At 37.9% G+C, this 71,290-nt stretch overlaps 5 protein-coding genes and 1 long non-coding RNA gene across 8 annotated transcripts; 3 read left to right on the top strand and 3 right to left on the bottom strand.

Annotated features, from left to right (window-relative positions):
• The first annotated feature begins 16,903 nt into the window (after window positions 1-16,903).
• LOC104117901 (filament-like plant protein) lies at window positions 16,904-23,854 on the top strand. Of its 3 annotated transcripts, none has more exons than XM_009629035.4 (5): window positions 16,904-17,166; window positions 17,740-17,901; window positions 21,300-21,456; window positions 21,620-22,902; window positions 22,979-23,854. In XM_009629035.4, exons 2-5 carry the CDS (start codon window positions 17,791-17,793, stop codon window positions 23,363-23,365), a joined length of 1,938 nt encoding a protein of 645 aa, XP_009627330.1. In that variant the 5' UTR covers window positions 16,904-17,166; window positions 17,740-17,790; the 3' UTR covers window positions 23,366-23,854. The 3 variants fall into 3 exon arrangements, with proteins under 3 accessions (XP_009627330.1, XP_009627329.1, XP_009627328.1); XM_009629034.4 differs by having other exon boundaries at window positions 21,264-21,456; XM_009629033.4 differs by having other exon boundaries at window positions 16,911-17,166; window positions 21,255-21,456.
• Window positions 23,855-26,648: 2,794 nt separating this feature from the next.
• Window positions 26,649-31,002, top strand: LOC104117902 (chlorophyllide a oxygenase, chloroplastic-like). Its single transcript, XM_009629036.4, has 9 exons — window positions 26,649-26,807; window positions 27,398-27,634; window positions 28,004-28,108; window positions 28,321-28,596; window positions 28,806-28,953; window positions 29,052-29,236; window positions 29,342-29,454; window positions 29,659-29,953; window positions 30,373-31,002. The coding sequence occupies exons 1-9, from the start codon at window positions 26,736-26,738 to the stop codon at window positions 30,535-30,537; spliced, it is 1,596 nt and encodes a 531-aa protein (XP_009627331.1). The 5' UTR covers window positions 26,649-26,735; the 3' UTR covers window positions 30,538-31,002.
• Window positions 31,003-31,700: 698 nt separating this feature from the next.
• On the bottom strand, window positions 31,701-36,849 carry LOC104117903 (BTB/POZ domain-containing protein At1g21780). The gene is made up of 4 exons (XM_009629037.4): window positions 36,684-36,849; window positions 36,456-36,607; window positions 32,788-32,903; window positions 31,701-32,476 (listed from the first exon to the last, which is right to left on the bottom strand). Exons 1-4 carry the CDS (start codon window positions 36,794-36,796, stop codon window positions 31,871-31,873), a joined length of 987 nt encoding a protein of 328 aa, XP_009627332.1. The 5' UTR covers window positions 36,797-36,849; the 3' UTR covers window positions 31,701-31,870.
• A 12,282-nt stretch (window positions 36,850-49,131) lies between these two features.
• On the top strand, window positions 49,132-50,154 carry LOC138909911 (uncharacterized). The gene is made up of 3 exons (XM_070201128.1): window positions 49,132-49,712; window positions 49,794-49,866; window positions 49,951-50,154. The coding sequence occupies exons 1-3, from the start codon at window positions 49,132-49,134 to the stop codon at window positions 50,152-50,154; spliced, it is 858 nt and encodes a 285-aa protein (XP_070057229.1).
• A 4,279-nt stretch (window positions 50,155-54,433) lies between these two features.
• LOC104119561 (F-box protein 7) lies at window positions 54,434-68,931 on the bottom strand. Its single transcript, XM_009631092.4, has 11 exons — window positions 68,651-68,931; window positions 61,441-61,527; window positions 61,160-61,272; window positions 60,066-60,182; window positions 59,883-59,979; window positions 58,929-59,002; window positions 56,861-56,914; window positions 56,658-56,759; window positions 56,418-56,476; window positions 55,417-55,627; window positions 54,434-54,669 (listed from the first exon to the last, which is right to left on the bottom strand). The coding sequence occupies exons 1-11, from the start codon at window positions 68,658-68,660 to the stop codon at window positions 54,610-54,612; spliced, it is 984 nt and encodes a 327-aa protein (XP_009629387.1). The 5' UTR covers window positions 68,661-68,931; the 3' UTR covers window positions 54,434-54,609.
• Window positions 62,171-68,644, bottom strand: LOC138908974 (uncharacterized). Its single transcript, XR_011415446.1, has 2 exons — window positions 62,884-68,644; window positions 62,171-62,783 (listed from the first exon to the last, which is right to left on the bottom strand). It is a non-coding gene; the product is annotated as an uncharacterized lncRNA (long non-coding RNA).
• Window positions 68,932-71,290: the final 2,359 nt, after the last annotated feature.

The following is a 71,290-nucleotide window of genomic DNA, read 5'->3' as shown; positions in this document are numbered from 1 at the left end:
GCCTGTTTTGCCAATGCTTTAGGTTTCTTCTCTGAATCAGCAATGGCAATAATCGCTTTTAGTGTGGGGTCAAATTCTTTGTCTTCACAGATCATCCTGATGACCGGCCAGTTGTTGTGGGCCGGTAGCGGGTTGTTGGTCACATTAGGGGCGTCCTCGTCACTTAACACTACCCTCTTCTGTTCTATCAGATTCTCGACTGCTCTCTTAAGGGTCCAAGAATCTTCAGTGTCATGCCCTTCCGCCCCTGAGTGATAAGCGTATCTGGTACTTGGTCTGTAGGATAGAGATTTCGGGTTCTGTTTGTTCGGAGGCACAGGCTGTAACAGGACCATTTGGACTAATTTTGGGAAGAGGCTAGAGTAAGACTTGCCAATGGGGGTGAAGTCAGTTTTCCTGGGTGGTTCATGGGGACGGGTGTTATACTGGTAATTATTTTGAGATGGACGGGGATTATACAGAGCTTGGTGAGGAGGGTTGTTTCTTGGAGGTGGAGCTCTATTTTGGTTGTAATATTGTTGTGGCATGGTGTATGGTTGGGTGTTCATTACTGGATAAGGATGATGGGCCATAGCATAGGCTGCATCCTGGTGGGGGTAATAATGTTGCGGGGTCCTGGAAGATGGACCAGAATAATCCCGGGGTCGCCGAGAATTTCACAAGCTTGAAGCCATCATGGATCCCTCTTTTTTTTTCTTCCGGTTGGTCAAACCTTCTGAGCTGCTCTGAATGGCTTGGGAAGTGTCTCTTAAAGCTGATTGACTGAAGATGCGGCCTGTTTTTAGGCCGTTCTCTACCATTTCTCCAATTTTGATGGCCTCCGCAAACGGTTTGCCCATGGCAGACATCGTGTTTTGGAAATAATCGACCTCTTGGGCCTGTAAGAAGACACTGACCATCTCGGTCTCATCCATCGGGGGTTTTACCCTGGCCGTTTGTTCACGCCATTTGATAGCGTATTCTCGGAAGCTTTCCGAGGCTTTCTTTTTTAGGTTGGTCAAAGAATTTCTGTTCGGGGCTATATCAACATTGTATTGGAATTGCCTTACAAAATCCCGGGCCAGGTCATCCCATATATGTCAATGGGAGATGTCTTGGTCCATATACCATTTAGAAGCAATTCCAGTGAGGCTCTCTCCGAAATAGGCCATTAACAGCTCCTCTTTTCCACCAGCCCCCCTCAACTGGTTACAATATCTCTTTAAGTGAGCAATCGGATCTCCATGCCCGTCATATCTTTCAAACTTTGGCATTTTAAAGCCAATGGGAAAATGGACGTGAGGGAACACGCATAGATCAGTATATGAAACTCTCTTTTGGCCACTCAGGCCCTGCATATTCTTGAGGCTTTGCTCGATGCTTTTCATTTTTCGTGCTATCACCTCTTGTTCAGGATTCCTCACGGCTTTCTCATGTTCTACAGGAGACTTAAATTATGCGTGCTGAGGATAGGAATTTGGGGTAACCCGAGCGGTGTCCAATTGGAATTGGGGAGTTTGGAAAGTAAAAGTTGATGGTTCGAAGGTTTGTCGTGGCAGTGTTGGTTTTGCGATGCTAGAGGTTGGTGGTGCTGTAAACACTGTAGATGATATTCCTGAAGATGGTGCATGGGGCCGAACCTCAAAAGGCATACCAGTGAAGTCGGTTGACATGGTGGGATACCCAAACGGGAAAAATGGGTTGGTCACTGGGATAGGGACATTGGTGGTTCCTCCCGACCTGGGGAGCAATTTAGGGAATCCAGGGATGGTACTGGGTGGTTCCCTGCCGTTGGACCAAGCGTCTCACATTTCTAGTATACGACATCGTAGCCTTCTATTTTCCTCAGCATCTGCTGACTCTGACTGCGGGATAGCCGATACCGGGCTATCCTCGGGCTCAATGATGGGTAGATGACTTTTCTGAGGTCATGGCGATACTTCCTTTAGATCTCGCGAAATAAGGGTGTGAAGCCAGATGACCACCTAAAAATAGAACCTGTTCTTTTAGAGCACACACAACAAACAGGTTAGTTCGAGACATTTAACACATATGGAATCGTATATTGTGGGATGCAATGCACCTAAACAGTTAAACATTTTCCTAAATGTTTTGCAACGGCTGTGTGTTTCATCCCAGCTTTATTGTCTCTCTCTTTTGTTTTCTTAATCAGATCATTACGTAGTTCAGGAGATAGGTATGAAGTAACAAAGCACACACATGTTTTTTTCATTTCATTAACAAAGATGTCTCTTCTTTTTTTTTTTTTTTTGGTTTTTCATTACAGGGAATTAAAGTACTGGCGACTATAAAGAAAAACAATACAAACTCAAAATAAATGACAAAACAATTTTGAACAAAACTCTAGAAAGCAATAAAGTACAGACTCGAAAACTGGAAAGTCAAAAGTACATGAGAGCCTTTACTGGTCTTCTTGGAGCCTGTGGGGCATTAGCTGGCCTTCGCACAATATCTTCTTGAAGACGGTCTAAGTCATCCATTACCTGGTGGACGAAGGTCATCATAGAAGTGAAAAACATGGACCTAGTCATGTCTTCACACTCGTGACATTTCATCACGACATAGTCAGCTATCTCCTTAATCCTGGTTCTGATAACTCCTTTCTCTTGAAGCAGACGCCCAATTTGCCATGCCCGGGCCTCCAACACTTGTGCGCTGGTATTGTTTTGGTCCTGTAGCTATTGCACGCTTTCTTCTAGTTGGCAAATTAGTGCGTAGCAGTGCTCATTTTCCGTCTTAAAATCTTTTGTTTGCTGGACCATTTCATTCCCAAGGGCAAACAACTTTTCCTTGAGAACTGTTATTTATTTGCCATATTTTTGTCTCAAATGGTGGGCCTGTTCTTCTGCTCATTTGGCCAACTTTGTTTGAGCATTTAGCAAATCTTTTTCAGCCTTTATCAAGTCAGCTGCATAGTCGTGTACCTTCATTCTTAAGTTACTGATGATTTTTTCATCTCTCTCGCTCCTTATAGGCTTTGTGGCGGCTATCCTCATGTCCCAGAGTTGGGCTCGGAGCGCCTCGTTCTCTTGGGTCAATTTTCTCTTTTCATCTTTGGTTACCTGTGCCTGTAAGTCATTGTCAAATGCGAGGTTCCTAAACTTTTCCTCTAAGGCATGGATGGTGGCTTGATATTTCTTTTCCTTTTCTCCCCAGGCCAAACGCTCTCAGATTTTGTTATCAAAAGCCTGAATATGAGGCCTTTTGGCGGGCCTTTCAGGCTCAGGCTCAGGCTCATCATTAATGCAGTTTCTTCTTTCGAACCATGTGGCATAGCCCGGATCTACTTCACCTATTGCAATATCGGGCACTAGGGTATCCTCTTTCAAGTATCGGCAACCATTCCAGAATTGTTGGATTAAAGCCTCGGGAAGTGGGGCTTTGGGATGTAGCTCAATAACTTGAACCCTCAAATCTTCATCCTCAGGCACCACTTGATATCTTCCCAATTGTCTTTGAACCCTTTGCGGTGCATATGGTTGGACATTTCTCATGCCCATCAATAGCAAATAGTTTTTTGTGGCTGTCATGTATATAACTTCCCTCACTGGGAGCCATCCTAAAGTCCACTCAATCTGATTCGCCTTTAAAGTTCTCAAGTGGGCGATCCAAGCTTCAACCCCTCTGGAGAGTTGTAATCTTTTACCCTCTCCTCATAACTCTCAATGAAGTTACTCTTGCTTGGGCCGTAGCTTATAAATTTTGGATGATGGCGAAGATGTTCAATTAGCCACATTTGTAGAAGGATATTGCAACCTTCAAAGAATGTCGCCCCAGACATACACCGTGTTAATGCCCGATAGGTATCCGACAATATAAGTGGAGCAAGTGTGTGATCTTCTTTGTCAGTTAGGACTTGTGCAATTCTCGCCATATGGATATCAATTGTCCCTTTTTCATTTAGGAAGACCATGATGCCCAGGAATGCCACTATGAAAGAAAAGCGACGATGAATTTTCCCAAGTATCTTTGCTTTGCTTGTTGTTCAACCCCTTTTCATGCGTTTCAAACCCATTTGGATGTCCATACTTGGAGTACAGGAAGTAGAAAGAGCAACATCCATCGTTTACATTGTTCTTCCTTATTTATTTACTGATGTTCAAGATATCAAAGAACCGGCGCACAGAGGGAGGCCTTGGGAATATAAGTTGTTGTTTTCTCAAGTCCCGGCCGAAACCAGTATATCCGGCTATTTCCTCCATGGTGGGAGTAAGCTCAAAGTCCGATAAGCGGAAGACATTGTGAACGGGATCCTAGAAGGGCACTAAAGCCTTGATCAGATCATTCCAGGGCTTGACTTTCATAATATCCGTGAGAGCACCCAAATGTTCTACTACCCAGTCTTGACCATCTTTACCCAAGTCATACCACCACATTTGAAGTTGCAGTGGAGCCTGCTCTACAACATTTAACGGCGGGTTCTAGACAGTGTTCATTTTGCACCTGTGAATGGTTAGGGTTAGGGTTGACTCTAGTTCGAAAGACAGACCAGCAGACTCTTTTGCAAAAACCAGTTTTCAATTTTTCAAAGGGAAATCACCTGAAGGTGGCTATTTGTGCAGCGTTGGCCAAAATGGTCATCTTTGCAATAATGGCCCCTTCCTACTTTCAAATAAAGTTTTGAGGCCGGGGTAAGGCATTTTATGGGAAAAGTGATGCCTTATTGACAGACATGTCCGTTCTTGGCGAGAATAGCCCTTCGACAATTTAAAGGTATTCTAAGGCTATTCCGGCAAAAACGGCGCAGGACTTAACCGAAACTCGGTCGGTTTTATTTTTTGATCAATGGACATACTTTATTTATTTAGTTGGAAAAATTGGGGTCGGCACCGATGAGGTTTGCCTACGTATCTCACATCCGGTGAGAATTAGACCCACGTAGTTTGGTCAGTTTTGACATAACTGGAAAAAAATGATATTGACTCATTTTGAAATATATTTTCTCTTTTATTTATTTATTTTATTTAAAAAAAAATTCAAAAGTTTTGGCAGAGTTTCGAGGCATTTTCAATATCGGGGTTTTCAAAACCGGGTGAATTTTCTATCTTACCTCACTCTTGGTTTTTTTGTTGATTTTCTTTCCTTAGCCGGTCAACAAACAAGCCAAAATAAATAAATGCGCACATAGCACATAAGATGCATCAGGATGGTCTTTTATTTCGGGTACACCTGTCCTAGATGGGCCTAACCCATGTATTGAGTCTCCTAAGTCAAATGCATGTGATGCAAACAAACGTACCAACTAGGGATCCGGCGTGGGGCTATGTTATTCTAGGCTTAAACCTGGTGGGGTGTTCTAGACATAGATTACCCAAGCTGACAGCTGGAGCCGAGGTGGAAGCGACGTACCGGGAGCACGAAAGTCTACCCGGCCTAGTGGTTGATCCATCCTCGTTCTATTTCGTACGACCTCTAACAGAAAAGTGGGCCACGCGTACGTATGCACCATATTTTTTAGAAGACTCAGAAGGGAGGCGTAAGAAGACAGTTTAATACAGTTTAACTAATATCAAAGCGGTAAATGAACGGCAATTAGCACATTAGGCCCACAAAATATAGTAATATCAATAATCAAGAAAGCCAAGTATATATCACATTAATAAGCTTGAATTCTGAACCCTGAACCAGAGATTCTGGGTTCGATCCCCAGCAGAGTCGCCAGAGCTGTCACACCTCCTTTATCCCGAAGGGGATAGGGATAAGGGAGTTTTTTCAACTCAAGTGACATTAATCGAAATGGGATTATTTATTTAATTTTAGAGTTGCCACTTGGAATAATTTATGGTGTCCCAAGTCATCGGTTTATTTTAAATCCCAAATCGAGGAAATTGACTCTATTTTTATGGTCCGCGAAATCAGAAGACCGGGTAAGGAATTATGTTAACTCGGGAGAAGGTGTTAGGTACTCCCGAATTCTGTGATTTTAGCACGGTCGCTTTAATCATACCTGGCTTTAATTAAATTATTTAATTACTTAATTTAAAACCTATGTGCATTTTATCATTTACCGCTTTTAATTATGGAGTTTATGGATTTATCTTTGAAACGGATTACGTGAGTAAATCTGCTTTATTTGGGGCGTTAAAATCATGTTATGCGTACGTGTACACAATTAATTATGCTTTATAAATTGTAATAATTTCTGGCCAAAGTTGCACGAATGCATACCTTGATTTATTTTTGGGAATAATAATTATGTCACGCGAACGTGTATATAATCACGATAATAAATTTAAAGCGTGCTTAAAGCATTTCTACGAGTATTCATTTTTAAATCGTAATCATGTCACGCGGACGTGTACATAATCACGGTAGTTCGATTAAATACGTGTCTAATAACATTTATACGAACATTTACAAGTTGATTGAGTTTTGCTAAGTTTGGATTCTTGCCTATAGCTGTCCATTAGTTATGGGATGTTATTAAGGGACAATAATTTGGAAATGGGCCTACAGGAAAACTAAAAGATTCCAGATTTGATCATTTGGAAATTATATATATATATATATAAGAGATAAGTTATGATAGTGGATCAACAAATTGTTGGAAGAAATTACGGCTGAAATTACTAAAGCCTAACGGAGCATAAGGACTTGCATAAAAATTGTATGGGCCAATTTATAGGCCCAAATGACCTCCAAAATCCAGACATGCTTGTCAATACCCTTAATGGGCTGATTTCGCAGGTTTGGCCCATTATACATTCAATTGTTTCAAGCCAAAAATATGTTCAAAATTAGATTTTCGTACCAGTTTTTCAGGCTATCACTAAAACAAGATCACCTCTTAAAGTTTTGAAACAACAATTCAAATACGAGAGCTATACAACATTGCAAGCTATAACTAAAACAAGATCAATTTTTAAAGTTTTGAAACCACAATACAAATTATGAGAGCTATAAAACATTCAATCACCACTTAATTGACATGAGTGTCATGATAAGATCCTTTTCATACTTACTGGCCAATCCAATTACAATCTTCATAGAGGTAATAGACACAACTATTTTTTAACACTTACAGAACCAAATTCATTTATACTAAAAGCATACAGAACCAGAATTAGTTATACTAAAAGCTAACTCAAAATAAAATATAACTAAATCTTCAACCTAAACCTCTTTCTGCTGACGACTTTGAATCCATTCCATGGCCTTGGAATTTACTGATCTGACCAACCAGTGGTTAGATCCCCAAACTACAATGATAAAACTCTTGGTAGCCTAAAATCAACACACAGTTATGTACAGAATATCATAATAAAACTTATGTTTGAACTGTTATCAAGTTTGCAAGATTAAAACAAAGAACCTTGATCTCATTCAAGCTTAACAAATTCAGCAGCTAATGAAAAGTGCTTGAATAACCAGAAACATTGGATTAACTCAGACGACTGCAACATTTCAGATTAATTTCACTATTTCAATCACGTTTGAACTAAACAACTCATGAAGCTAGATGTTAGGGTAGCAGCAAACCAAAACACACAAGAATCAATATGAACATAAACATATTTGGTCATTCAATGCAAATGTAATACATAAGGCTTGAAACTAATCTATTCCAGCAGAACCGAATAAGTAAAGAAAACAGAAAATAAACCTCTGAAGTTGAGAAAGGGTAGCAAGAACCAAACAGCAACAGAAAACCAGCAAGAATGAAGAACCAACAGCAAATGAAGTCAAGAAAACTCGACTTCAAATCCCAGAAAAGATAAAAGAAGCTTGCTCTTTTTATTCTTTTTTTCTCTCTAGAACTCTAATGCTGGTTACTAAAAAATAAAGATCCAAGGAGTGAAATTTTTGAAAATGGAGTCCATCCCCCTTAATGAAAGAGTATGAGTGCCCGTATATAGAATAGGAATGCAAAAGGATAGGAATGAGAGAGGTCCTAGGGGAATCTGCCAGCATTCCTTTAAAATCAGGAAATGGGCATCTTCCAAAACAGAAAAAATAGACAGCTGTCCAATTTCTGGTACCTTCCTGAAACAGAAAAATGGACAACTGTCTAATTTCTGAATATTTCACTCTTATCCTTACCCTTTTCTACACAGCTTGGGACAGTTGACCCTATTCTAGAAGTTTCCTAATATTTTCTGAAAAGTTAGGGTTCCAAAATTGACCTTTAAGGGACTTAGAATTACCTCGGAACTATATTGGTTCTGGGCCTGAGTCGTGTGACTCTTGGCCTAAAGACCTTGAGCTCTTAAGCTTTTAACAAGGCTATGGATAGACATGCCCAATTTTTGAGCTAATTTAAATGAATCACTTCAGTGAAGCCCAATTCCTAACGTTAATCAGAAAAACCAAACATACTTCTAAACTAATTACTGATTAAACCCAACTAATTTCCATTTAATTAATTTAAACAAAATGACAGAAAAATAAATAATAAAAAAAAAGTAACACTGCACAAATAAACATGAAACTAAAAATAAAATACATAATACTAAAATAAAGAGAAAAATAAAAAAAAGAAAAAAAGAGGGTATACCTAAATCGAACTGTTTTGGTAAAAGGGATCTAGTTTGTTAAAAAATCCTCTTGCCAAGACACCCATCTAGAGTTTTGAAACCCCTGATGGGAGTTCTTGGCAGGAGGAATTTTGGACAAGCTAGGTGAATATGGCGGATCTAGGGTTTAGGAGGGTTTTCAGATCTGAAATTTAAGGTTTTTGACTATTTGTTTTTTGGTGAAGAGAGGTGTGATTCTGGGGAGATTTCAAGTTTGAATGGAGAAGGAAAAGATTTCACCAGAGTTCCAGCAAAATCAGTGGTATTGGCCAGAGTCCGGTGACTTCAAGATGGGTCAAAACATAACACAGAAACGATTGCTCTTATCAAGAGAAATCGATTGACCCAAAACGAGCAGAAAACCCTCGGGCAAATCTGAAAAGAGGCAAGTTAGGTTTTCTGGAAATCTAGATCTAAGATTCACCAAATTTGGTGGGTTTTTTGGGAAATCTATTGGTAGGATAAGGTTTAAGAGGGTGTGGAGAGTATATGATGTAATTTTGGGTGGGTTTAGAGCATCGCCGCCGATGTGGGCGATTTCCGGCGACGGCCTAGGGCGATGGTTAGAGAGAGGTGAGAGATGGGGTTGTCTCTAGGGTTTGGGAGTGTTTAAGAGAGAGAGAGGTGTGAGAGAGGGGGGTGCGGCGGAAATGAGGGGGTAGGGGTCTTTAGGATACTTATATACTTAAGGGGTGAGGGAGTTCCGAGACGTTGGATCTTGTGGAGATTAACGACTGGGATTAATTGACATCTAAACGATATCGTATGGTTTAGGCGGGATTTCAGATTGGGTTGGGGTATTGGGCTTAGTAATTTGGACTGAGTATTTGGGGATTGGGCTGGTTAAGATTGGCCTAGTCCGGCCAAAGTTAATTAAAACCCATTAACTTTTAAAATCTATTTAATTTAATCAAATCCTAAATTAAGTGCTAAATTATTTTAATTTATAAAATTAAACCAACTATCTATTTGTATTATTTACATAATTAGTTAATCTTCAATTATTAAAAGGAAAAATTACTAATTTTAACACTAAAACTAAAAATGTCAAAAATAAACTATTTTTTGTGATTTTCTTCTAATAATATGATCAAATCATGTAATTAAGTGCTAAATTCAATTAAAAATTTAATAATGCTATATGATGAGGATTTAAATATTTTTGTTGTTTTCTATGAAAATAATGCTAAAAATGCATGAAAAATGCAACTAAATGCAAATAATTGCGATTAATTACCAAAATTTAAAAACAAATAAGAAAAATTCTATTTATTAATTTTTTGTGGGAATGTTTTTAATGAGGTAAAAATCACATGCTCACATGAAGAACCTGGATCTGCACAAAAAATGTGCAGAGTGTAGTATGAGTACACCACAACAGTACCCAGTAAGTGCCAAGCCTAACCTCGGTAGAGTAGTGACTAGGTCAGGTCAGGACCCTATTGGTTTAAAAGAAAAGTAAGGTAGAAGATATAATAGTATTTGAAATGACTGAGAATTTAAACAACGAGAAACTCTAGAGAAGAACAACACAGCAATTAGAGGTAACCAACAGGGGCGCTCATGGGGTGTCGCCTCGTAGTCCCAAATGTAATTGTGCAAGACAAGGGGGATCTCCTGAATAAATACCTCGTAGTCCCAAAGTAAATATGCAGTACAGGGGGGTCTCCCAAGGAACCGCCTCGTTGTCCCAAAGTAAATATGCAGTATAGGGAGGATCTCCCAAGGAACCGCCCCGTAGTCCCAAAGTAAATATGCAGTACAGGGGATCTCCCGAGGAACCGCCTGGTAGTCCCAAAGTAAATATGCAGCAGATAACTGAACCGAAGGAACAACGAATTTACAATAAGAAATCTTATAGTTAAAAGATTTAATTCATATCAAGGGAAGCAGGTAATTCAACTAAGGAATTCAACTAGGCTAATCATGATTACTACATATGCTAAGGAAACTCAGTTAAGGAATTTAAAAGAAGACAACTCAGCAAGAAACGAAATTTCCATAATTAGCCCGTGTACGAACTCGTCACCTCGCGTACACAATGCTCACATATCACAAATTATTACAACAGTAGCAAATCCTAAGGGGATTTCCCCCACAAAATGTTAGACAAGTCACTTATCGTGAATACAACTACAAGAAACTAATTTAAATAAGGAAACTATGACTGCAAAGAATCGAAAAAATTACCCCAAAAAGTCGACGCGGGCCCACGTCTCGGATCAGGTAAAAGTCACAAAATACGAACACCATTCAATATCGAGTTCACCCATACCAAAATTACCAAAATCCGACACCAAGTCGCCACTCAAATCCCCAAATCTAACTCTCCAAATCCCTAGCCTCAAACTCCCAATTTCCTCCTTAAACACACACAACCTAGGTGAAAAAATCAATGGGGAAACAAGGTTATTGATCAAAAATAAACACAAGGGACTTACCTCAAGAAATACCTTGAAAATGCTCTCAAGAATCGCCAAAACCCGAGCTCAAATGTCCAATAATGATAAAAATCCTGAGCCCTTAAATTAATAGAATCTGCCCAGGGGTTCCGCTTCTGCAGTCCACTTAACTGTACCTGCGGCACCGCTTTTGCGAAAAACTCAACTGCTTCTGTGGTTCCCATCGCTTCTGCTGGCAAGAGTTCCGCTCTTGCGGACCCGCATTTGCAGTCGCTTCTTCGCTTATGCGACACTGGCTGCCCTCCCTTCACTCCGCATCTGCGGAGCCTTGCTCGCACCTACGGGCTCGAAGATGCGGGAGCCTTCACGCACATGCAACACAGCCCCAGGACAAACCCCAAATCTACTTCTGCACCTTGCCAACCACATCTGCAGTTGTGCACCTACGGGAATAGTTCCGCAGGTGCGATTTTACTAGAAGGCAGGAAATCCCAGCTTTTTCCTTAAGTCCAAATTTGATTCATTAACCATTCGAAACTCACCCGAGGCCCCCGGGACCTCAACCAAACATACCAACAAGTCCTAAAATATCATACGGACTTAGTCGAGCCCCTAAATCACATCAAACAATGCTAAAAACACAAATTGTGCATCGATTCAACCCTAATGAACTTCAAACTTCTACATCTGACGTCGAAACCTATCAAATCAAGTCCGATTGACCTCAAATTTTTCACACAAGTCATAATTGACATTACAAACCAACTTCAACTTCCGGAATGAGAATCCGACCCTCATATCATAAAGTCCACTCCCGGTCAAACTTTCCAAAATTTATCAAATTTCCAACTTTCGCCAATTGACGCTAAAATGACCTACGGACCTCCAATTCAATATCCGAACATGCTTCTAAGACCAAAATCACCCTACGGAGCTATTGGAACCGTCGAAACTCCATTCCGGAGTCGTCTTCACACAGTTCAAACTACGGTCGATTCCTAGGACTTAAACTTCCACTTTAGGGACTATGTGTCCCATTTTACTCCGAAACCAAAAACAAATCCTCCCGGTAAGTTACATAACCACAAAATGAATTAGAGGGAGCAACAAATAGGGGTTCATTGCTAGTACTCTCAAAACGACCGGTCGGGTCATTACATCCTGCCTCGCTTCTGCGACCACTTGACAGTCCATGCCATGCCGCTTCCGCGGTCAAAAGCTCACACCTGCGGCCAAAATCTCGTAGGCGTGGACGCACCAGACTGGTGCACCAGCAATTCTTTCAAGTACAAACTTGATCCGTGCATCGTCCAAATTCCGAGGCTCCAAAACCGTCGAATCATACTTAAACTACTCGGAACGACACCAAATTTTGCGTGCAAGTCTTAAATCAGCATACAGAACTATCCCGGGCTTTAAATCCCAAATGGGCCTCGATAACACCGAAACCTACTGCAAACCAAATTTAAAGAACTTTAAAACCTTCAATGCGCCAACTTTCAACTTTATGCGTTGAAACACTCCCGGGTCATCCAAAACCCGATTCGAACATACGCCAAAGTCCATAATCATCATACGAGTCTATTGGGACTGCCAAATCTCGGTTCCAATGTTGTTTATTATAAATGTTGACCCAAGTCAAACTTAACCCTTTTAAGCCAATAATAAGGAACTAAGTGTTCCAATTTCAAGCCGAACTAACCATCCCCGCAAGTCATAAAACAGTAAAAGCACATACGGAGAGTTTTATTTAGGGGAACGGGGATCTAAAAAATAAAACGACCTAAGGGTCGTTACACTTAAAAGGAGTATAAAATAATCGAGACTATCCTACTATAAATTGGAAGCTTATTTAACACTCCTAAATCTAAATGGAAGTTGAAAGTATAGGAATTCTAGAATTTAAAGAAAAATCCAAAATAATAGGAAAATAGTTAAATAATTATTCCTAAATATTAGAAAAATAAACTAAAGTACACTTTTGTCCAATGTATAATCTATGTTTAATGGGTAAAAAAGTCGAACAACATTTCGCTAAGGGGCTTCGTGCTTTTAATATAGTGCTAGTATCTATAAACGTGCGTTGCATGTTAATAATGGCACGTGATGGTTTAAACATTTAAATCATCGAAAAGCCGAAAAATATTAATATTAGCATAATACGTGAATTCAAAATAAAAGGATATCATCAGAACTTACATAAATGATCAATTTAGACATGTTAGTTAGATAATTACGTATTATAGTTTAAAAATATTTAATATGATGGTATCTTACCGAACACTTCTTTGTAGATGATATTTTTTGTATGTTTCCTTCTAATGCTTTGGTTGCTCTGCCATAACCAGAACTCTTGTTGTCGATATTGATATTCCTCTTGAAGGTGCAACATATAGTTGTTCACGCAAGAAAATATATTACGATAAATATAGTCTAATATTTAGGATGTTTGTCCTTGTACTTTATTTGTTATAATTGAAAAACATAAACATATCGAAAATTATTTTCATACAAATTTAAAAGGATATTCTTTAGTTTCGGAAGACGAAAGTTGAATTCGGGGATAAAAATATACTTAGAAGTACATTGACCAGTATCATAATTTTTTACATGTATGACGTTATTGTCAAAACTTCTATATACTATCTATGTGTTATTACATAAGTTATTCGGCGTATCTAAATTTTTCAGCAGCATGATGGGCATAGTTTTCTTCAAAATCAATCTATATGCAATGGAAGATTAATTTTAACTTAGTCTATTATATATACGGTAACACTAACATACGTAAGAAAAAATAAACTTGACAACCATCCTGTGTGGTAGAAGACCATTTGGTATTAAAGTATTTAAGTACTCTTCTTGCTAGTAATTGCTGGTATCATCTTCTGCCGAGTCAAAAACTGAAAAATATTTTATTTTTACTATAAAATTTTGCAATCAACTTTTTATTTAGTTGATCAACATATTCATTTCTGCTAGCCAAGATAGCTTTTTAATTTTATCATGCAATTTGCACAAATTGCGTTTATCTAATAATAGAAATATTCTTTTTATTAAATACACTATTATTACCATTGTGATTGATAACTAAGTGTTCTACAACAATAACAATAACCCAGTATAATCCCACTAGTTGAGTATGGGGAGGGTAGTGTGTACGCAAACCTTACCCCTACTCTGTGGTAGAGAGATTGTTTTCGATAGACCTTCGGCTCTCTCCCTCCAAGAACTACCCACCTTGCTCTTGGGGTGACTCGAACTCACAACCTCTTGGTTGGAAGTGAAGGGTGCTCGCCACTAGAGCAACTCACTCTTGTCTGATAACTAAGTGTTCTGAAAGAACCAAATCATCTTTTATTAGATGCTCTTCTTTGTTTCAGACACGAAGCAAGAAGTCATTGAATACTGGATCTGTTTTTACTTTATATTTCTTGTCAGATGAATCTTTTTCATTTGAGGCCATACGTACAAATTTGGCAAGCTAGTTTTTACAGTCTCTGCTTTCGTTGATTTTGGAACTATTGGTAGTACTTGACAGAAATTACCTTCCAAACCATTAATTTTTTACCAAACGGTTCATTGATATTCAATATATCTCCAGAACTTTGGGCAATTTTTTCGATCATTTGACACTTAGCCATAAGCGCTTCATCCCATATTATCAATTTTGCTTTCCTCATAAATTTAGCACCATTGCTCTGCTTTGATATATTTGTGATGGTTATTTCAGTTGTTTGAAGAAGTATATCAAATCTAAAGTGAGTGGCCTCATAATAAAATCATTGTTGGTACACCATTTATTATTATTGCTAACAGTATCATGCCTCTTGATTTGACATTTGCAAATAATCCATGATATAAAAATATTATATGGATTATGCCGGAGGCATCTATAAAGGGTAATCCCGCTATGCCATAGTCGACTCTTTATAATATAGTTTTATAAGCTTGTTCTTGTTCAAGATTTAACTTTGATTGTGCTTCAACGGACACTTGTATGGTCGTTTTATTCTTATTACTATAATAACATTTTTTACTTTGTGTTCTTATTTTTTTAATCTCTAACGCTCTTTTTATGGTATAAATTTATGTACAATTGAATTGGATTTTCTTGCTAAATAATTAATGAAAGATTTAATTATTTGGTCTTAACACAAAAAATAATTTATTTTATGTTGGTTCATATTCTTAATATTAGTTCATCTCTTTAAAAAATAAATCAAAGTCCATCATCTCGATGGTGGAGTTAGGCCAGACTCCAACCTGTATATTTCAAAAACTTTGATGGTACGGAGGAGAACATACACTTTGGCCTCAATTACATATTATATATTGATAACCACCCATCTAATGTGCACTTGTATATAAGAAATTAACAAAAATCTAATGGACTCCTCTCTACCACTTGATATGTCTATATTCTGAATATATGACAATACATACATATATTAGTTCATCTCTTATTTTGAAGATTTAATCTTAATTATAATCTTATTCACCATAAATTTTATTTTCAAAGAGTAAAAAGATCGATCTGACATTTCACTTTTAGATCTTTATGTTTGCAGAATCATTATTGATATTGACTCTTACTAACTATTTTCTTTCTCTTTCTCAAACATTTAGGACTCGTTTGATATGAGGGATAAGGGGTAATTAATTTCGGGATTAAATTTGAGATGAGTTGATCTTACGTTTGGTTAGAATAAAATCGTGGTATAACTAATCTCGGGATTAATTGTCCCGAGATTGTAATATTTTTTTATCCCCATGGGAGAGTGGGATAACTAATCCCGAAATAATTAATCATGGAATAACTTGTTTCCCAACCAAACAACCCCTTATATTCTTAAATATTTTCTTAGTTGTTGTTTAATAATTGGGTATGTTTTTCAATATTACACAAAAAATTAATTAAAAAATATATTATTTGAGTAGAAAAATAGTTCAAATATAATATAAAAATATATTATGGGAATATTATTTTCTCAATTTCAACGTTTTATGCAGTTTATTTAATATTACTTTTATTTTTCTTGGTATTGGATATTATGGAGTGGTAATGTACCATAAATATGGAGGATTCTTATGAAATTGATTTTATTAAACCTTCCTACACATTTTTAATAAGAGTTTAATTGATAAAATTTTATTAATTTTAAAATTTTAAATATTAAAAAAAAGTAAAATAGAAGGTCTTGTAGTCCCCAAAAATAGATTATTTTAGTTATGTTCTTTCGACACTATGAGTTCTTCTATTTAATATTTTAGGACTATTTTGGTCTATTAATATTATATTCGTGCTTTTATAATAATGTAGGCTCTCCTTTTTCTAAATGTTTGGATAATATAATACATTCTCAAATTAAATTATTAATAGGACATTATAATACGTTTTCAAATTAAATTAGTAATAGAAATTTTTAAAAAGTATATCCTAAAAGTAATAGGATTACATGACTAAAAATATATATATCTATCACAAAAGTAATTATACTAATAGAAAACCTAACGTGTTCCTAAAAAGGTATTAGGTTCTTATTATTTTTTTTATTCCCTCCCTCCAAGAGCTCTCCTTGCTCTTGGGGTGACTCGAACTCATAACCTACTGGTTGGAAGTAGAGGGTGCTCGCCACTTGAGCAACTCACTCTTGTAAAAAAAAAATGGATATAATAGATTTTATAATATTATAGATAGATATAGATAGTAATTTAATAAAATAAGTAGTGCACTTGTCGATGGTGAATTAATGTGTGATGCGCGGGAATTGAATATTGAGCTTAAAATTTCAAACAATTAGTAAAAAAAGAAAATAGTTTTCTCCAGTGGTACCGCATCGCAAAACAAAACAAAAAGAAAACATCTAAAAACAGAAAAGCATTACTAATAAGAAAGCAGAAAAAGTGATCTGAAAAAGTCTCATTCTACAGTTTTAAAAGTCATTTCAGCATATCACATGCGCTCCTCGCTGGGTCCACCTTCGATATTTCAAAATCTCGGCTTCATTTCAAACCCAGAGAAAAAACCATTTTAAAAAAAGAAAAAATAAATGGACAAAATTTGAATGAATAGACACTTGTTGCTTCTGGGCTTTGGATAATACTAGTATACCATTTGAGTTCTTGTCTCTCAATTCTTTTTCTCTGACAGTCCACAGATCTTTGACTAGCAAAATCTGAAATCTTGAATCCCCAGAAAAAGCCAATTCTTGAAATCTGCCTCTTCAGATTTATGGGTTTACACTAATGTATGTGCATTTTCTCTTTTTCTTGTTCTTTCTCGGTTTCATTCTTAGTCATGGAGACAAATAAACTGAAATGGGCTAGCATTTGGATCTGTTTTTTTTTTTTTTTTTGCTTGATTTTTTAGTTCAGCTCATATTTCTATTCCAAAGATTTATAACTTTGGTCTGCTATTGATACTTTTCGGATAGGGTGTGGTTATGAATTTTTTGAATATTTTTGGTTTGCTTTAGATGGGTGCTTCTTGTTTTGTGATCATATGAGTAAAGGTGTCTTTTTTGGTTTCTTTTAGAAAAATTGACTTTGATTGTTATGTACCTATGGAAAAGTTTGGTTCTTTCTCCTATCTTGACTTCAAAATGCATAATTTTTTTGTTTGTTTAGATGGCTAGTTAAGTGGTGCTAAGCCAAGTCTCTGGCACATAGATATATTAGTAGTTGTATCTTTGCATTTAGGATGGACATTAATGTGAATAAGAAAAAGAGTATTTCCCTCCTCTTATCAGAGGTTATGTGGGTCATTTTTCAAATGGTGTGTGTTGATGTTATTGATTGATGGTGTCAATTATATTATGCAGGTGCAGATTGTGCTATGAGGTTTTAGGAGATTAATACTATTGGTTATTGAGATGGAAAAGAGGAAATGGTTGTGGAAGAGGAAACCTTCCGATAAGAGCCCTGGTGAAACGGAGAGTTCTGGTTCATTGTCTTCGCATTCAGAGAGATACTCTGATGAGCAGGTAAAAGGCAAAAAAAGAGAAAGACGTTCCATTGGTCTTTCATTTTATTGTGCTGATATGAAATAATCTGATATCACATGCTTGAAAACATTGTTAGCAATCTGTATTACTATAATATAATAGTACGAAACATGAAATTTATGTAATATAAAACAGAAACAAGTAAAACAAAAAATTAGACATAAACTGGAGATTGTCACAGACCAGAATCAGTAAATATATTTCGGAATAAAATCGAGCCCACTGAATGCACAGTGTGTCCTTAATGAAATTATTCCCCTCAAGTACCCGAGGTGCTGGAATATTATCCTCCCAGGATAGAACGATTTAACTCACCAGAGTGTTGGTATCAAAAATACCGGTAAAACAGCGAATCACTTGAAGGCTGTGAACCACACTGGAGTTTTAATTGTGTAGAAGGAGAAAATGCTCAGAAAATTTCCTAAGGAAAGATTCTGGGATCAAGACATATTTATAGCCATTTTCAGGCACTGTTTCTGAAAAGTTTGCAACCTTTCAGAAACAGCCATGGCTGTTGAAACAGGTAAAATAATCCGGGAAAGAAACAGACCGGGTCGCGTCGCGGGTCTTGGGTTATTCAGGGTTGAATTTTAATTAATTAATTAAAGTCGAAGCCGAGCCGAGAGAGCGACGACGACGACGACGCGAGGCTTAATTTCTTTCCAACCCATTTAACACCAAGGAAAGTGCTTTCTCAATATAAGCATATTCCCTTTTTTTTCCACCACCAGTGAGGGACACTTGCTCTTTCCAAAGCAAAAAGGAGCTCACTTTCCCTTCACTTTCTTCCTTCCATTTCCCATTCACCAAACTTCAATCCCAACAAACATATGTTGCTGTTTTTTCCCAAAACCTCGCGTTTAATCTTCACTTGCACTATCGATTTTAGATTGATAATGGTTGAGTTAAACATGCAGCTCAAACTCTGACAGTTAAGACTTGTTCGCCTGCAAGTGCTGCATTTTCTTTATACTCCAGTTTCGATATACAGTCAACCCTCTCTATAATAGCTTTGTTTGTTCCGATATTTTTTGACTTTTATAGTGAATGATTGTTATACACCTATAACAACGTTTGACATTTAAATATTTTTTGGCTGTTATAGATAAAAATTATCCAAAAATAAATTATTTTCCCTTTTTTAATGTGACATATAAAAGATAAAAAATTTATTCAAATTTAAAATCACAAAAGATATGCATATTTCACAAGTTAAATATTGAAGAAAGCTAATACATTATTAATAAATTCATAAGTAAAGGTATAAAGATCTAAACTCTAAGGCAGACATGTTAAAGCTACCTAGAAAAATAAATTCTTCCAAGATTGATGGAAGAACTTTGTAATTGTAGTTTGTTTCGTAGATTTCATTCTCTTACTAGCGACATAACGCTTGAATTGGCGAAGATTCGTATCTAAATTTTCAACAAAAAGGTATCCAATAGCTTCCCCTTGAAGACAATCTAAGAGCTTCACAGTTAAATTTTCTATCTAAATATTTTTTGGAATTTGTCCCATTGAAAAGATTTCATGTGCATATCTTCAAATCTTATATCTTATGCAAGATAGAAACTTTATTTAATGAAAAAGATTGTGTGCATATTTTTAGAATTATTATTAGTAATCTTAATGATTCTATATGACTGTTATAGAGGGGTAATTTTACAAAGAGCGTTCTGCTATAAATATAGATGTTGTTGTTATAGGTAAAATGCTGTTATAGAGAGGTAAAATATAACTTAAAAAATCGGTTCTGAGGAAAACTTGACTTTTATAGTGAATGACTGTTATATGAGGATGTTGTTATAGAGAGCTCTGATGGTATGAAATCTTTGAATATTTGTTGGAACTTTGTTGATCATTATCAGGCTTTGACTATTGGTAATCAATTGGGAATATAGTTTCATGCTTTCTGAGTATATGTGGTAGCTTTTTAGTTCTTGCAACTCCTGAAATGGCTCAGGAAAAGAGCACGAATTATAAGAGAATATGTAATTTCATGTATGTGCATTCGCTGATACCTTAGGCCTGCATCAATATTTTGGGATTCAAGATACTTATGTTGCGTTCATATGTCTACTAGCATTTGGATGTAATTTGCATGCAAAACCCGAGGTTAATGTGGTCGTGTGAAATGGTTTCTTCCTTACATTTCAAACACGAAGTTTTGGAATGATAATTTGAATGTTGAGAAAGTGTCATCAACTGTTAGCATAATATGCTTTTTAGATGGGAAGACTAGCTTTATCTTCTTACTTAGAAGTTAGAATAAGGGAAGAAAAGAAGAAAATCCATTGGATTGGATAGCAACTTCTGATAAATGAAGTGTAGAATTGCTAGCGGATTATCAGAGCTCTCCCTTTAATTATAGAAATGACTAGTTTACAATTATTGTAGACAAATAATAGCAATAGATAGCCCACCAAATTGCTGAACCACCAGACTGCCTGTATTCATCTAAAGAACTTTCCTTCATCTTAGTTTATCCAATTTCTACATTTGAACTGAGCTAGAGTTTTTCTTACTTGTCCTCCCTAACTCTTTTCTATTACCAGTGCTTGGGCTGAGATCAGCTTCCATGACTCTAACAAGAACACTATAAATTCCTCACAGAAGGGATTTATGATATCTATTAAATATAAATTGGTATCCTCTAATGTCTGTTTAATGATTCTGAGGTACTATTCTTAAGAGTTTAAGGTTTTATTAAATCAAGTCGTGCAATCGAAAATTGTAGTCAATTAATGAATCTCATGGGCCCAAAAGCAACATAAAGGAGATTGTTATGATAAGATTGAGTATGTCAGATCATGTTAATTGAGCGCTATATGCAACGAGCATCTCCTGTATTAGTGAATACAAATTGCAGAGGAACTTGAGTAGTATTTTATATGTGCAGCTAAAGATTATAGTGACTGAAAATTGACCTCTAGTTTGGTGCCTCAATATGCTTTCCCAGTATAAAGATTGGTTGCCCAGCTTAGATGGTAACAGATGCTGGAAGACCTTGGCTTAGAAAGAAAGTGCCAAAAACTTTCGTAAGTGATGCTTCTTACAGTAGTCATTGGAATATGCTTTTTGGTGAGGTTAGATGTTTCAAAATGAGTGTAAGGATGATCATAGTGCTTTGCTGGGAAAACCTTCTTTCTAGGGTCATTTGCCTCGTATCGAAAACCATTCAATAGTTTCCTTAGTGACTATAGCATGACCAACTCAATGTAATTTAGTACATTACTTAACAAAAACAATTTTTTAAAGAAAGCCTTTATCGTTTTAGCTATTCTATTATATCCTTTTTCATCAAAAATGATCACCTGTTCTATTTTCTTTAGTTGGAGCAGGATGCACTGAAAGAATTTCCTTACCATGACAAGCAGTCACCAGAGATAACCTCAAAAGCTGCAACTATTGATGATGAAGCCAAGGAAAGCTTGAGAAGTTTGACAGAGAAGTTATCAGCTGCTCTTGTCAATGTTAGTGCCAAAGAAGACTTAGTTAAGCAGCATGCTAAAGTAGCTGAAGAAGCTATTGCAGGTATCTTCTTTTCTTCCTCAGCTGCAATTGCAATATAAGAATTTGTCTCTTCGCATACACCCCTTTTGTTGTATGTGAACTACACGCAGAAACAATTATCTGGACATGTGCTTCTACCATCACCTTATGATTTTTTGGTCTCTTAATTTCCTGTATTTGGTAGGTTGGGAAAAGGCAGAAAGTGAAGTTGCAGTTGTAAAGCAACAACTAGATGCAGCTGTGCAGCAGAACTTGTCTTTGGAAGTTCGTGCCAGCCATCTTGATGGTGCACTAAAGGAATGTGTCAGGCAGTTGAGACAAGCTAGGGATGAGCAAGAGAAACGAATTCAAGAAGCTGTTGCAGAGAAAAATGAATGGGAATCTGAAAAAGCTGCACTTGAAAACCAGCTACTTAAGCTCCGGTCACAAGTAGAGACTTGCAAAGCTGAAACTCTTACTTCTACCGATTTTGATATCCTTGTCAGGCTTGATTGTCTAGAGAAGGAGAATACAGCTCTCAAAATTGAGCTTCACTCTTGTTCGGAGGAGTTGGAAATTAGGACCATCGAGAGGGATTTGAGTACTCAAGCAGCAGAATCCGCTAGCAAGCAGCAGCTAGAAAGCATAAAAAAGGTGACCAAGCTTGAAGCTGAGTGTCGAAAACTTCAGGCCATGGCTCGCAAAGCATCCCCATTTAATGATCAACGTTCCTCTGCTGTTTCATCTTACTATGTAGAGTCTGTCACTGATAGTCAGTCTGACAGCGGAGAGCGGTTAAATACAGTCGACAACGATGGCCTTAAGATGAATAAACTGGAAACAAATGAATATGAACCAAGTTGCTCTAATTCATGGGCTTCGGCGCTCATTGCTGAGCTTGATCAATTTAAGAATGAAAAGGCCACGCATAAAACTCTTGCTGCCTGTTCTATCGAAATTGATATGATGGATGACTTCTTGGAGATGGAGCGGCTTGCTGCATTATCTGAAACTGCTAATAAGACACCTTCAATTACATCTGATGCTGTTCCTCATGACTCCCCCAATGTCGAGAACCATTTGGCAGCAGAATATGATTCCATTTCACAAAGGGTGGCTGAATTAGAACAAAAGATGGAAAAGACAGAAGCAGAGAAAGCTGAACTGGAGAATGCTCTAAGCGAGTGTCAAGATGCCCTTAAGGTGTCCTCTGTGCAGCTTAAGGAAAGTCAAACCAGATTGGAAGAGCTGGAGAAGGAGCTAGATGCGGTGAATGAGTCAAAAGAGTTGCTTGAGTTTCAACTCTTTGGCATGGAGGTAGAAGCACGGACCATGTCTGCAAATATTGGTTCTTTGAAGACAGAGATTGAAAGAGAACAATCCTTGTCATCAGACATGGAAGCTAAGTGTCGTGAATTGGAAAATGAGCTCCAGAAAGTTGAGCTTGAGCAAACTTCTGGTTCAAGTGGTGAAGTGAAAATAAAACAGGTACCTATCTTGTGTTTTTTGTCATTCCAGTGTTTGTGAAGAGAGAAGATGAAAATGTGAACTTTCTCATTTGCAGGAGGATTTAGCGGTGGCTGCTGACAAGCTTGCAGAATGCCAGAAAACAATTGCATCCCTTGGAAAACAGCTACAGTCCCTAGCCACTCTGGAAGATTTCCTGATAGACACTGCAAATCTTAGTGGGGGAGAATCAGTTGTTGCTAAAGCGGGAGGAGAACTGTGGAAATTGCACGTAAATGAGACATTTACCCCAAAACGCGATTCTGATCCGTCCAAGGTCGAGGAAGAGAATGCGAGTCATGGAAATGAAGGGGAATGCTCATCAGCATCTTCATCTTCATCATCTACTCAGGCAACCACTGCCAAAAGCAAAAATGGTTTTGGGAAATTGTTCTCTCGGAGTAAGAGCGGACTCCCAACGATAAAAGTTAATGACGATAATTAACTAGAGGGAAGAAACTGGAATATAATTTTATGGAACATCAATTGGTAAAAAGTTGCATGGCTGATCAAATTCTGTTTGATGAGCATACACTGTTTGCTTCAATAGTTATGAAAAGTGTTCACAAGTTTCAAATGGCATTAGATCTTGAATTTACACTGCTTTGGCTGTTCTCCCTCTCAGCAGATTTTTGTATCCATAACTATCCCCTTGAGAAAAGAACCTTGTAGGTTTGTTTAGTTTGGCTTAAAATGGGATTGTAATGCCTAGGTACTAGTTAGTAGGTATGGAAATGGACTAGGAGTAGGAGAGGTTAATGAGGGAATAACACTACTCTTACTTTTGGATAGAGGATCAGGTGTGGAATTGTAGTCAGGAAATGAGGCATTAGCACAAACCAATAATCTCTTTCTCATCTTCAATTTTAGATATAGAAATTTTGGTATAAATTACATTACTAATATTTTATACGAGTATGACGTTTGGTTGGTATTTTGTTTTTCGTGCAAGTAATATCGGTGTAGTTTTATTCCACAATTTTGATATTACATGTGAGTTTTTATGAGGAAAAACACCTAAAAAGACCAAAATAACCTTTTTTTTTCTTTTTTTCTTTGTATTTAAAAATGATAAAATTATAAACTTTTATAGTAACTCCATATCCATATCTCTTTCTTTTTATACAAAACCAAATACCGGCCTAAAAGCATATGCACTAAATAATCAAGTGATCATTAACTCCTATATTACAATCCCGTCATAACTTTTTCCATGAATTAAAAAACCCTTGATTGCTCTTCTTACTTATACTCTTTCTTCTCTTTTTTTTTGGAGTAAATTTCACTTATTGACTAACCTTTTTGATTAGAAAATTAATACCCCATTCACCTTTTGAATGGAATAGAGATTAGAGAACCGCATTGACCATAGTCATTGACAGAATCTTCAAAAGGTCAAAAAACGATCCTTACTAATTAGTATGAACGTACCTATTTTGAAGATAGGTCTAACTATTTTGAAATGTTTCATCGCCATTATTTTGAAAATAAAAGCAACAATTTTGAATGTTAATAGGACTATAGGAGTTAGTTTGTAAGTGACATGACATTTCAAAATTTTGAAAATCAACTGAACATATTAATTTGAAAAGATTTTTTTTTATGTCATGCAAAAGATGTATGAGGTATTATTTCCTTACCTTATAATATTATGGCAGATAGATGAAATTTACTCTTCTATATAATAAAATATTATTGGGTATCTTTGGGTATTATTGAAGGTCATCTTTTGACATTTTGAAAGTACATGCAATTACCAACTCATTTATAGCCGTAGATTTAAGATCAAGGACGTGTTGTGCCTCCCTCAAAATGTGAATGAAATACTACTTTTTCAAACTCAAAAGGTTAATAAAGCCGTTGCCTTAGGCCCCAAAAATATTGAGGGCCTCAATTTTAAGTACTATGTGACACATATTTTATGTAATTATTATTAATAAAATAGTTTAAAATTTTTAATTAAATTTATACGGTTGAGTGATAAATAATAATAAATTTCTCTCTCATTTAACTAAATGATGTATTTAAATTCGTTACCAAATCTAATTTTTTCTTCTCTATGCACACTCATGTTTTTCTTATATTTGTAATGATTTCACTTTCTAATTTTAACTGAGTTTCTCTGAATTGACTATTTCTTTTCACCTTATTTTATTGATTCATCCATTAGAATGCAATCTATTTTGTTCATCTTTTTAAGAGAAATCCCCAAATGCAATGGGGCGCAATGTTCGAAAGTCGGCATATTATCGTCATGCCCCCTCTACCTTCTTCCACTTATAATTAATATCAGAGTTCCAACGAATGGTCACTCAAAGTAACCTACTCGAGTTTCGCCCTTTGTATTGTACCGCCTGGAAAGAGGTTCGCTAGCCTTTTTCTTTTCCTGCACCTAAAAGTTGCCTTAGTTCCCTTTTTTTTAAAAAAAAAAAACCTAAGTTTGAAGTCAAGGCTTCTATGCTGCTAGATCTTTCTTGACGAAGAGAATGACATACTTAGGTCTCAGGATGAGATTCTGAAAGAGTAACCGCAACATCAGAAGAAATTCTTCCTTGATTCCTTTGACCTGAGACTGCTACTTGTATTTCCTTTACTACTCTTTCTCTCTCCTCAGTTGCTTCTTGAGCCAACAAAGTTTTTGCTTGTCTTTCCTTGCTACTTTCAATCAATCAGAAAAGGAGGATTGAGCAGTGGCTTGGGAAATAAGACAACACTTGATGGGAATTGAGGAGTAGTAAGGAATGATAAAGAGTGAAATTCAGTCACCCTCTCCGCTTTCTTTTCTTGAGAAGAATGCTCTGGTCTGGCATAAATGCCACTAGGTCATCTATGATTTGCATCTGCAAGAATGAAGGACAGAAGATTGGAAAACTAAAAAGAAAGCCAGGGCGTCCGGTGGATGAAGTCTACCTTTGTAATGTCAGGCTGAAAAAGGGGGGATAGCACTAGAGAGTCGGGAACTTTCACTGCAACTGAAGAGGCTCACACCTTACATCAAACTAACCTATCAACAGAAAGAACCGAGGTTGATTTCTTTGCAATAGGGAATGCAGTTGAAATAGAGATTCGCTTGAAAAGAGAGCAGTACTACAAGAAAGCTGTAAGACAGAAATAAGTCGATTGCTGCCATTCCGGAAATCAGGGTTTAGAAGTCTTTCGTCCGGGAGATATAGCTCCTCAGCGCATACATACAGAGATCCTGTGATTTGATCTGTACTAGAGACGGGAAGAACCAGAGGAAGACTCCATAGCTGATAGAACCAAGGACAAGGTCTGGACTGACGAGAAAGTGAAAAGTGATCTGCACTATAGCTTAATTTTACAAAAAAAATTTAAGGTTCTTTAAACATATTTTGACTTAAGGCCACAAAATTCGTTGAGCCTCCCCGGCTGAATAGTTGCTTTCTTTTTTCAATTTCAACCAAATAAGGGGTCTTATTTATTGAGCCACATAAAGTAGGACTGTTCGGTAAATAGGAAAAATAAAAAAGAATCAAAGAAGAGATAAGAGGAAGATATCTCGCAGCATCCATGCTGGCAGCTGCAAGATATATAGAGAAAGATCCCTCTTTTGAAATGGCAGCACTAGTAAGAAGCATGTGGAAATGCGAAGCGCCACGTGTGAAACAGAAGGGTCCCACTTTCTTCCACGTGGCAAGCCATGGCAGGTCAGTGGAGATTGCGCAGAATGCCAACCCCTTATCAACAAACCTTAAGAAATTAGAAAATGACACCAACTTTTCTCTCTCTTCTTCTTCTACTGCTGTTGTTGTTTCTTGAACTAAAACAAAAATCTTTTAATTTCAGCTTTTGCCATGACAGCCATTACTACTGCTCTTTCTCTTCCTTTCTCTTTGTGCCGCTCTACTAAGTCTTATACTAGAAAGGTACCTTTGCTTTCTTTTTTCTTTTTATTCATCCATTTGGGTATATTTGCACAACATTGAAAAGTTTGCTTCTTTGTCTTAATTAAGCCTGTTTCTAGAGACCCTTTTAAATTATGGTGAAAAAGGAAAACAAAAATCATTTCTTGATGTTGGTTATCTATATAGAGATTTCACAACAGATAGGATCATGATCTTTATTTGGTGAAGTCTGATTGGTTGATAGCTTGAAATATGTTTAGTTCCTAAAATGGAATAATTTTGACTAGTGATCTTGTGGATGGTAAGATTTGTTACATAGGTTGCTAGCTTAGTGAATACAGCTTACTTCACTCTAGTGGCTGTGATTCTTCACTATAGTTGAAATAATTTATTTGATTTCCAGGGACTATATGCAAGAATAAGCTCTGCGTCGTGTAATCAGTACTAATTTATTTGGTAGATGATGATATGCGTTGAGCTTAAATGATGAAGTGAGGATTCATATAGCCTACTCCAACTTGTTTGGAACTGAGGTGTTGTTGTTGTGGAGAGTCATACATCACTTGCATTTTCACAATTGTTGACTGGTTTTGCATCTTGTTCATCCTCAGTATGTCAAAGGGAGCTTTGGAGTTTTTGCAGTATATGGGGAGGAGGGTGGGATGCCAGATAAGACAAGTTCCTGGTTGACACTCTTTAATGTGGAAGATCCCAGGTCTAAAGTTCCACAAATTAAAGGCAGATTCTTGGATGCAAATCAAGCTTTACAAGTTGCTAGATATGATCTACAATACTGTGATTGGCGAGCTCGGCAAGATGTACTTACAATCATGCTGCTGCATGAAAGGGTTTGTCTTTGAATTAATGTGCATTTATTTCCTATCTTTAATTGAACTTGGTAAATACAACATTCACTGTGTTTTCTAAGTTTATCTACAAATTTGTAGCGCTCCTATCTCTTGTTTTCTTTGCTTGTCAACTAGAGTGTCCTTTCCACCCCCTCCTGTTGTACCCTCTGTAGACTTGTTTCAAATTTTCCTGCTCGTCATGCAGTAGCGGAGCATAAAAAGAAAATAAGGGGATTTAACATATAGTATATATGCATAAAAATAAACTTTTGACCTAGCTAAACAGTGTGACCTTCGCATAAGGTGGCTCCACCACTGTTATCATGGTTTTCTACCATTTGTTCTGATTAGCGGAAATTATGTAAATAGGTTGTGGAAGTGTTGAACCCTCTAGCACGCGAATACAAATCTATTGGAACCATGAAAAAGGAACTTGCAGAGTTGCAAGGAGAACTTTCTCAGGCCCACAACCAGGTATAGAAAATTCTTATCCTATCAGAATGATATTTGGATACAAATTGCATTTTCTTTTTTCTAGTTCTCAACACCGGTGGATATTCAGGGCTATTTGCCTTTGATATGTCAAACTTATTGAAACAAGTCCTCTTAAATATAAATGGATAGTTATATAATCTTGCTTATTTTCGTAAGTATAAAGTTCTGTATCTGACGTATCAATACAACAGGTACATATATCTGAGGCCCGGGTTTCTGCTGCTTTGGATAAGCTAGCTTACATGGAAGAGTTGGTTAATGATAGGCTTCTGCAAGAGAGAAGCACGGCAGAATCAGATTGCCCGTCCTCCTCTGCCAGTACGTCAACAGCATTATTGGATACTGTTAAAAGCAAGCAACCCCGAAGAACCTTGAGTGTGTCAGGTCCTGTCCAAGATTACAGTTCCCGTTTGAAGAACTTTTGGTACCCTGTTGCTTTCTCCGCAGATCTTAAGGATGACACCATGGTGAGTCAATTATCTGAAATAATCTCACTCGCATAAAGAGAGGCAGCATTTGATTCAACATACAAAATCATGTAGATGCAAAATTATGATGCCAAAACCAATTAACATGCTCTTCTGTAAATTCAGATAGGGATGTGACTTTAGGGTTTTATGCTCGTGTTAATTCTTCTGGCTGTTGTATTTGATGACCATAAACTGTTATGTTTCAGTTACCGATTGATTGCTTTGAGCAACCATGGGTGATCTTTCGCGGGAATGATGGAAAACCTGGATGTGTACAGAATACATGTGCACATAGAGCCTGCCCCCTTGATCTTGGCTCAGTGAAAGAGGGACGCATTCAGTGCCCTTATCACGGTGAGAATTAAGAAGAATCTTACTTTCAGTTCAGAGTTCCTATTTGGGATATGGACACAACATTGAAATAGCTGACACTGTTCTTTTCATGAATTTAGGATGGGAATATTCGACTGATGGCAAGTGTGAGAAAATGCCATCAACACGATTACTGAATGTAAAGATCAAAGCACTGCCCTGCTTTGAGCAAGAGGGAATGATATGGATTTGGCCAGGAAATGACCCCCCTGCAGCTACCCTTCCTTCTTTACTACCGCCTTCTGGATTTCAAATCCATGCGGAGGTTTGAAATCACTGCCATTCGATTTTCAGTTGTTAATAGGAAGAATATCTTACAGCTCATTCTTGAATACTTTTGCCTTATAGCTGTTGTCGTTGAAATTGACAGATAGTCATGGAACTTCCAGTGGAACATGGGCTATTATTAGACAATCTGTTGGATCTTGCACATGCTCCTTTCACCCATACATCAACCTTTGCTAAAGGATGGAGTGTCCCAAGGTAGTAGTTATTATATTATATGTTGCTAATTACCTAGAAGTCTAGTAATACATCAATAGCCGTTAAAACAGTAGATTGTTTTTCTATTTATTTTCATATAGTTATGCAGAAGACTTGATTTTACTATCAATTTAAAAACATAAGGAGTGTTTTGCATCGTGTGGTATATGAAGGTCTCTGTGCTTATGATTTACCTTATTTCAGCTTGGTGAAGTTTTTGACTCCTGCATCTGGTCTGCAAGGATATTGGGATCCTTATCCAATAGATATGGAATTTAGACCACCTTGTATGGTTTTATCAACCATTGGAATCTCAAAGCCAGGCAAATTGGAGGGGCAGAGTACCAAGCAGTGTTCTACACACCTTCATCAACTTCATGTTTGCTTACCTGCATCACGACACAAGACACGGTTATTATATAGGATGTCACTGGATTTTGCTCCCCTGCTGAAACACATCCCTTTCATGCAATATGTTTGGAGACATTTTGCTGAACAGGTTAGATTCTGTCCTAAAAGCTTTCAGAATGCTTGTTTAACATCTTATGGAAGTCATCAGTCAGTGACTGATTGTTCTATGAAAAACTGCATTCTGTTATTCGTGGAAAAATGATAGTATGAAACAAAATCAAAGCTTGAATATCTAGGATTACCATCACACGGCTCTAGAAGCTCAAGATCTCGAGGGTTTAGACTTGCAAACTCTTTGATTCTTGGAAGTCAAATACAATTGCCTAAAATAGAACCACAAAATTGTGAACACGAACTTCCGAAATAGAATCTTGCCAGAAAAGATGTTTTCACATTCTCTTCGTAGTGAGGATAATGCTGCAAAGACTTTTCCTTTATAAAGAGAACTAAAGAGGAGCAAAATGAAAGATATGTTCTAACTTTATCTCTTTGTGGAATTTTATACAGGTTTTAAATGAAGACCTACGGCTTGTGTTGGGCCAGCAGGATCGCATGCTCAATGGCGCCAATATTTGGAACCTGCCAGTGTCTTACGATAAGCTAGGTGTGAGGTATAGAATATGGAGAGATGCTGTAGACAGTGGAGCAAAGCAGCTACCATTCAGCAAATAAATCTAGAACTATTCCACGTACAGGGTTTTTACTTTTCAAGATGATTCTTCGCTCTAGCTTAAATCGTCAGTTCATGGCGAACTTCAGTTGCTGAGGAACTCTTCCATAATTGTTCTTGTGAGGAGATACCAGAGCATCTGGTTCCGCATGGCTAAGAAGAGATGATTTCAGCCTAAAGTCCCCTTGTAGAGATATAGCTGTACACAAATTTTTGTAGGTTCGTGTACAGTTTTGAAACCTTTTTCACACCCCTCTACCAATAATTCTTATCGTGACCCTTTCTCCGGTTTAGAAATTTTCTTAGGTTCTTTACCTTGTCATAGCAAAAATTCTGATCTCCTTTCTCAATTAAGAGTTATTGTTTTTGCCAAAATGGAATCAGAGGTTTTATGACCTCTGCTAGATGTTTGAGCTAAGTTGTATCAGTATGACAGTATTGAAATATTATTCTTGTGATGTTCCAAAGAGTTGGAATTTCCCAAAACAACAAAAATATTCCCCCCTTTTGTTGTTTTTTCTGGTTCCAATCAAGAAAATGGCATGGTCATTACAAGAACATTATGACCAGAAAGCACTAACGGAACAAGACAAGTCATCTAGCAGTACCTGGACTTTCTTTGTATAAAAGATTCAACAACAATGGCTGTAGGAGCCAAAGTTACTAATTTTCAGATATTCTGTTCTATTTTAATCTTACTTTTCTGAAGAGGCTACTTCTTTGTTTTAATTTCTTCAAGTACAAATAGATGAATTGTAGATATAGTTATAGCAAGTTAACGTGGTTGTACTAATCAAACAACTGGCAAAGCTTGATGAAACAGTTCATGTCATTTTAGAGTCTGGGCAAGAATATACAGAGCTCAAAGTTATAGATACTGCTGAGTGTTATGCAATGCGACTCCTAATCACCCTAGTAGAAGATCCAAAAAAAATCTCTTCTAGAATACTTGGACAGGAGTTTCCAAATACAAAAACATTGTGAAAGCTGCTGATTGTAGTGTTGATGACCATATCTCAAAATAAACTCTTTCATGAGGTTCTTTCCTTTGGACAATTTTAGATCGACTCTCTACTAAGGATTTTGTACTTTGATAGTTTCTACCAATCTTTTAAGTGTTAACACAACAATCACAAGAAAAACCCCCATAATAGATGCCAGCACAGAACACTAATCATCTCCGTTTTGACCAGATAGCATACTTAATAGTACCACAAATTTACACCGGATTATAATAGTGTAAGACACAACATGGCTTTCGTAGAAAGCTACAGCTTAGTAATAGCTAGAGTTATCTATATTATATACAGATATGGACAAAAACCTCATATCAGGTTACGCGGGCTTCCAAACTGTGAGCACTTCTTGAAACATCTCCAGCATCAGATCTCTATCTGCTTGTCTGAAGAAGTTGTTTATTTCATCCCTAACATCATAAATCTTGCCAAAATCAAACAAATACGTTAAGCAACCTTTCTTCAATTTATTTAGCTGGTAAAGCCAAGCCTCTTGCAATCTTTCGAGGACATTTCCCGAGTTGATGTCTTCTAGGAGACTTTCCTCGCAAGCATTCTTCAAATCTGCAATGTCATACTTGTTTGCCGCACCCAGCAGTGCCAACCGGTGCTTCCAGAAATCCTCTTGTTTTATGGTCCCATACAGGTAGCTGAGAAGGGCTGTGCATGATTCTGTTGACATGTCCTCTATGTCGATCATAGAGGACTCTTTCTCCCTGAGATCGTGGAGGAACATGCTGTGGAATACAGGAGAACTAGCAGACAGTATCGCCCTGTGAGCTTTCACTGATCCATCAGCGGTATTTATGGTAACATCAGCATGGATGGACTCGTCAAGCATACGAGAGAGACACCGGAGAGTACTTTGGGTAGCTAAAGCTTGCAAAATAATGTCATTGGGCCATATAGATTTGCCTTCTCCGCCCTAAAGTTTCAATTACCACAGGTTACTAAGTGAAGGAACATGAGTTCAAAAACATATCAAGGTCGTTTTCTGGTAAATGCTGAGAAGAAATTTTCATTCTTTTTCATTTTCTGTAAAACGGTATATTGGGAAAATTTCATTTTTTTCAGTTCAAATCTGCAGAAAGGAACAACCAAAGAAGTCAATTTATATACACCTAAACACAAGCCCTATCTGTTACAACTGGATAGGTATTTTATCAAAGAACCATTTCAATTAGCAATCTCATACATATTAAGCATACACACACTGTAGAATGTCAAGAAACTCACATTTGGTGAGTAGATCTTCAGGTCAAGGAACTCAACATCAATGATGAATCGACCTTGTAACGCAGAATCAATAGGCCACACAAAGTCATCACTTGTTCGAAGCAGCCTCTCATACACTGCATCATGGACCGCCACAGAATTATATGCAACATAACATGTCAAATATGGTTAATGCAGGATGCTAATGCAATTCAACGTGTGTGATGGACATTAGTGGCAGGCTCTTTAGTCTGGACAACAAAGAGAAACGCAAGGAAGCAAAAGAGTATACAATATCATGTGTCTGGACGTGCAGCTGAAGAATATTGCTTCACTGTGCAACTAAAAATCATAACAATCCTTAACTAAAAGCCTAAATAGTACACAACAGTTGGGCTAGCAATTATTGGCATATTAATAGCCGAAGGCAGTCTAGACATAGGTTCTTATACTACAAGAAAAGGCAGACACTTGATTTGTAGCATGTATGGAAGTCTTTTTTTTAAAATGAATTATGGACAATAAAACAAAAAAATTTGACCATATAAGGAAGGAAAATTTACGTGCACCGCACCATTAAGGACACTGAAAGTGTAGAATACTGAACTGTTCTTGCTCTCATTTTTCAGTGCTTTTCGGTCCTTTTGACTTGGTATTTTGGGCTCTGTGCTTCGGCTATTTGTAGGTGTCAGTTTACCGTAAACATCCAATTGTGCTCCTGCTAAGTCCTTCTGTTGACTAAGTATATAGTTAAAATGTCTGATGACAAGACTTCCCTGACTGAAAACTAGGAAGGGTTAAGGGATAATCTACATTGGTCTGAGTTGCCTAAGATACCCCATTAGTCATCACAAGATGCATGCAGTGTGCAATATAACACCCATCCTCTGAAGATTACACAGGTCGTGGTAATTGACAGTACATACTCATCCCCCAAAATACAGGCTGCCTAATATACTAGAATGCGGGGAAAAAAACATAAGATGAGTAGGAGATGAGTCCAATAATTGCTTTCCAAAGAAACCACAAGCTTCAGAGCCGGGTATATGTATACTGCACGTTTCCATTTCAGATATGAGCTGGCAACTGACTTGATAAAGTATTACTAAAAAATGTCAGCACGTCCATCCCTCCATGAGAACAGGAATGGACATTTGTTGACTTGCCAAGAGAACATTTGAACACCATACAAGTAACTTCGTCTCTTGCCGTTCAGCAGAGTGCAGATCAATTACCAAATAATCCATAGTAAATGCAAATAACCATGATGTCATTTGACGATCACTGTTATAGACATGGTATTTATAGATAAGTTACACTTGCGTGGCAAAATGGAGAATATATGACTTGCAACCAGACCTTTTGTGAATAGAGCAAGAAGCTAAGATTTTGAGAGAAAATATTAAGACCTAGCTCAGCCAGTTTTCTGCTACATGAAAATTTTAGTGAAAAAGAGAAAAGAAATCTGACAAGTTATGTGCTTTTTTATGTTTTGATGATCTAACAAACTTTATGATAACAACCAGATCGGGAACCTGTTACACATCCTCAAAGTGCTCAAGAACAACAAGTCTCAAGTAGGGCACAAGTTACAACAACTAGAGTCAAAGAAACGACAGAGGGAATATATGGACATCAGTTCCCTTGCTGACTGTACCAGTCAACTCCCCACAGCTGTAAAGTCGCTGCGACTGTTCCTCTGCACACACACAACAGTGCAGCAGTCACTTTATGGGGAATGCCTTGTACCGGATATTTGCTTGCATCATCCAAGTGACATCACTTGAATACTATTAATATGAAGCAAAGGAAAAACACAAATTTGCACATCTGAAAATTGAGTTAGTTTCCTCACAAGTGTGTTGCCATCTTGCAAGTAACTTCCAGGCTTCAAGAACCAAGAATAACAGAACGAAGGACCAGTTTCCAGCACTGTGCTATTATATATCCTTAGTTGTGTTGTACTTTTGTTAGAGTGATCTACTTGTAATTCCTACTTAGCTTAGTTAGAAGTATTGTGTAGGAAACCATTTGTAAAACCATAAACCTTGTGTTTGTGTCTTGGCTACAGTTAGTCGAGTTGTGAGCTTTGTAATAGAGTTATTACAATACAAAGAGGCTTGTAATAGAGTTATTACAAGTAAGTGAGGGATTAAGAGTTTAATTCCTAGGTTACAATAGGTTGTAATTTGAAGTTGCTCGGTTAGTAAAGTTGAAATTGTACGAGTGTAAGTCGTGGTTTTTAATCCCGTGAGCTGGGAATTTTCCACGTAAAACTCTATTGTATCATTTACTTATCTCTTATTGTGCGTGTTCTGTGGGAACTGATCTCTATACAGTTTGGTGGACCCTAAGTTTCCATCAAAATCAATATGTGCAGCACGATCAGTTCAATTAGTACGAAATCTGCCAATATGTAAGTTTAGATGATAGGAGGATAACCCTTGTTCTTTTCTTGCTTTTTCTCTTTCTGTAGGCGAACAGAACAAGTGAATGACATGTAGCCAGCAGAGGCAGATCGATCAGGAAACAAACCTGAGGGGTTCAATTTTTTAGGTTCTTAGCACTAAGGCACTCTACTTGTGAAACAAAGGGTTCAAAATTTAGTACTATTCTTTTTTGAAATTTTACTTGCCTTTTCATATATATATATATATATATATATATATATATATATATATATATATATATATATATATATGTGTTTTCCATGCATAAATACTGGGTACAATTGAACCCACATTTAATAGGTTGCATCTGCCTATGGACTATGGTAGCCAGATATATGCCATTCTTCCAAAAACATTTGAAGAATCTAACCATCCATCAAACAGATCAATAGCTAAAGAAAAAGAAACTACTCATAAGGATTGCTTCTCCTTTTTCTTTTTGTTTCATTTTTTAATTTATTTTTTGGGGGAGGAGGCGCATAGTAGCATGAGCTAAAACATTTGGGAGTTGAATTCATCCTAAGGATTTTTACTTGTAAGACTTCTTGATACCAACGTAAAACTCAACATCGCCTTGGCCACACTTTATATGACATGCGTCAATTTTCACAGGTGAGTTGAATATGTAATAATATTTGTGTCCTGTGGATATTTATTTAAACTTGTCATATCTTATGTAAATTGTATACAGATATCATCTAAAAATTCAAAGTTTCAAACTAATATAAGTTTCTCCGAAAGCAGTGACTTTACCAGAACAGAAAATAGACCATATTTTTTAGACGTACCAAAATACAAAAGTACATCAAGGAAAATGGTACTCCCTGTGTCTCAGTTTATGTGACATTTCTACATTTAAAAATAATTTAACTTCAAATGTCTCATTTTTCTTGATTTATAGCCACACAAATTTTTATAGTAATTGGTCCCTCTGTTCCAATTTATGTGAACCTGTTTGACTGGGCACGAAATTTAAGAAAAAATAAAAAAATTTAGAATTTGTGATACTAAACAATTCAAAAAGTGGTCCAGAATATTTGTGTGTTATAAAAGCGAATTGTAAGTTTAAGCAAAATTATTTTCAAATTTTGAAAGGATTATTCTTTTTGAAACAGACCAAAAAAGGAAATACGGAGTTAGGTAAATTTCAAGCCTTTCTTTATTTCTTAAACTTTATGTATAAATACACAATCAAAACACAGAAGAGCGAAAAAAAAAAAACGTGAAAGTAAAAGGTACCAGGAGATATGTGAGGTCTACGGTTGGTGCCGGTGGTGGTGACACGGAGCATAAACCGAGCAAACGGAGGAGGAAGCTGCTCTTTTGAAAGCCGAGATGGTTCTGGAAACAACCGAATATACAAATACCGGTTCTTTTCAATTGATAAGTGCCTTAATCAACAACTTAAACATCAGAAGAAAAAAAAAATTGAAAGAGGAAAAATAGAGAGTAAAGTTTTACAATTACCAGTTCCAAATACCAATTTTAAAAGGGTCAGATCGCTTGTAAGTGGATGCTCCGAAGTTATCGATCCTCCATTGAGCTAACCTTGATATCGTCTCTACCTTTGTGTCCGTCATTCTTCTTCTACTACTGCTACTGTGTGTGGGTGGGTGGGTGGGTGGGGCTAGTGGACTTCTTTTGAACGACTAGTCGAAGGAACGTTTTAATTTGATTTATAGGAGTGAAACTTATTAAGTGACAAGTCTTGCTTTTGAGTTTTGACTAAGGACTGTTGAAAATTTAAGACACAAATATTTGTTTTCCTTTGCTAATAATAATACTCATTTCACTTGACTCTCTATAAATTTCTTGCTTTTAAATATTTACAAATTTCCAAGCAGTTTTCAAGATCTTTGATTAGTAAATTATTTAGAACTTAACAAGATGATTTGTAACACCAAAAACAGCTCTATCCAGTCCCCTTACTCGATTTGGTTAAAAGCCTTGCTCCCTGCCTTTGCTGCTCTAGAAGAATGAATATCCATACCTAATTTTTTTCTTTTAGCCATTCGAGCTAAACATTCTTAGCCCTTCTCCAAGAGTTAATACCTCACAGATCAAATTTGAGACCCTTAGGTTGTGAATCACTCGAGCTAGGACAGGTTTGATTTGGTGTATTAGAAGAATGATATTAATGCACCAATAGAGTTTTCATATTTGGTTGTATAACTAGTTTTATTTTAGAAAACTTCCATAATGCACCTTGTATACGGTCAAAACCGAGTTTGCCCTTTATATAAATAGTCAAATTTGGAACATAATGGACCAAGTGTCGTCATTATAAAATCGAGATATGATGTGAAGCCGGGTTATCGAGCTCGAGATCCAGACCGAGCTCGAAGCAATATTGAGCTTGAGTTAAATATCGAGCTATATGTGAAGTGGTGTTTTCGAGCTCAACATCCAGAGACCGATCAATACCGAGCTCGAGTCAATATCGAGCTCGAGTCAATATCGAGCTCGTGTCAATATCGAGCTCAAGATCCAGAGATCGACCAATACCAAGACCGACCAAGATCGAGCCAAGAGACAAAAAGCTGTTGTAGTCGCACTAGGGGAGAGAATCTCGGCGGGAATTAAGGAAAAGTTATTTAACTAATCTATCATGGGATCCCCACTATGTATTTTTTAATATCCAAAGTAGGATTCCTCCACTATATTAAGAGTGGCTATCATTTCTGTAAAGAGGGCATCACACATTAAACATTCAGACATCAATACACTCTCACATTTCAGAGATTATTGAGATTTACATACATATAGTAAACATTATCCTTCTTTAGGGCTTTTTATATTGGTTCATCTTGTTCATTTATAGACCATTCTCTACTCAATTTGGGTTTGTATTTCATTCCTTTTTTACAATCAATATTCGATATATTTCTACTTAATTTTCCAATTTGTACCAAGTTATACCACGTATCCTTAGAACTACGTATAAATTCAACTTCTATCCATTTTTCGGGTAAACAGTTTGGCGCCCACTGTGGGGCTAAGGATAACAGTGGTTATTTGGTACGAATCTCTACAAAACACACCATTTTACACTTGCTTTTGGAAGTATCTTTGATTACAGGTTAAAAATGATGAACTCTTAATTAATGGCCCTACCTATCGACAATGAAGCTGACCTTCAAGATGAGAACAGCAACCTGACGACCGGGGATGAAAGGCCACCAGTCAATCCCGTTGGAGCTCGGGCCATAGATCCAATTGATGATAATTTGCATGTGGCCATCGAGGCGAACTAGCGTTCCGACCCAGAAAATAGCATTCATGGTGGAACTCGATCTGCAGTTCGAAATACCCAAAATGTTGGAGAAGACGGGATCAGCCTGCATATGATTTTCGAAATGTTGTATGCTCAGCAGGTAGTGATAGCTCAGTTGCAGAGCCAAACCCAGGCACCGAGCAGGACCGAACCAGGTCCACCCCGAGAAGTCACCCACGAAACGGGGCTAGCTGTAGTAAGATCGAATGAACAAGAATCTGGGACTAATCCCGAAATTATTAAGGTGTTAGAGGAACTGACAAAACGAATTGAGTCAGGAGAAAAGAGGATTGAAGCAAACGACAAGAAAAGAAGAAACTTATAACTCCAGGGTTGATCAGATCCCGGGGACACCACCGATATTGAAGGGCTTGGATTCCAAAATATTTGTGCAAAATCCTTCCCCCCTGAGCGTGGCTCCTAAACCGATCCCCAAGAAGTTTTGCATGCCCGAAATTCCTAAATATAATGGAACGACCGACCCCAACGAACATGTCACCTCTTACACATGTGCCATTAAAGGGAACGATCTAGAAGACGACGAGATCGAATCAGTACTATTGAAGAAGTTCGGGGAAACCCTATCAAAGAGGGAAATGATATGGTATCATAATTTGTCGTCTAATTCTATCGATTCTTTTGCTATGCTTGCAGATTCTTTCATAAAAGCACACGCCGGAGCCATAAAGGTCGAGACCAGGAAGTCGGATCTTTTCAAGGTAACGCAAAAAGACAACTAGATGCTAAGAGAGTTCGTATCTCGTTTCCAAAAGGAACAAATGGATCTACCACCGGTCACTGATGATTGGGCTGTACAATCTTTCACTCAAGGACTGAACGAATGAAGCCCGATGGCTTCACGACAGTTGAAGCAGAATTTGATCGAGTACCGGCTATTGCTTGGGACGATGTACACAATCGATATCAATCGAAGATCAGAGTTGAAGACGACCAGTTGGGTTCTAGGTCCGTTATTAAAAGGGACGTCGACCGAGAACTAAGGTCAAACAAGGATCGATATCCGCCGTATAACGGAGATCGTAGGGGTAGCGAACCTACACGTTACTCCGTACGAGGCGAAAGGAGAAGTGATCGAGGCCAAGGGTCTCGGGAGATAATGAACAGGAATGGGTTCGACATGCATACCGGACCTAAGGAAGCACCACGGTTATCAGAATATAACTTCAACATCGATGCATCCGCCATCGTGTCGGCAATCAGACGCATCAAAGATACTAAGTGGCCTCGACCTCTACAATCCGATCCATCCCAATCAAATGTGCAAGTATCATGGCACCCATGGCCACAAAACCGAAGACTGTAGGCAGTTGAGAGAGGAGGTATCCCGATTATTCAATGAAGGGCACCTTCGAGAATTTTTAAGTGACCGGGCCAAAAACCATTTCAAAAACAGAGATTTCAATAGACAGAACGAACAAGAAGAGCCACAACACATCATCCATATGATCATCGGAGGGATCGATGTCCCCTAGGGGTCGGTGCTCAAACGCACTAAGATGTCTATTGTAAGTGAGAAGCGATCGGACTCAAGATTACACACCTAAAGGAACCATGTCCTTTAGTGACGAAGACACGGAAGGAATCATGCAACCCCATAACGACGCACTGGTAATATATGTACTTATGAATAAAACTTAAGTTAAGCATATGTTAATTGATCCAGGTAGTTCGGCCAACATTATTCGATCAAGGGTCGTAGAGCAACTCGGTATCCAGGACCAGGTCATGCCCGCTACCTTGGTACTGAAAGGATTCAATATGGCGTGTGAAACTACTAAGGGCGAGATAATTTTGCCAGTAAACGTGGCTGGGACCATTCAAGAAATAAAGTTTCACGTGATCGAGGGCGATATGAGATATAATGCCCTATTCGGGAGGCCATGGATCCACAACATGAGAGCAGTACCCTTGACCCGTGACCAGGTTCTGAAATTCCCTACATCTGAGGGAATCAAAACGGTCTACAAGGAGCAACCGGCCGCAAAAGAAATGTTTGTCGTCGATGAATTAATTTTGATATCTTCACTATCATCGACAAAAGGATCAGATTCGAAGGGGGAGCGAGATACCAAATAGCAATCACAAACGTCAACCTCGACCCAACTAGAGAATCAGAAGACTGACGAGGATGATGACTATGGGGTCCCTCGATCCTTCGTAGTCCCTGATGATTCCGACGCTATCCAATCGACGGTCGAAGAACTGGAGCAAATCACGCTAATCGAACATCTGCCCGAGCGAAAGGTATACCTGGGCATGGGGTTAGATCCCCAGCTCAGGGAAAAACTTATTCAATTTCTTATAGCTAACGTGAACTGTTTTGCTTGGTCCCATCTTGACATGACAGGGATCCTATCAAAAATAACCACTCATAGATTGAGCTTGGATCCGAAATTCCATCTGGTAAAGCAAAAAAGGAGGCCCCTGTCCGAGGTCAAACATGCCTTCATCAAGGACGGGGTAACCAAACTTCTTAAAATAGGATCCATTCGAGAAGTAAAATACCTCGAATGGCTAGCAAATGTGGTGGTAGTTCCTAAGAAGGGAAATAAATTTAGAATGTGTATAGATTATATAGACCTGAACAAAGCATGCCCTAAGGATTCCTTTCCTTTGCCTAGCATCGATCGTATGATCGATGCCACGGCCGGCCACGAGACTCTCAGTTTTCTCGAGCTAAATAATTATATAATTTTCCATATCAAAATCATAAATATTAGGTGAATATTAAATGATTGTCCTTAAATATTAGAAAAATAATTAAATACCTATTCCTACATATTAGGAAAATAACTAAAATTACTGCTTTGTCCAATATAAAATATATTCTTAAAGGGTAAAAAAGGCGAACTATATTTCGCTAAGTGCCTTCGTGCTTTTAATATAGTATAGATTCTCTTTCTCATCAGATTTATCATCACCAAGGTTTGTTTTGTTCGCTTTCTCATAACGCCTTGTTATTTCGATCCTAACAAGTGTTACCCGAGACAATGATTGAAGCGAAGTTGAAGACAGGTTCAATCTGGGTCCAGATCAAGCTACCGCCAATTTGACGATAACGAAGAGGTCCAAAAAACATGTTCAACCATAATCTCAACATACCTGTTGGGTGCCTCTTTAAAAATAAAAATAAGGCAGAGTGATGTACTTGTACCACTTTGTCATGCCGGTCCCCAAACTTAGAAGTTTTCCAATTGAACACTTACACTCATTCAAATCGTGAATAATAAACGCTTATGACATGAGGCTGCCAGTGCGTGTAATACAAACGCCTACACGTTGGACGCCACGTCAATAAAATTAGACCACGTAGGCTCCAAGTCACTTATTATGGCCAAACCCAAATTTTCCCCTCATTTTACAATTACCCGCGTAGTTAGGGCTTAGAAAGTATCGAACAACAGTGAGTCTCTCCTCTCTTCTACGGGATTTTCATCATCGCAGTTGATATCGAAGTTTGTAGGGTAAGTTTCTTCAGCTGCTCTTCATATTTTATTTTTATTGATCTTCATTTCCCTCAATATATATGGCTTTTGCTCTGTTTAGGGGTTTTAGGGGAAGGCTGTGTTAGGTCGTAATTACTGTTTAATTTTCCTCAATATATGGGACTTTTGCTGTGTTTCGTTACATGTTGGAGTGAAAACCCTTTTTAATGTAGTGTCATGCATGTAATGGCATATTTGTTTTTTTATTTTTTTTTGCCTAAGGGCTAATATATAAATAAAATCCCAAAAATGGGTCCAATGCTTACAAGATGTCCAAACCAAAAACCAAAATAGAAGTTGCATGAAGCCACTAGCTATTAAAAAAGATAGAAAAGCTAAAATCTAATTAACTAACTATTACAACAAGATAAGTTGAATGCTTCCTTCTCCTATTAGTGTATGTGAATCCAATTGTCATTGGCAAATACCAAGCAATACCTATCAAGCTCTCACCAGGCGCCAAGGTATATTGTCCATAGTCTAAAATGAATTCCAAACATCTCCACCGCAAAGTTGAAGTCTGCATCATCCTCCAAGTGTCGCTACTATATGATCTCCATATGCAGTGGATTGATTTTGTTCAAGTATTAATCATGTGCTCACTCATCAAGATTAATGTGTAGAAGAGGAGCCTGGCTTTAGGCAGGCTTTGCAAGGCAAAAGCCAGGCTTGAGATGGCTTTAAGCAGGCTTTACAAGGCAAAGGCCAGGCATGCGCTGGCTTTAGGCAGGCTTTGCAAGGCAAAAGCCAGGCATGAGCTGGCTTTAGTCAGGCTTTGCAGGCCAAAGGCCAGGCGTGAGCTGGCTTTAGCCAGGCTTTACAAGGTAAAAGCCAGGCATGAGCTGGCTTTAGCCAGGCTTTACAAGGTAAAAGTCAGGCATGAGCTGGCTTTAGCCAGGCTTTACAAGGCAAAAGCCAGGAATGATCTGGCTTTAAGAAGACTTTGCAAGGCAAAGGCCAGCCTGTGCCTTTTTGTGATCTTGTAAGCACAGATCCTTCCCTACTAGAACCTTTAATGTAGACATCATTCAAAACATTGCTAAACCATCCTCAGATTAAGCTTGAAATCATGCTAATACCACTGAGAAATGATTCAATAATCTCCAAAAATACCATATGATGGGTTCAGCATCTTCCTTAGCATTTGGACATATCAGTTTCAGAGTCCAATATTGTGAAGCCATCAGTCTGGGGTTCTTCTCTTTGCTATCCTAATCCTAAGGTTGGGTGATTGAGATTTGTCTAGATTGATCAACCTCCTCCCTGCACTAGGCAGTTCAGAGAATGAATGAAACTCAGATGTACCTGCAAAAGAGAACACAATGTTAGCTATAAAATCTGCCAGTGAGTTGCCTTCTCTGAACACATGTTGAAAGATCACATTGAAGTTGTCCTTCATCTCTATAATTTTCTTCACATCCTGTGCAATTACCCAAAGAGGATCCCATTCCCCTTATATCGCCTTCTTCATCACCAATGAATCAGTCTCCAGTATGAAAGGGTGAAAATCATGATCCACACAATATTCCAACCCTTAAAGAATAGCCTTAGCTTCAGCCACCACATTAGTTGTAACTCCCAGGTCTACTGCCCTAGCATACACCACATCACCTTCATCATCCCTCACACAAAAGCCTAGGGAGCTAGGTCCAGGATTGCCCTTTGAAGCTCCATCAGTATTACATTTGTACCAACCATGACAAGGAAGCTGCCATGTTACTCTTATAGTGATCAATAGGTTTATATCCTTCAAATTATTGAATCATGTCTGGCCATAACAATGGAATATTAGGGATCCAAGCATACCTCACCCTTCCCAGTTGATGCAATGTCCTATTTATCTCATGAATCACCCTATTTGTGGACATTGAACCACCATGTTTACCTGCATTTCTTCTCTTCCACAGCTCCCAAGTGATGATAACTGGTACTGCTTGAAATAATGGCTTTAATTTCGGATAACACTGAGCATACCACCAATGCCTTATAATCTGCTTCAATTGAATCAATTGCACAGAAATTCCAGCAGCCCCCATGAACAATTTCCATACCTTAGAGGCAGTAGGACTTGTGACAAATATATGCTCAATGGATTCCTCTTGGGGCTGCTGACAACACCAACACCTAGACATCACCATTTGCCCTTGCCTCCTCCACATGTCATCGGTGGCTATTTTCTGCCTCCACAATCTCCAGAAGAAGAAGGATATCTTGAATGGCAAACCTTTAATCCATATTAACTTGAATTCCTGATTAGGATCTGCCCTATGCCTTAGTATTTGACAAGCACTGCTAACACTGAACTTGCCTGAAGGAGTTGGCATCCAGTATGGCTTATCCCAATATCCCTCACTGCCTTCATAGTGCACATTTAGCCTTATATGTTCTGCAATTTCCTCATTGAAAGTTTGATCTAGCAGCTGATCATCCCATGTTTCCCCTTGCTGCAGTTCTTCCACCTCCTGAAGACCTTCATTGATTGGAAAGTCTTCAGGCAATACATGATAAAGTGCACCCAATCCAGTCCAATTTTCATGCCAAATATTAGTTGTTCCACTCTTCAAGTCCCATACGATCTCATGTTCTACTTCTTCCCTAGCATTCAGCATTTGTCTCCAAATATGAGACCCTCCCCTAAAACGCACCACAGTTGGTGGCTCCTTTTTGCAATACTTATTCCACATGAAATTAGAACACAAAGATTATGTGGTCCTAAACCTCTACCATAGTTTAGCAAACAGTGCCCTTGAGACATCATTTAAGGACTTAAAACCTATCCCCCCTTCCTCTTTAGGAAGGCAAAGATTTTTCCATGAAGCCCAGTGTCTGCTTCTCCCTTCTTCCTTTGTGCTCCAAAAGAACCTAGCAAAAGTCTTATGTAGATGCCCCAGGATGCTGTTTGGTGGATCAAGGACTGATAACATGTGAACTGGCATACTTTGCAACACACTAGAGATGAGTGTTGCCTTTCCTCCAAATGACATCAGTTTTCCTTTCCATGAATGCAAGTTAGCCTTCACCTTCTTGATAAGCTCCTCATAATATTCCTTCCTCCTTCTAGTGTAAAAAATAGGACACCCTAGATATGTGAAGGGGAATTTACCTCTTGCAAATCCTGTAATAGCTCCAACTGCCTGAAACAATCCATTAGCAACCTTTGAATACATGTAGTATGAACTCTTATCTTTGTTGATCATCTGACCTGATATCTTCTCATAGTTCCCCAACACTGCCATAATCTTGCTCAAAGAGGGAGGATGAGCAAATGCAAAGATTATCGTATCATCAGCATACGCCAAATGGTTTAAAGAATCAGACCACTTAGGCATTCCAAATCCCACAAATGACTTGTCTTCAAAAAGCTTATTCAAAGACCTGGAAAGTACCTCAGCTGACAGAATGAACAATGCTGGAGATAGGGGATTCCCTTGTTTCACACCCCTTGTCGACTTAAAGAACCCTGAGGACTGCCCATTCACCAATACTAAATACCAGTTATTTGATATCAAGTTCCACACCATGTTAATGAAGTGTTCAGAAAATTTCATCTTCCTTAGCACATGCAATAAGTACTTCCATGAGACCCTATCATAGGCCTTAGCCATATCAAGCTTGATCACCACATTAGCTGGCTTTCCCCTTAACCTTATGTTAGTGACAATTTCTTGAGTCAATAAGATGTTCTCAAATATACTCCTACCCTTTACAAATCCGGATTGATTAGGAGCTATTAGAGATGGCAAAAAAATCTCCAATCTGTCATGTAACACCCTAGACAAAACCTTGTTAATGAAGTTGCTCAAACTAATAGGTCTTAAGTCAGAGAAGGTCTCGACTCTAGGTTTCTTGGGCAGCAACACTAGATTGGTGTGAGTGATGGATTTAGGCAATGCAGCTCCTCCATAGAAGTGTAGAACCATGTTGTGTATATCAGCACCAATAACATCCCAGCATGTTTGATAAAACAAGCCAGTGAATCCATCAGGGCCACTAGCACTCTCCCCACTAAGCTCAAAAACTACTGCCCTTACTTCTTCAATTGTTGGCAATCTGCTAAGTTCCAAATTCTGATCCATAGTGACCATTGAAGGTACATTATTGAGCAAGGAAAATTCGAAAGCAACACCTTCATTTGTGAACTTTCTTTGATAGAAGTCCACTGCAGCTGTAGCCAATTGCTCCTGGTCTTCAATCCATACCCCACTGCCACTTTTGATCCTCTTCAGTTGCAATTTCTTTCTTTTGCCATTGACATGGTTGTGAAAGAAACTTGTATTCCTATCTCCTTCAGCAAACCAATTCATCCCAGCTTTTTGCTTCCAATATTGCTCCTCAATATTCAAGTGTTTCTTCAATTCAGATTGAGCCTTTTGAAGCACAATCCTATTTTCAGTTGTAGGCTCTTCTTCAAACAACATCTCCTTCACCCTAACAATGTCCTCCAAAATAGCCAGTTGCTTGAAGATATCACCAAATATTTCTCTATTCTATTTTGAGAGTGTTGCCTTCACCCTCTTGATTTTCTGCTTGAACATCAGAAACGGATCCCCTATGAAATCAGCTTCCCAATTCTGCCTCACCACATCCATAAATGTAGCATGCTTTGTCCAAAAGTTCAAGAATCTGAAAGGCTTGACAAACTTGGTTGTCTGCACCCCACATGTCATTAGCAATGGTGCATGATCTGATCCAGTTCTGATTAGATGCTCAACTTCAATAGTTGGTAACATGTTCTGAAATGGCAAATTCACAAAGATCCTATCCAATCTCTTGAATATACACTCAGCATTGGACCTCCCATTCCACCATGTGAATGGACTTCCTTTGTAGCCTTGCTCAAACAAACCACAAGAGTTTACACAAAATGCAAAATCCTCATATTCAGGAGGGTGTACTGGAAGTCCCCCTATTTTCTCATCTTCATGCAATAACACATTGAAATCCCCTCCTACCAACCATGGTAATTCCATATCACTTGCTAAATAATACAAGTGATCCCACAACTCCAACCTCTTAATTGCTGAACATTTTGCATAAACAAATATCATCATCATGTGTTGCCCCAGGTCATGGTGAAACACTCTCACAGTCACCTGTTGCTCAGTATCCTCCACTAATTCCCATTCCACAACTACATCGAAGAACAACCATATTTGCCCATTAATATTTGTATAAGCAGTCTCCATATTCAACCTCCTTTTATATCTCTCAATGAGTCCCTTCTTTTGAAAAGGCTCCATCAATGCAACTATACAAAAATTATGCTCCCTATTCATATTGATCACCCTAGGAAAGGCATGTTGTGTATTCACAGACCTTATGTTCCATATTAATGTTTTGATCATCATCTAGATAGAGAAGCTGCCCTCCTGGGCATTATTCTTGAAGGTTGTGGTGGATCTTTACTTTGATTCTTCTTAGTTTTTTTTACCTCCTTTAGCACTAGTTGTGGGTGATAAATCCCCTTCCCTAGCCACTTGTTTGAAGTTTTCGGTAGTTGATTCATCATCTCCTTCATCTTCCATTGGATTTTGTCTCAATAAGTCTTCATCAATTGGTGTCACATTGTGTGTAACTAAATCATGTAAATGTTGTATAGGAGTCTTAGTTAGAACATTAAGATGTAGTTGCATGGTTTGATCAGTGCCAGATTCCATAGGCACTTCCTCTATTTCCCCGGATGCTCTTGGAACAATTGCCCGCTCATCAGCCTGTTCATACTCTTTGAAATGTAGCTCATGGACATATGCCAGAACACCATATACATAGGCTAAAATTTCTCCAGTGGCTCGAAGGTTGGGGTTTACTGTAGCTTCCTCATCAGGTGAACCTGGTTTTAGGCCTGGCGTCGCCAGCCTATCGCCGAGTGAGCCTGGCTTTAGGCCTGGCGTCGCCAGCCTATCGCCGGGTGAGCTTGGATTATTGTCCTTCTTCACCTTGTCTTCTATTATCTTTGTTTTGCCCAGCTGATCATTCTTAACCTCAACTGCATCGCTCCATAAGACCTTTGTAGAGTTTACCTCATCATGATCCTCCATCCGCCCAGAATCTTTAAAAGTTTGAGATGTAATCGCATGACAAGATTGGCTTGTGGTCACATTGAGTTGTTTTAGCTCCTCTTTGCTAGTCCCAAACCTTCTATGAATCCAGTCGATTGTGGACTGAATCCCAGAAGGAGTAGGACCATCTTTAGAACTGAAGACTGGTTTTCCCCCCACCAAAACCAGTTGGTTGTTCTCGTTTATATCACTTTGTTTCTCCTCTAATACTACAAATTTATTCCTTGTTTGAACCTTGTTTGTCTAATCTTCTTCGACCTCCATCAGTGCAAAGTTATTGTGCACCTGCTGTACACCAGCATTCACTGGCATAATTGTATTGCCGGTTTGCTCTTGTACCTGGGTTTTGTTATTTTTGTTGGTTCCCCGATTATCCCGAACTTCCTTCCACTGTGCACCTACGTTCCCAACTACTTTTCCACTCGTTAGAATCATTAAAGGGGTAATGTGATTTTTGGTTTTTCCTTGTTCATCAGCAACAGAATTCCAGTTGTTCAACTCAGCAAGATCATTCCTTTTCTTGCTGCTTCGATTCTCAATAAGTTCCGGGTGCAAATGCCAACATTCAATTTCATCATGTCCTTGTAGTTTACACTCCTTACAATATTTTGGTAGCATGTCATACTGAATTCTCACCCATTCTGTTCGAACACCACCAGAAGCTTCATCATCAATATCCAATCGCACCTTTTTAGGTAGTTCGGCCAACAAATCGACAAGAACTTTTACTCTTGCGCAACTCGGCCTAGTTTTATTTGTAGTTGCCGCGTCAAGACACACTGGCCTTCTAACAGCTGTAGCCAAAGAAAATAGAGTTTCAATTACAAAAAAAGTAGGCAGCAGTCCAGGAAAAGAAACCCACGCCATCGCCATCGGAGTTTCTTCACCCGCCTTAAATTTTGCATCGTAGATAAGAGTACGCAATTGGTTTATGCATTTCTTTTTTGAAGGCAATTATTGTTGAAAATAATTCTCTACTTTGACACAAGTTAAAAATATTATTTGAACTGTATATGATATTTGAGAATGTTGTATAGTTTAGGAAGGCATTGCAGACCTATTTTATTCAAAAACATATGAACCTTAAGTTGAAACCTAATGAGAGGGAAAGGGTTAGGGCAAACTGCACAAAGAAAGGTTGTCCATGGCATATTCTTGGCAGCATAGAAGGTAGCACTGGGAATTTTAGGGTGATTACATATTACCCTGTCCACAAATGCTACAAGAAGACAAGGAACAAGATGTGTAACCCACCATGGATTGCAAAGAACTTCAAAGACAGAATAATTAGTGAGCCTCAAATTAAGCTTCATCAAATTCAAGCCTTAATTAGGAAAGCATATGGTCTATATGTGAGTAAAACTTCCCGCATAAGAGCAAAAATGATAGTTATGAAGGAGAATATGGGTGATTACAAGAAAGAATTTGCTAGACTTCATGATTATGCAGAAATGCTAAAGTCTACTAATCCTGGCACTATTGTAGTGATAAGGACATCTAAGAATGCAGAACCTGGCAAGGTTGTGTTTATAGGCATTTATGTCTGTCTTGAAGCATTAAAAACTGGATGGTTAGAAGGCTTCAGAAACATAATTGGCTTTAATGGTACATTCCTAAAGGAGACATGCAAAGGTGAACTGTTTTCCTGCATTTCCAAGTATGAAAATAATTAAATGTACCATGTGGCTTGGGCAGTAGTTGAAAAGGATTTAAAGGATAGATGGTCTTGGTTTATCAGATGTCTCAAGCATGATCTGAACTTGACAGAAACTGAAGGAGAAGGGCTGACAGACATGTCTGATATGCAGAAGGTATGGTTTCTAACACTTTGTCTTTAAAGTGTAATTGTTTTCATTTATGTTTAATTTATAACAATATAATGTTGTTGATTGTAGGGTCTTCATTTAGCCATAACTCAGTTATTGCCAAATATTGAGATGAGGTGGTGTGCTAGACATATCTGGACTAATTGGAAGCAAACTTGGCTTGATGAGGAAAGAAGAAAACACTTCTGGCAGTGTGCAAGAGCTACATTTGAAGTTTACTTTAGTTGGATGAAATGGACCAGCTGGGGGGATATATTGTTCAAGACTTACTGAAATACAACAAGGAGACATGGTGTAGGTCATACTTCAAAGAACATAGTAAGTGTGATGTAGTGGAGAACAATATGTGTGAGACATTCAATAGTTGGATATTGAGAGCTAGGCACAAATCTATCATTACTATGTTAGAGGAAATTAGAATCAAGTGTATGGAGAGGATGAATAGCATAAAAGAGTTTTCTGGAAAATGGGTAGGTGATGTATCACCCATGGCTATGGAAATACTTGGAGAGAATGCTCAAAGGGCAGCCAAATATGAAGTCAAATTTAATGGTGAAACATGGTATGAGATCCAGGATGGGCCATATAAACATGTTGTTGACTTTAGGAGGTCTTCCTGTACTTGTAGATTATGGCAACTCAAAGGAATTTTATGTGCACATGCAATTATAGCAATGCATTATAAGAACTATGAGGTTGAGCCATATGTTGACCATTGGTATAGGAAGGACACCTACCTTAAGGCATACAACAGATTCATTCAATCTTTAACTAGTATGAATTTGTGGCCAAAAGCACACTGCCAGCTATTGAGCCACATGTTATAATTGCAATGCCAGGAAGGCCAAAGAAAAAAAGGGAGAAAAGTTGCTGATGAACCAAAGAAGAAGTTTGGGAAGGGTACAAGGATATGGAGACAAATGAGATGTTCTTTGTACAAAACTCTTGGACATAACAAGAAAGGATGTCCATCAGCAGTAAGTATTAATGTTCTTTGTGGTCATTATCAGATGAATTCAATTACTAGTCTTTGTTTTGTTATGTGTATGCAGAGAAACCAAGGGGGAAGGGCTGGAACTAGTTCAGTTGGAGGTGAAACTGCTGAAAATGCTTCATCAACAGCATCAGGTGGAAGGGATGGAACTAGTGGAAGTGCATCAGCAGCAGTAATAACTTCAACTATGGAAAGTGGCACCTTCACTCAACCAATCACTGATCCAAGCACACAACAATCAACTAATGTTGCTGGAGGTCCAAAAAGGAAGACCAATGAGCCTAGAAGAGGTGGTGAAAATGTAGGGTCTAAGAGACCAAAGGCAGCAGAATATGGTGTGTTATTTGATTCAAGTGGCACTGTGATAGAGAGGGTAAATATTTCCACTTAATTACACAATCAACATATATATTTTACTAGATAATCCCTCACTTACAACCTTTTGTCTTTGTGCAGTCTAGAACTACTGATAGAGTAGTACACAATCCTTCTACACTCATAAGTTCTGCCCCTACCAATATTGAACTTAGGTTCAAACCCCCTGGGCTAAAGTGAAAGGGTTGATCTACAGTTACACAAAGGCAGCTGCAAGAACAGAGTTATAGAAGGGCAAACTCTGCTACAACCACTCAAGCCACACCAATGACACAATCCACACCAGGCAACCAAGCCACAACAGACATTAATTGAAGTGCTCAACTAATATTTTGAAGACTTAATCATGGATATTTTTGTTGACCGCTTGTGGTAGATAATATTTTGTAAAGCTACTTCATTATGTATGTTTTGTTGACTGCCTATCGTAGACAATATTTTGTAAAGCAACTTTCTTATTTTGGATATTTTATTAACTGCCTATAATATGCAATGATATTAGTAGTTCCTGTACTTGTTGTTGTAATGGAACCTTTGTCAATATATTCCATGAACAAAAGTTTACATCAACACAAAATATGTAGCCTAAACCCAGGAAATAAAAAAGTACACTATCAATCCTAAACACATAACATACGAGCTAATATTAGAATAACTACAACCGCAATTATAATAGCAGCAACTCTGAACTTCGACCTTCCTTGTCTTCTCTAACAATGGCATCGATCATTCTTTTAAATAAGACCCTGCAAGAAGAGTCTTGTAGTATTTTTCCTCAATCGCAGGATCAACCCATCGAAAAAAAGCCACAACCTTCACCAATCTCATATCTTCGGCAACCTAGAGACCTTCTTCCAGGATTAGTGGGTGTTCGTGACATTTTAAGATCTGCAGCAGTCCACAATAACACAAAGGTTCCTTCTTCATTGCTAAAGGAGAAGACGCGGTAATATCTTATTTCTTGCCGGAGAAGAAGAAAAAAAATTGAATTTCAAAAGAAAAGGAGATGGCAAAAATTGATGGGCAATAAAGAATCCTAGCAAAAAAAAATTATTTTGCACTGTTGAAGCTAACAAAGAAAGAAGAAGACATCAGATTTGGATACAAATCAGCTTCTATAATGTTCAACAATGGAGAATAAGGTAGAAAGAAGAAGATGACTGTTAAATAGGCCACATTATTACCGTTAGGGCTTTTTAAACTGTCTTTACGCCCCTTACAGGCGTGTGAATCACGCACTAAAGCCAAATATGACATATAGGATCAGCCACGTAGGATAAGCATTTATTATTCACGGTTTGAATGAGTGTAAGTATTTAATTGGTAAACTTCTAAGTTTGGGGACCAGCATGACAAAGTGGCTTAAGTATAAATGATATTTAAGTTATTTTGCCTAAAAATAATTTTCAACTTATGCCTACTTTTAACGCACGTGCTTCGCTTTTATCCCTGCTCACTTTTGATATATGGCTCTACTTTTAGCTATGCTCACTTTTAATGCAAAGCTCCAATATTTTTAACATGTGCTCACTTTTAACACACATGACTCCAACTTTCAATCAATACTTACTTTTAATCGTGACAAGCAGCAATGATGAAAATTATGTGAAGAAGGCGGATTAAACTTTGTCAAGAAAGTTTAGCCACAAGGGAGAATTGTTTATGTTTACCCTAATTTTCTTTTCATATTTGGATTTACATGTCGTTTTAAAGAAGTATAAAATATTTACTATAATTGATTTACTTTTTCTAAAAGAAAAATATAGATCACTTTCACATTTGATAGATTCATTTTTTGGAGGAAAAAGGTTGTGACCTTTATGAATTGAGGATCACTCCTTCATACATAATAACATCCATAATGTAGTCCTTAAAAGAGTTTTATTTAGGGGGAAAAACGATTCTCTCGAAATTTTATTTTCTCTTTTTTTAGTAAATGATATGTAGGTTAATTGGCCAAATCATATTAAATATAATATGTCTCTTTTAATATAATTCTCTGTCCACTGATTTATCGTCACCGAGATTTACTTTGTTCGCTTTTGTTTGACGTCTTTGTTATTTTGATCTCAACATTATCTGTAGAAATTCTAACTTGTGATTTACATTTGAAGCAGCTCTGTGGATTGATATTTGTAGAATAAGACATATGTACTACTCTATTTTATTTTCCCTATTTTTCTGTTTATTGGTGATCATATATAAGAAGTGAAAAATCAATATCACAAGAGCTGGCCACAGTAGTGCGTTCGATTGGTTGGGTTTAGATGTGCCTGCAACAAATTCATTACTTTTAGTCAGTGCTTTATGCTACTCTATTATTTAGTGCAGTCTTGTTGTTAATGATATATGCTTATATAATATTCTTGAAACAAATCATAGAGGGAAATATTTGACAAAATCAATGCAGAAACTTTGCATATTCTTTGAGTTAATTTTCATCTCCTCTTCAATATTACACCTTCCACGCTCGGTTTTAAGGTATGTTACTGCCATATAACCTCTTGTAAAAATGTAGGATAAGGCTGCGTACAATAGACCTTTATAGTTCTGCCCTTCCCCGGACCCCGCGCATAGCGGGAGTTTAATGCACTGGACTGCTCTTTATTTTTTATTCGTCTCACGAGCTAAAAGTAAATGTAATACATACTTCAACTTCAACTATGGAGATGAGTTCAAGGCTCAAGCTCACTAAAAGCAAAAAAAATCAAACATATGTTTACAATTACAGATACATTTAAACAAACTAAACCAGTTCAATCAAGTTGATTTTTGGCGTGCAGACGAGAGTTGAAAAGCGAAACTCTCGCCCCAAATAAACAACTCTCAGTTCACAAGGAAAAAAGGATACAGCGAGTGAAGAATTCAAGAGTGCCTACCAACAAAGCTATTAAAAAGGCCAAAGTTATAATTGAACACAACATATTATCCATTTCAAAATCAAACATATGTTTACAATTATACATCGATAAATCAGTAATTATTAATCTCTATGTTACAACCGTACTATAATCCCTGCATACTAGTCTGCTAACGAGTTATCACGCTAACAAATCCACTTGTGTAGGTTGAGGTTCATATTAAAAGAAGGTAATACTATTCAATTCTCAATTTCCCCTCTCCCCTAACCCTTAAGTATTCTATTAAAAGAAGGTAGTTGTCACACAGATAACAACTTGAACATATTCAAACTGCCATATATTACAAACAAAGATATCATATTACAGTCTTTCATTCTCGATAGGAACTTGTGTCACAACAAATTGATAACTTTCCAATTACAGATGCCAAAATAAAAGACTTGCAAAAAAACAATATTTGATATTTACAGCCAATAGATTGTCTATCTGATCCAGTTCCTAACCAGGAACGTAAAAGTCCATTCTTTCCACAGGGAGATTCAGAACTGAAGTTTCCACCTATAACCCGGAAAAGGATAAAATAAAAAAAGCAAAGTGTTAATAGTGTTCAATCATATATGCATGTGATAGAAAATGTCAAATATCTGAAATTGTTATCGAACAGAACAAATTAAAACTTTATTCCGCTGTAATTTCACGTGACGTTAGATATAGGAAAACCTTTATCAGGCTAAAACAATTAAACTGATTCTAGTGATTGGAAAATGAAGTATCGTTGGATCGGAATCATAGCATCAAATAGGGCTAAAATCATCAAAACTGTAAGCGAAGGGACCGCGATGATGACAATCGCAAAAAACTGTAAGCAAATGAGGGGATATCTAAAGTAGATAGGACATTCAGTGGCGACTTGATGCATGTATATGCAGCAGCTAATTTGGGTGTATGAATTATGGAGAAACCACATATTCTTCTAGCTTCTGATAATATTACTATGCAAAGTGACAGCCAATTTTTCTTTTATTTATTTTGTATAGACCTATATCGACTGGTTCAAGATTGTACATAAATATTGAGCAAGCTTCAAATTAGAAGACGCTAATTCATTTTATGTCTTAGTAAATCAGAAGACACTACACCACATTCAATCATAAGAAGCATCCTCCACCTATAAGAATTGGCTCCTTAGCTATACTCATTATCAGATTTAAAAAGGAAGACAGTTTAATTTTTAGGATAAACCATCTTCCTTTTTGCATGATTTGAGGAGGGACTCCTTAGCTAAAATGTGAATGACAAACTCACCTCCTCAAATGGAACAAAGACAAAAGGTGTTAGACCCCTCTTGTGTGAAATTGCTGGAACATCTGGGTTATGTGTTTCATCCTCTTGCCACCTCTCAACAACCCCAAGAATGTCTTCGTCAGGGCCATCAACCTCACTATCACTCACACCACTCGTAAGAAGTGCAAGTAGATCCATTCTGTTATTAGCACCTTGAGTTGTACCCCTCAACCTAATGGAAATGTGATGTGTCATATAAATTTGTAAGAGGCACCAAGTAGAAATTACACCAATTAGAGAAACCAGCATTACATGTTCGTGAAGATTCTATATACTTTCCACTCTACAGTACAAACTTCAGGTTTATCAATTGCAGTCAATGTAGCGATTGAGTGACAACAAAGCATCACAAGTGATATAAATGAAAAGAACATGCCATCTGCAAGTGGAAAATAGCAGAGAATGTGCACTAAGAGTCAGAATTTGATTTTTCTAATACAAGAGAAATTTTTCGAAACTTCTTAAGAACTGCATGGAATTACGCAAGTATTAACCGATTACTTCTACAAGAGAAAGCCCAAGAGAGACTAGCTACCACGAAATCCACACCACATATAGAAACCTATTTAAACATCTTAAGGATGCAGAAATTTGTTAGCACTGCTTGCACTAAAGGATAAGGTGGGAACTGTAATGAGTGTTGACATTTATTGGAAGCACACCACTAAACTTTTTACAAGAGTTACCAGGATCTGAAAAAGATAGCCTGCTGCTTTCAAATCTGAGTTTAAAAAATCCTCAATCTCACTTGGCATCAACATATAATTTGATTTTGCACTCTTACAGATGGTCAGTTTAATTATTCTTTTGCTTAAAAGCTAGTTTCTCTTAGAGAAAAGTTTAAGAACTTATACGGTGGCTTAAAGGGACAGGGGAAAAGTACCCAACCTTCAATAATGATTTAAGTTCACAGGAGCTCAGCATAAGAAAATTACAAAAATAGAATGTCCGTGATCAAGTACCTTAAACGGAATCTTAACACAGTTGGACGCGTTCCAGGGTACAAAAGAGCAGCTTCAACCTGCAAAAAAGAAAGCAGCAAGCTGCAGGTTCAAACTTTGCTTCACATAACTCAACTAAATACCCAAGGCAATACCCACTTAACCAAGGAGGAATGAACCATGATATAGGTTTCACCATATATGACCAATATTGCTGTTGAAAACAAATTGAGTTGTACGTAAAAGTAGATTTGAACTTACTTTATCCTCTGATAGAGTGTAATTCCCCCTAAAAACACAGTCAGCCCTTGAGGCACGGAAGTTCAGGCATTTTGTGACATCCTTGACTTTTTGTGCTGAATTCTAGTTAAGCAATTCACAGCAGTTATAAACCAGTTATAGCAAGAACAACATGCAAAGATCTTTTAGTATGTCACAAGAGCTAAGCAACCAACGATGACTACCTTATAAAGGAATCTGCCCGAAGGATAAAATCTCATATAGCGATAGTAACATACCTACAATCAAAGGAACATTTGTGGTGTTATGAAATGCCATGGAGGACTAACTGCTATAGAATGCAAAGTGAAGAAAAAGAAGCAATGGGAGGAAAATGCATCACTAATGAAAAATTCAAACACAGATCTAGAATTGATAGAATGTCAATGCTAACCAATTAAAACAAAAAGAATAAATAATTTAAGCTCAACAACTGACTTATTAAGGAGCAATGTCCAAATCAGAGAACTGAATAAATTCTTCTTCAAGGAAAAGTTGATAGAGATCGATGATGCATAACACAATGAAAATTCAATTACTACGTCCTCCCCCAAGAAACACAAGCCCCTCCGAAAAATAAATAAAAATTTTTAGGAGACATCAGGTTGACAAGCTTCTCTAGTACAAAACATTCATATTGGAAAAAAAAGGTACAGGTCGCACCCGACGGTGTGGCCTAGTCAATGAAGTGGAGTGAGAACCATGAGGTCTCAAGTTAGAATCCCAACAGAGGCAAAAACAGTAGGTAACTTCTTCCATTTGTCCAAGCATTGATGGACAGGGTTACCCGGTACCTGTGCTGGTGGAAGGTAGTAAACACCCTACAGAATTAGTCGAGATGCGCGCAAGCTGGCCCGAACACCACGATTATTAAAAAAATATACAAGTCTAATATTCTTCGAATGTTTTCAATTGACATATAAAGTATTCACTGTAACTTTCTCGTGGAAAAAGCCTTATGATAGAATATATTTCCTTTTGTGTTGGTTTTGGTCGTATAAAAAGGGTAGTGGCACGAAATATTAGCAGGAAAATGGGAGATGGAGCAAGGGACTCGCATTTGCTAGACGTTCCGCATAGTAAAGTTTGACATATGTTAGCAAGATGCTGGTAGGAGAAACGGTTGAAGTGAACATGAGATATTTGAAGAGCACCCGTACCATTCATATATATACCTTCACCTTCCATTGTATATGTGAAGCTTCACTTGGTGAGCACCAGCGTCTTCCAACATCTAGGTGAAATCTTCAAACCCCATAAGCAGCATTTTTTTACCTCATCCCCCCCCCCCCCCCAAAAAATAAAAAATAAAAAACCGCACAATTGAACTTTAAAAAAAAAAAGATAGTTGTAGAGGAAAATGATCTGCGCCATTAAAAGATGCATGTTCTTTTTTCCATTTGGTGTAAAATATTTTTTTTGATAAAAAACAACTTCAATCGTTTACAACAAACACTGATCAGAATTGATTCCCTCAAAGATAACATCTCCCAGGTACACATACAAACAATACCAAAAGCCAGTGTTATCAAAGGCTCATTTGAGGCGCGTTTAAGCCCTGAAGCTCAAAAAAACTCAGGGTATGCACTTCGCCTCACTTAAGTTGCGCTCCGGTGTAGGCAAAGCACTAAGGTGTGCGCCTCATTCCCCATAAGTTCTATCTTAAATAGACCAATACAAAACAATAAATATGATTGGCAAAAGAATATATTATTTGTTAAGAAAATTATTATGAATGAAATTGTTACTTATTTCTTGCATTACATATATATTCTTATTTTTTTTCTTCATTGCACCTTTTTTAACTGAAGCCCACAGTTAAATTGCACTTTTCGCTTAAAGCCCCAATAGACTTGGAGCACTTTTTAATGATTTTCGCCTTTGACAACACTGCCAAAAGCATATTTCATGTTTTCTCTTTTCCTCCAGAGGGTGGGGTAGCAATGACTCAACTGATCATAAATCTTCACGAGAAATAAGGACACAATAATTTACTATGCTTCTAGCTATGATGAACTAGCGACCTCTGTATCCTAGTGAAAAGAGGAAGTTCCATTTGTCTAATGCGTCAAATTTTCTGAACTTTCTTCCTTCATAAAATTTACAAGGCAAAAGATGAATTAGCGTATTGCAAAATTTGCCTTCTCTTAAAAGTATCGTCCAGTATTCACCAGCTCTAGCTCATCTCACAACATGCAATTCAAGAACTGTATGAGAAAATTTTAACTAAATAGAAAACAAGAATAAACATACAATATGAACTGGATTTGTAATTTTCCACTCAGCAACTCCTGCACGAATATATGTGTTTCGACTGACATAAATACCTGTAGGATAAAAATGTGAAAACTTGAAATTAGAGTCATTGACACAAATCAACCAAATTTTTACAGCCTATGACAGAAACATCCTGATAGGGAAATTCACTTGCTCAGATGAGATGAGAAGTAAATTTAGATGAATACGGTGATATGTGGTACACCACCTTATGTCGTATACCATCTACAGAGAGATTTATTTTGGAAAATAGAATCGCTGCATTCCTGTCAAATACACTATACCCAGCTTTAAGACACTTCCTGGAAAACTTTATAATTCCAGCTTTTACCAAATATTGGATGCTCTATAGCATAATTCTATTGATGCTACAAGGAGTAACCAAAATTTCTACCAAAATCAGCAACTCTTACCACTATCTTTAGTATGTAGAAATGAACATCAACAAATAATGTTTTGCCGAACTTAAAGGCTCTTCCCGGAAACAGGATTAGAGTGCTGTATTATTGCAGCGACCAATGACCAAATAACAGATTGGCTTTGAGGATAATTAAATATGCAGCGGTGTAATAATGAATAATCTGAGAATTGTACAGAAAGAAGTCACCTATCTAGTCAAAAAGTAACAAATAGAAGTTAAATACTGGCATTCTAGTGTCTTGGAAAAAGCATCTATTTCATTTCACCAAAATCAATAATCAGAATACATAACATTCCAAAATCCCGCGAAAGGAACAGTATAGCAAACCATCCCCACACATGTTCTCAATCTGCTCTCCCTCCAAAAATAATGATTTCCCTACAGTATTTTAATTAATAAGGAACTTCTTGTCATAGAAACAGGTGTGAATATCATGTGTTAAAAGAATAACCACAGCAACTTAATGTAACTATAGTATACTTCGAAGCAATTGTGCAACTATATCTTACCATCTGTACGAACCCTTGGTCTTAAAAGCCACATTTTTCTCCATGAACCATCATACTTCAACTGAAGGGCCTTATAGTTTTCTACCACTCCAGCAACCTTCAAAGAAAGAGGCACAATTTCTAAAGGTCAATAGCCAAGCTTACTAGTGGTAATAGAACTACCAGAACCAGTACCCACGGTACCTGCCAAGTCTTTAGACATGCATTGCGCCAAAATACAGGGTTCCGAATTGTATACCTCCACTTTCGACAAACACAAGCTGCCCTACCCATGGTGTATGGAGTCATTCTTGAGAAGATCTACATAATATCAATCATAAATTATGATAAGTGTCCGACTTCCTCACCTTAACTATAGAGAGACAGGAAGGACGAACATCTAATATTTCAATCTACAAACAGCATAATCTTTCTCAAGTATATCTGATTGACACAGCAATTTGGCAATCATATATTATTATGTTAATACTTCTTAAAAAGGTAAGTCAAGTGGTGATACACAATCATATGTAATGGAGACCACCGCATACAGAATTTCTTAATTGCCTTCAATGCTCTAAATTTGAAACCCCACCTCCACCCCCAGGAGGGGAAACAACAAGAAACTTGGAGAGAGAGAGAGAGAGAGAAAGATGGGTCGGCTGAAGGGTAATTAGATAAAATTTCTTCGATAACTAGCTAACCAGCCAGAGAAAGAATCAAAGAAAAAGGTCACTGTTATGCTTGGCTGTAAAGCTTGACTTGAGTACTATAATGAGATCATAGAGTCCAGCATGCCCAATCTCCAATGAAGAAGAGATAGGGTCCAACCTTTCTTCTAAAGATGAAGAATCGAAGAGGAAAAAAGGCTTAAAGCAGATGTTAAAGTAATAATGCTGGTCTCCACATAGAATCCACTAATCTATTGTGTGGCAAGAAAGAAAAAGTTGTTCATAGGGGGCTAACTAGATATCACCTCACTATAAATGTAAGAGTAAACCAGAACAGCCATAGTTGTTCACAGGGGGCTAACTAGATATACCTCACTATAAATGTATGAGTAAACCAGAACAGCCACAAAAACCTCTTTCTGATTAATTGTTTTCTTTTGATATTTATAAAAAAAATATATCATTTAGAGTTCCGATACCTAAAAATTGACTTAGCGCAGACCATCTGGTCTTATCAATATTGTTCAGCTTCCTAGTGTCATAAAGCATTTCAAGCACTTGCCATATATTTACATGTTGACACAAAAATTACAGAGGAAAAATTAATTGAAATCCAGGAAAGTATACCTCAAAAAGAAGTTCATCAGGTAGTACCCGGTGTATCAGTGCAGGATCAACAAAAAGCTTACTGCTAGCGCTTCCAAAAGGAGCGACAGGTTTAACATTAATCCCGTACAAATCTGAAAGGAAAAGCCAGGTGAGTCGAAAATAGTTTATTCTACACAAATTCGTCATCAAAACCAAATGTCAGCAAAAACAACCCAAGACACAATGAATATTTTATGCAGCTAGAAATTGCTAGGAGCAAGGTAATTAACGTAAACAATGACAAAGGGCAAGGAGAATACCAAGCCATGGCCTTTGAGGTACAATGAACTGAGAAGCCCTCAACCGTGCGGCAGTTTCAAGTTCCACTGCGAGTTTAACCGTGTAATCTGCAAGATATGAGCCATTTTCAGTGATTGATAACCAAAATTACAGAATACAACACCAAAGAGGAAAAATTTCTAGTTCTGTAATCAACTCAAGAAATTGGCGCAACAAATTTCCAAAAGCTCATAAAAACCCAGGTAACAAGACTAAAGCATAGATATTGACGAAAAAGTTATACATTCTCAGCATAAGTTGGAAACAAATACTTACATTACTCGAAAGAATTAAACAAATCACTAAGATCAGGCAAACAGATCTACAGTAAATGAAAATTATTGCAAGATTGGGTCAGTCATATATATTACTCTTAGGAAGGATCAGCAGTATCAACTTTTCAACTAAGCAATAAGTAGAGAGCGAAAGATTCAACAAATTGCAACAACAACTAAGCCTCAGTCCCAAACGATTTGGGATCAGTTATATGAATCCTCAGTGACCATGTTACTCCATATAAACTCATCTAAGCCCAAAATTATACATAATAAAAATAGAAATAAAAAGTACTGGAGTTCTTTATATTTTCTACTGATGTATAAAACAACTCCTTTAAAAGCATAGGACATAAGTAAAAGTGCTAACATGACTATTTCATCAAGCTGCAGACGAGCAGAAAATATACATGAGTCTGTATCATACAGAACACAATTCTTTTTTTCTTTTTCCTTATAAACAGTAGTGACCTGGCCTATTTGTATGTGATACGAATCTAAAATGGAAAAAGCTACAGCAGTGGTACCTGGTGCTTGCGCAGGTGTACTTGGTCATTAAGTTAGTTGGGGACAAGGCTAAGAACAAGTTTCCAAGATAGTCGTTTAGTCCCTTTTGCTTTTAAGTTATAATTAGTAGTAATTAGACATTGACCCCACGATTTCCTTTGTCTTAGACACAATAGGTCCAGATCAGGTTGTTAGAATATGGCAGAGTTGTACGCTGCCAGTTAAGTAATCTACCTTTGCATTTCTATATATTGTATTAGCTATCTCTTTCATCATTATCAATATACAGAACCTTTATTTTTGTTGCCCTAGTTATCTTTCGCTCCTTTTTCTTTCCTGCTTTTACTGTTTTATTGCTTCTTTTCCATTTTCTCTTTTGGATTTTTGTTGTTTAGCTCAGTTCGTATCAGTGCAAATCTTGACTCTGTGGGAACAATGGCTACTAATATGAGTGAAGTTACAGAGGCACTTAAAAAGATCTCTACAGAGGTGTCGACTTTCACTGCTAGACAAGACCAACTTGAGGCCATTCAAGAACAGACCTGCAGAAATCAAGAACAAGCACTGAGTGAGCTCAGGGAGGTACTCAATGAAGTTATACATGATATGGAGAGACCTGAGAGGGATAAATCAGTGGCATACAGTGGAGGTGAGCTTACTCTCCCAACGACAAACCTTTTGATTTTGGAGACTTAGCTTCGCCTAGCTCACAAGGGGTCAATAGCCCTGCTGTTGTTTCCACCTCTATCTGCTGCTCCAATTAGAGTCACCTCTGTTGCAATGTCACTGACTTCACAGATCCCTTCAAGCCCTAGCTTCCTCAATGCAAAATCTGCCTGCACGAATCACTCCTATGCAACCTGATCCATTTCAAACATATAATTTCCCCACTCATCCAATTTCACCTCCCAGAGCAACCTTGACACCACGTCAACCCCCTTATAACCCAAGCAACTCAAGTAGGAGCTACCAACCTGCTCAGTTTCAGACTCAAGGGGCTCCTATGGTTACACCCCCACTCTATAACCATTACAGACAACACACTCAATTCCCACCTGCTTATTGCACACAAACCACTCACATATCCCGTCCTTTGTATCACCAAGTTCCATACATCCCTACACCTCACCCCTATCAGCCTACACCTACCACTAGCCACCAACAAAACATTCACTATAATACCACTGTTCCATTGCCCAATATCCATTTTGCTAAGTATCATAAGGTAGAATTCCCTAAGTTTAATGGTGAGGATCTGAGGACTTGGTTGTATAAGGTGGAGCAATTCTTTGCTGATGAGGAGGTAACTATTCAGCAGCGAATGAAGTTAGTATCCATGCACGTTGAAGGGGATGCTCCTGCAATGGCATTTAGGCTACATGAAAAGTAGGGAGCAAATGCCTCTTCCTACTTGGGAAGAGTACCTATGGGACCTTTGTGATAGCTTTGGGGCTGAATACTGTGACCCCATGACTGAGCTAATGAATGTCAAACACACAGGCTCAGTGAAGGATTATCAAAGAGCATTTGTCAGTGTTATAACTAGAATCAGATCTAGCCACTGAGCATGCTATTAGTATCTTCCTGAACAGCTTAAAACCTGAGCTCAGGGATGCTGTTAGAGTAGGAAATCCTTGCAGTCTGCCTCAAGCTTATTACCTAGCTAGACTGCAAGAGGCAAGCTTTGCTGCACAAAGCAAGGCCATCACGGGGCTCTCTTCAACACCATCAGTTTTTAAAGGATCATCAGGATTAGGATTTAATGGAGTTCTCAGCTGAGATGGAAGAGAAAAGAGCCCAAGGCATGTGTTTTTTCTGTGATGAAAAGTTTGTGCCTGGGCATAAATGTAAGGCCAAAAGACAGATATACTCCTTGGAAATTGAGGATGAAAGTGTGGCTATCACTGAAGAGCTAGAACTTGAGGGGGACAATGAAGATCAAAGGCAGGAAGAGGAGGTCATAGAGAGTTGTGAGATCTCCTTAGAACCCTTACATGGTTCCAGAGGGTACAAGACCTTATAGGTCCAGGTCCAGGGGTTCACTGAGCACAAACCAATCAACATCCTCATTGATAGTGGATCCACACATAATTTCATTAATGAAAAAGCAGCTCAGAGGATTGGATGCAAAATCTATCAAATAAATCCTCTGTGTCAGTGGCAGATGGAAGGGTTATTCAATTAGTAAAGGGAAGCAAGGGGTTTAAGTGGCTGATGCAAGGAGTCATGTTTCAGGATGATTTCTTGGTGCTTCCTATAGGAAGTTGTGATGTAGTGCTAGGCATTCAGTGGTTGTGTAAGCTTGGGGATATCCAAATCAACTTTGAAAAGTTGTACATGCAGTTTGTGTATCAAGGAAGGCATTGCAAGGCATCCAGCCTCCTTTTAAGACTGTGGATGCCAAGGCCCTCAACAAGATTTCTGTCAATGATGTTCAGATCTTTATGATCAAGGTATGCACAGGACTATCCACTGAATGAGAATAGGATGCCATCCAGGAGGAAAAACCAGCTGAGGTGCAGTTACTACTAGATGAATACCAAGAATTATTTAAGGAACCAAAACAGCTACCACTCAAGAGGGGCATTTGATCACCATATCCCACAGAAGGAGGATAGCCTCCCTGTGAACTCAAGACCCTATAGATACTCTCCCCTTCAGAAAGATGTGATAGAAAAAATAGTGTCAGAAATGCTGAAGCAAGGGATAATTCAGCACAGTGCTAGCTCATATGCTTCTCCTATGGTTCTGGTAGGGAAGAAGGATGGTTATTGGAGGCTATGTGTGGACTATAGCACCCTAAACAAGCTAACTGTGAAGAACAAGTTTCCCATACCTATTATTGAAGAACTGCTAGATGAACTAGGGGGTTCAAAAATCTATTCCAAAATAGACCTGAGAGTTGGCTACCACCAAATCAGGACGGCACCCTCAGATATTCAAAAGACAGCTTTCAAGACTCATTCAGGGCACTATGAGTATTTGGTAATGCCCTTTGGCCTTACCAATGCACCCTCCAGTTTTCAAGGTCTGATGAATCACATATTTCAAGCACACCTCAGGAAGTTCATCCTGGTATTTTTTTATGACATCTTGGTGTTTAGCAAAGATCTGCAGGAGCATGTTCAACACCTCAGGGTCACTTTTGAACTGTTGATTCAACACCAGCTCTTTGCTAAAGAAAGCAAGTGTGTATTTGCAGCCACCAGGATTGAGTACCTGGTGCATTATATCTCTGCAGAGGGAGTGGCTACAGACCCTAAGAAGATAGAAGCTATCCAGTTATGGCCAGAACCAGCTAACCTCAAACAGCTAAGAGGGTTCCTAGGGCTAGCAGGGTACTACAGGAAGTTCATCAGGGGGTATGAGATTCTTAGCAAGCCTCTTACTGACTTGTTGAGGAAGGATAACTTTAAGTGGTCCTCTAAGGCCACTGAAGCCTTTAACAAATTGAAGGAGGCTTTAACTTCTGCACCCGTTTTGGTCCTACCTGACTTCTCCATACCCTTTGTGGTGGAAACAGATGCTTGCAGTGTGGGAATAGGGGTTGTATTGATGCAGAGGGGTCAACCAATAGCTTACCTGAGCAAGGACTTATCTCCACAGCACCAAACACTGTCAGCCTATGACAAGGAATTGCTAGCATTGGTAATGGCAGTAAACAAGTGGTCACAATACTTGGCTGGGAGACCATTCACAGTGAAAACAGACCAAAAGGCATTGAAATTCCTTCTTGAGCAAAAACTGCACACAAGGTCTCAGTTGAAGTGGATAACCAAGCTTATGCAGTATGACTTTATCATTGAATACAAGAAGGAAGGAAAATAAGGTGGCAGATGCCTTGTCTAGATTGCCATTAGTAGAGTTGGAAGCTTTAACACTCTCCACCATCAAGACTGACCTGTTAAGCCAAATTATGAAGAGCTGGGAGTCGGAGTTGGATGCTGAACTTACTGCCCTCATTGAAGATCTTAAGAAGGAAGGAGTAGAATCTAATGGGTACTCTTTGGCGCATAACCAGTTAAGAAAAAATGGGAGGTTAGTGGTAGGACCAGATGAGCAATTGAGGAAAGATATTATGCAGTTGTGCCATGACTCACCAATTGGAGGACATTCTGGAATAGCTCACACCTATAGAAGGTTGGTTGCTCTCTTCTACTGGAAGGGGATGAAGGAAGGTGTCCAAACACATGTCAAAGAGTGCGACATTTGTCAGAGACATAAATATGAAACAGTACCCTACCCAGGAATTTGTCTTCTTGAGCCGAGGCCCGAGAGTCTATCGGAAACAGCCTTTCTACTCCATCGGGTAGGGGTAAGGTCTGCGTTCACACTACCCTCCCCAGACCCCTCACCTGTGGATTTTACTGGGTTGTTGTTCTTGTTGTACAATGTACCCTACCCAGGATTGCTGCAACCACTTAAGCTACCATCACTAGCTTGGAGCAGTATAAGCATGGATTTCAGGGCTGCCAAAAGCTAAGGGGAAGACAGTAATATGGGTAGTGGTGGACAGACTAACTAAGTATGCCCATTTCATAGGAGTAGCTCACCCTTATTCCGCTAATGACATTGCCATGTTGTTTATGGAGCATGTGTTCAAGTTACATGGCATGCCAGAGGACATAGTGAGTGACAGGGATCTTATATTCACTAGCAAACTCTGGCGAGAGCTGTTCTCTATGAGTGGTGTCGCACTTAGCACTTCGACAGCCTACCATCCCCAGTCTGATGGACAGACAGAGGTTGTTAACAGATGTTTGGAGACCTACCTTAGGTGTTTCTGTTCTGATTCTCAGAAAGATTGGTACTCTTACTTGGCAGCAGCTGAATGGTGGTATAACACCACATTTCATTCCTCAATTCAAACCACCCCCTATGAGGCTCTTTATGGTCAGCCTCCACCACTTCACTTGCCTTACATGGTAGGTGATTCAGCTATGGAAAGTTGACAGGAGCTTGTTGACAAGAGAATTCAAATACCGGCTATTGCAGTATCACTTGCAAAGAGCACAACAGAGAATGACTGATCAAGCCAACAAACATAGAATTGATAGACAATTTAAAGAGGGGGATTGGGTCTACCTCAAGATACAGCCTTACAGACATGTGACAATGTCTGGAGCTCACTTCTCCAAACTTTCAGCAAAATACTATGGACCCTATCAGATTTTGCAAAAGGTTGGTAATGTAGCCTATAAGTTGTCACTGTCTCCTCAGCTTCTGCTACACCATACATTCCATGTATCCCCGCTGAAACCTTCCTATTAACTACCCGACATAACTTCCCACCCTCCAGTAATTGATATATCCGGTCCCTATTGTCCTCAACCCCAGAAAATTCTAGACAGAAGAATGATACAAAAGGGAAACAAGGCCATCACACAGGCGCTAGTTCAATGGGATAAAACAACTCCAGATCAATCCACGTGGGAGGATTAATCCCTCAAAATCAGGTTTCCTTCATTCTTTCCTTGAGGGCAAGGAAGATTTTGACAAGGGGGATCGGATACGAATCTTAAATGGAAAGAGCTACAGTATTGGTACCTGGTGCTTGCGCAGGTGTACTTGGTCGTTAAGTTAGTTGGGGACAAGGCTAAAAATAAGTTTTCAAGATAGTAGTTTAGTCCCTTTTACTTTTAAGTTATAATTAGTAGTAATTACACATTGACCCCACGATTTCCTTTATCTTATACACAATAGGTCCAGATCAGTTTGTTAGAATATGTCAGATTTGTACGCTGCCAGCTAAGGAATCTAGCTTTGCATTTCTATATATTGTATTAGCTATCTCTTTCATCATTATCAATATACAGAACCTTTATTTTTGTTGCCCTAGTTATCTTTCAGTCCTTTTTCTTTCCTGCTTTTACTGTTTAATTATTGCTTCTTTTCCATTTTCTCTTTTTGTTTTCTGTTGTTTAGCTCAGTTCGTATCAGTTTGTACCTCAACTAATCCACCAGGTACCTACTAATCACCTAGTGTTTTGGGGAATTTGACCCCTGCACTCCATGGTCTATTTCAGCTCCACTAAACACAACATAATCCCATATGACACAATACAATAGAAGCTGAAAACGAATATGAAAACAAGCAACACCCACGTAGGAAAAACAAATATTAATAGAAATACTTTAAAAAAATTCCTCTTCCCAGCAATTAACACCCTTTTTGAATAACTTGAAACCCCAGAAAACTCCAACAAAATATTTTGAACTTTACTAACATACAACTGAGTTTCCCAATTACACACACAGCCCTTTACATAACCAAAAACATAGAAAAATCCAACCAAATAATTTGAATTTACAAATACCCAGATGATGAGCACCAATTCTAGAACACAATAGAGGAGAATAATTATGAAACTGAGAAAAAGGTAACGTTTTGGAGCAATTCATAGCTTACCTGATGTCATTTTTTTCTGTTCCTCCACAATTTGATTTTCCAAGGAAAATGAAGAAACGGGAAGGGAAATTTTGGGGAAATCAATTTTCCTGATTTATGGTTGCCGTCTACCCCAAACACCAACTAACCGTTGTTTCTTTGCCGGGTCACTACCCTTCTCCGTTTTCCTACCGGGTTGCTACACTTCTAACCATTAGTTCTTTTCTCTTTTTTCTTTCATTTCCTTTTTTTTGTTATTTTCTATTGCAAGAGTATGTGTTCCTATATTACTTGAGTCTTGATGATATATTTTCTTTTTTCTTCTCCTCGTCGTCATCATCATCAAATATAGATATGAGAACATGGTCGACCAAGGGCATATTAGAAATTCCATACATTTTATAAATATCTCTTTTAAACTTAAAAGGAATTGACATGTAGCCCTCTTCTAATAGAATTCGGAATCTAAATGTGATCTTTTTAGATTCAAATGATTGAAATGAGTGGGAAAAAAAATAATGTGATCAAACTATATATAGTGTGGGCGTTATACCTTAACGTTTGTTTTGGACGTTAAGGTATAGCGCCCTTTTAAAGAGCGTTATACATATCCTTGATTAGACTAGCAGGTATAGCGCAGTTTATTAAGGCGCTATATGTATAGCGCAGTTTATTAAGGCGCTATATGTATAGCGCCTTAATAAACTGCGTTATACCCCTTCAAATATCCGTCCCTTCCCTTCCCTCCCCCCTCTCCATTTTTAAAACCAAACCAGCGGTCCCCCCATTAATGACCCAAAAAACTCGAGTGGACCCCCCCCCCCCACAAAAAGTAAAGATTATTGGTCTCACCTCCTAGCTAAGCCTTCTCTCGTTATGAGTTGCTCGTTTCGGTTTCAAATCTTTAACTTTCCAAAAAAATATAAATCGAGGTATTCCCATTTAATTTTTATCGAAACTCGTATAAAAAAATACATATTAGTTGTTTTAAATGTGTTCTATGTTATTTTGTATTTTTTATGCGATTAAACTGGTATGTTATTTTTATCCGGACTAAGATATTAGTGTGCTAAAAAAATATGTAAAAATTGAGATATCATTATTATTTGTTCAAAAAAAACGTTAATAAGTTACTTTTTACTGTTGTATATGTATTTTCGTGAATGTTTTGTGATTAAATATATTTGTCATTTTTATCTGATTTAGATTATTTATTTGCTTAAAGACTAGTAATATAGTGCCCTTCTAGCGTAGTAAAATGTAGTGCCTTTTAGCGTAGTATCCATGTAGTTATTGAAATTAATTATTTAAGTATATCTTATACCCAAAAATACGTCAAAATAGCTGATAGATCAAACACAAACTCTGTCCAATTCTAGTCAACGATCGTAAGAAAATAAATGAGAAAACAACAATATTTTTCGGATATCTTGGTGCTACTGGGCCTCAAATATCGAGCATGAAACCCATATGTTAATACTTAATAATTAAATCTTATATAATTATAAAAATTAATTATTTAATTTACAAACAAACATATAAAATTATAAAATTAATATGTAAAATAATAAAACTAACACATACAAAAATTCAGGATATCTTGGTGCTACTGGGCCTCAAATATCGAGCCTGGAACCCATATGTGAATAATTAATAATTAAATCTTGTATAATTATAAAAATTAATTATTTAATTTACAAACAAATATATAAAATTATAAAACTAATATGTAAAATAATAAAACTAATACATACAAGAATTCATGATATCTTGGTGCTACTGGGCCTCAAATATCGAGCATGGAAATCATATGTGAATACTTAATAATTAAATCTTATATAATTATAAAAATTAATTATTTAATTTACAAGCAAAATATATAAAATTATAAAACTAATATGTAAAATAATAAAACTAACACATACAAGAATTCAGGATATCTTGGTACTACTAGGCCTCAAATATCGAGCCTGGAACCCATATGTGAATACTTAATAATTAAAGCTTGTATAATTATAAAACTTAATTATTTAATTTACAAACAAACATATAAAATTATAAAACTAACATGTAATTAATGTTGTTTAATTTACAGTAGACGACATAGAGGTTTCACCTATGCATCCCGGACCTTCTAGCGATGAGCTACTGTCGTTACAGGGCGATTATAGGTCCTCCCACATATGGGAGGGAGAGTTACTGGCCCAGACTCTCCGCGTCAGGAGAGTGGACGGCATGTGGGACTTTTTGAAGGACAAAGTTCTCCATCCCCGTGTAGTCAGACGCCTGCAGGATACAGGCTTCTATAGGATTTTGGAGATTGGGCGGCTGCAGCTCGATTGGTCTTTGATCACGGCCCTAATAGAGCGGTGGCGACCGGAGACGCACACATTCCACTTGCCCATTGACGAGGCCACCATCACACTGCAGGACGTGGAGGTTATATATGGGCTGCCCGTTGATGGACACCATGTTGCTCTGCCATAGGCCATGAGAGAGCTGACAGGTGGGTAGTACCTGGACATGCTGCAGCAGCTCACTGTTTCCGGCCACAGGAGGATACTGCACTGGCTGGGGCCAGTCGTCTGCAGCTGACGACTATCCGAGACCATTTTAAGGTATTGCACCCTGACATCACAGGCGATACACCGGAGTTGCATA

Source organism: Nicotiana tomentosiformis, chromosome 4 (genome assembly GCF_000390325.3).
Source record: "Nicotiana tomentosiformis chromosome 4, ASM39032v3, whole genome shotgun sequence".
Classification (NCBI taxonomy): Eukaryota; Viridiplantae; Streptophyta; class Magnoliopsida; order Solanales; family Solanaceae; genus Nicotiana; species Nicotiana tomentosiformis.
This window is presented reverse-complemented; position numbering and strand designations above follow the sequence as displayed.

What these genes read in the sequence shown, in the direction of transcription:
- LOC104117902 (XM_009629036.4), top strand. Translation starts at nt 26,736, where the DNA reads ATGACAGCCATTACTACTGCTCTTTCTCTTCCTTTCTCTTTGTGCCGC. An exon ending in TTTCTCAGGCCCACAACCAG is followed by an intron (nt 28,109 to 28,320) that starts GTATAGAAAATT and finishes TCAATACAACAG; the next exon opens with GTACATATATCTGAGGCCCG. An exon ending in GGAGACATTTTGCTGAACAG is followed by an intron (nt 29,954 to 30,372) that starts GTTAGATTCTGT and finishes AATTTTATACAG; the next exon opens with GTTTTAAATGAAGACCTACG.
- LOC104117903 (XM_009629037.4), bottom strand. Translation starts at nt 36,796, where the DNA reads ATGACGGACACAAAGGTAGAGACGATATCAAGGTTAGCTCAATGGAGG. An exon ending in AAAATTGGTATTTGGAACTG is followed by an intron (nt 36,608 to 36,683) that starts GTAATTGTAAAA and finishes TTGTTGATTAAG; the next exon opens with GCACTTATCAATTGAAAAGA. An exon ending in TAGACCTCACATATCTCCTG is followed by an intron (nt 32,904 to 36,455) that starts GTACCTTTTACT and finishes TCCATGATGCAG; the next exon opens with TGTATGAGAGGCTGCTTCGA.
- LOC104119561 (XM_009631092.4), bottom strand. An exon ending in CATGTCTAAAGACTTGGCAG is followed by an intron (nt 59,980 to 60,065) that starts GTACCGTGGGTA and finishes CTTTCTTTGAAG; the next exon opens with GTTGCTGGAGTGGTAGAAAA. An exon ending in CGGGCAGATTCCTTTATAAG is followed by an intron (nt 56,760 to 56,860) that starts GTAGTCATCGTT and finishes TTGCTTAACTAG; the next exon opens with AATTCAGCACAAAAAGTCAA.
- LOC104117901 (XM_009629033.4), top strand. Translation starts at nt 17,791, where the DNA reads ATGGAAAAGAGGAAATGGTTGTGGAAGAGGAAACCTTCCGATAAGAGC. An exon ending in AGAGATACTCTGATGAGCAG is followed by an intron (nt 17,902 to 21,254) that starts GTAAAAGGCAAA and finishes TATTTTCTTTAG; the next exon opens with TTGGAGCAGGATGCACTGAA. An exon ending in GTGAAGTGAAAATAAAACAG is followed by an intron (nt 22,903 to 22,978) that starts GTACCTATCTTG and finishes TCTCATTTGCAG; the next exon opens with GAGGATTTAGCGGTGGCTGC.
- LOC138909911 (XM_070201128.1), top strand. Translation starts at nt 49,132, where the DNA reads ATGAACCTTAAGTTGAAACCTAATGAGAGGGAAAGGGTTAGGGCAAAC. An exon ending in CTGTTTTCCTGCATTTCCAA is followed by an intron (nt 49,713 to 49,793) that starts GTATGAAAATAA and finishes TTGGTTTATCAG; the next exon opens with ATGTCTCAAGCATGATCTGA. An exon ending in ACATGTCTGATATGCAGAAG is followed by an intron (nt 49,867 to 49,950) that starts GTATGGTTTCTA and finishes TGTTGATTGTAG; the next exon opens with GGTCTTCATTTAGCCATAAC.